Source organism: Poecilia reticulata, linkage group LG22, assembly GCF_000633615.1.
Source record: "Poecilia reticulata strain Guanapo linkage group LG22, Guppy_female_1.0+MT, whole genome shotgun sequence".
Classification (NCBI taxonomy): Eukaryota; Metazoa; Chordata; class Actinopteri; order Cyprinodontiformes; family Poeciliidae; genus Poecilia; species Poecilia reticulata.
The window spans coordinates 9,575,994-9,630,191 of record NC_024352.1 but is presented as its reverse complement, the minus strand read 5'-3'; the positions used below and the strand labels follow the sequence as shown (position 1 = coordinate 9,630,191).

The following is a 54,198-nucleotide window of genomic DNA, read 5'->3' as shown; positions in this document are numbered from 1 at the left end:
TCCTCAGAGATTAAAGATGAGAAACGCATTAAGCGTCTCGGTGCTATTCTCTCCCTTCCTGTTGCTAAAACGTTTCCAGGAGTTTGGATTCTCCTCCGTGTTTAACAAGATCCCACGTGAGACAAGTCTTTCCCACGAGCAGAGCCTTAAAGCGGCTGGTGCATAATTCATCAATGAAATCTGCCGTCATCAATAATGCACAAAGGAGRTTTAACAATCCACACAGAAGTAACAATGACACTGTGGCAAGCATTAAGATGATGAAGGTTTTTAAAAAAAAAATTTTTTTATGTTTCTTTGTGTTTTGAATGGGCTCACAGCGTCAGCGCGTCCAGGGCGGGGGGAGGTTTGTTCCTGCAAGCTTCTCATTAGCGCTCATTTAAAAATGTCACAACTGACAGCCGACAAAGCTTAAAAAGAGTTAGCCTAAATGAAAATAGACCGGGAGCAGACGTCTAACTCATGTTTTATTTTGGGCCATATCAAAAATGTGAATTTCCTTAAAGAACACCGGTTGTGCCAGAATGTGTTGGTAAAACCAATTGAACTGTTCAAAAAATATCAATAGATAGCCGTTTCAGTATTCAATTAGCTGTTCTTAAATGAATGTTTTTGTGGCGCCAATTCAGAAATATTTCTAAGACATTTTTATGATATTTGCGCTAATGTATGATACTAAATGTGACTTTTTATTACTCGCCATATGAAGTCACCGACGTCAAGTCAAGCTATAGAGGCAGCAGTTATTTAAATCCCATGTTTTTGGCCAATTTTAAGAAGAAATTGCAGTAAAAATCTGAAAAAAAAATTTGTGGTGCTCTCTTGATTTTGTGTGGATTTAAAAATTTTTTTTTTTTGCAGATTTCTGAAAAACTGAAGTAAAGTAGGCCTACACAAGTAAAAGCCTGATTTTGTACTCAACTAAGAGTAGCAATATGATAAAATAAGTCAAGTAAAAGTAAAAATACATTGTTGTTTATTTTAGTTTTTATTCACCGTTTTAGTCTAGTTTCCTTAAATCTGGTTTCATTTTAACCCAGTGGTTCTCTTAAGAACCAACATCAACAACACCCAGGCACCCATGGCTTTGTCCACACAGGACTCAGTGTCACATATCCTCTTCTGAGGGAGGACTGTGCTGTCTGTGAGTGTTTTGGGAGAGGATATGAATCTGTGGTAGCATCTACTCACTGAAAARWGAAAGAGTCAAATGTGCTTTCTAATAAATGTCCCAAAAAATTCAGCAGTAACACCAGAAAAAGAAGCTAGATTTGTTGCTAGCGTTAGCTAGCTTCCAGTTGCTGCTAGCATTCGACTTTGTGAGCTCAGGATATGAAGGAGTGGACTTTAGGTTGTTATTTTTCAGACTCTTATTATGAAGCAACAAAAAGGAAAGTTCTTGAGTTTCCCTATTGTGTTGCCAAAGTTGTCTAGGAGAGGGACAAATTGATAAAATATCTGGTCAAATTTGGGCTGCCATACTCTACTACGCTAATCACAGATTCTTTAACACTTTGTGATCTGCAAACAAATAATTAATGGAAAAATTTGGGACTTTTCCCAAATGTATCAACCTTGTCTCATCCGGTTTGTGAGTAAGATGTATAATCTTCATACTGTGGGCTGGATGTATTATTTCACCCCTATAATTCACCAATACGTCAACATGAAAACACCTTCTGTCTGGGAGCCAGTGTTTCCTGYGTGAACTGAAGTTGGAGGCTCATTACACTGATAATGACTAATCCTTCATCTTCTTCCTCAGTCAATGTTTCACTTCCTCTCTTCGGGCATTTGGGGGTCACTCCCTTGCTCTCATTTTCCCGCTCTTTATCTCCGTCTTTCATTAACATTTGCACAGCTAATCTCCTTACACGCAGCTCGAGGGGTGAACGCTGCTGCCAGTAATGGAGCGTCATCCGGCTAAACGCCCACTGTGAAAATTCATTCTCTCCAAGACGCCGCCCCATCCTCCGCGTTCCCAAGCAGCGGAGCGACCGTGTCCTGTCGGCTCAGAATCACTGATAGCAGAAATGACATGCTCTGGGATCTGCACCACGTAGCTGTTAAAGGCTTCTGGGCTTCTATTAATTTGTCATTAAGGAAGAAAAATAGAGATGAGAGCTAGCTGAGGAATGCAGAAAAGAAAAGTCCCAAGTTGTTAMGTGTCRGAGTCTAATAATAATATTGGGGTTAAAGTTAATTTAAGTTTAGGAACTTTTCTTTTGATTATTAATATATTTGGATGCTTCACACACACATAGCTACAGTTTGATTAGATTCTGGATTAGATTTACATTGTGGAACCTTTATTAGCAAATAAAATAAGCCAATTCTTAATCTGTTTAACTTTAAAGTGATCTCTTAGATTTTTCTGAAGTGGGGTTTATTAGCGAATAAAATAAGCCAATTTTTAATCTGTTTAACTTTAAAGTGATCTCTTAGATTTTTCTGAAGTGGGGTTATGTGGTGAGGTTATCAGCAGTCAGTGTTTTTGGGTAAAAATAAATAAATCAATTTATAAATAAATTTATTTATTAAATTTATAAATTAATAAATAAATAAATAGTCCTGTGCTAGGACTTATTTTGAACCAAGCAGAAATGCGCTTCAAAATGGCAGAAATGTTTATTTGTCTCCAGGCTGTGCTCGGTTCACAAATTTCTCATGACTTTATCACAGGTAACACAAAAACCAATAACTAAATAAAAAGAAACAGGCAGGTCTGCAAGCTCCTGCATTTCATCACTACACTAACACATTTTTCTGGACAATAAATAGTCCCAGAAATGATTCCGATAAATGATCAAATTGTTGTTTTGAGGCCATTTTCAAGTCTTATTTTGACAATCTAATAATACAGGTTCGCCCTCTCAAAGACCTATAAACTTTAACTTTGTACAAAACACTCCTGATTGAAAATTTAAGAAATTTTAAGAGTCAAAAATAAAACACACACAAAAAACAATAAATAAAACAGAAATTAACACACACACACACAACTGAAACCATGAATAAAATGGATTGTGAAATCTCTAAAAAAAACATTAATCATCAAAGTGTAAATTATCAAGCTCATTTTAATTCATTGTGTGATTGATTGATTGATTAATTGCTTATTGTGATAAGCTTACTCACTGTAGACATTTTTGCATTGCCTTGGTGTGGAGTTCTTTCGACTTTCACTATCTACGAATTTTCTGTCACGGTACAAAACRTACATTTTATTCCTCCTTACCGATAAAGGGGAAAAAAAAAAAAAAAAGGACGAACATGTACCCAGACCACAGAACACAAACTGTTCCAGGCACAGAAAGGCCAAACGCCATTTCTCCCGTCTCCTGACTCACAGTTAGCACTCTGCCCACAGCAACCCCATCATTTTAAGCATCACTTTGAATGGATGTCCTGTGAGTCAGAAGAATCCTGTGAACACAACAGATGTGACGGACAGCGAGGCTCGTTACGACAAGCAGGCCGAGGTCCGAACACTAGAGGAGGAGGAAAGGTATTGCGACTTTTTAGGTTTTCCTCCTAGCTCGCGCTGAGATTTTAAGAGACTGCAGGCACCCAGAAGCAGCTGACAACATCAGCGCCGAGACTGTAATGAGATTTTTAATAGTCGTCCCAGCACCTGCGCCGTCTGTCCTCATTAGCTTACTTTGTGGGGCATGGTGGATGAGAACTGCCTTCATGTCTGCTTTAGTTAGGCCTGCTTCACTTGTTGCACAGCTGAGGCTCAAACACATGCTGACGTTAAAAGCACCAAACATTAACGCTTTGAAATGTCTTAAACTCTACACCAAACAGGAAGCCTGCKGCAATAATTAATCAGTTAATTAATCACGTTACAAATTGAAATGAGTTGGGTCACCTATGAAGGGCGTTTTTGTTTAGARACTTCATAATACATMTTATCTATGGTTTCTGTTGTGTGTTGCTTTTATTTCCATTTCATTTTACTCTTTGTGTGTGTTTGGTTGTGTTTTATTTTGGATATCTTCAATGTCTTCCAGTTCCAGTGTGGAGTGTTTTTTTTWWATTTTTTTATTTTTTACAAAATTCAAGTTTATAAGTCTTTGACAGGGTGAACTTTCATTATCAATATGTTACTTAAAAATCGTCTCAAAACAACAGTATTATTGCTTATTGCAATCATTTCTAGGACAATTTATTATCCAGTAACATTTGGCCTAAGTAGCGTGGAAAAATTTTGAATTTGTTCATGCATCATGTCTAGAAATACCCTGCTGACAGTTCTGCATTAAAAAATGGTCAGACTTTGTATTTAAACTTCCCAAATTGGCCAAAACTGTCTAACAGTCAGGAAAGGTGTGTCATTTTAACATGAGAACCACGTAGAAAGCCTGAATTTGTGTTTTGGTGAAGCTGTCGACTTCACAGATCTTCTGGTGATCRAACCTCCACCCGACTGTTTGTTTTTGATCGGCTCTGAGGCGACATAGCCTGACCCAGACGTCACTCAACGACCTGCACGGCCTCTAACAGCATCAGCAAAGAGCCGCAAACAGTGATGTGGCAACAAAGCGGACATCTTGTCAACACATCACCGATCGTCTAATCACAAAAGGCAGACAGGAGCTGGATGAGTCACACTGTAAAACTCTTCTTTTTCAATCACTGCTCTGCTACTAAGGTTGACTTAGGGTACATTGAATTGCGCGACGTTTTAGACACGCTGCCATCAATCTAGTGTAAGGAGATAAATGCCCGAGGTTTTATCGTCTTTGAGACCAGACACACCGTAAAGCGTCTGGGATGAACCCCTCGCGGCTCCCGGTATCTTGGAGACCTCCGTTGCTCTGTACAGCATCAAGAAGGACTCRGTTGCCATGGCGGCAGGTTGTTCAACTCTTACCCAATAAAGGTAAAAGAGAGGACAGTGAAGGATGCRGACTGAAAAAAACTCGATGAAAATGTTCAGGAAGAAAGCAAAAAAGATGGGATACTAGAAATGTGTGAGTGTGGATTCATTAAGCTTCTTTGTGTAGACAACACGCTACAAACATTAGCCAGTGATGATGATGATGATGATGATGATGATGATGATGATGATGATGATGATGATGATGATGATGATGATGACGATGACGATGATGATGAAAAATGCAGAAGCCCGGTAAGAAAAGCTCAGAGATCAAACACAAGTAGCTTTGATCTGATGAAGCATGAAGGAGAAAAATAGAGGTGTCTATGTGATGGTTTTCTTGATGTGATAAAGCCTGGAGGTGAATGCAGAGCGGGACGGTACACAGCAGTAATTAGAGGACGACACATGACAGAAACCTTGTCAGGGCACTTTGATGAACTTTACTTTCTTTCACCTCCTTCTCTCTGGTTTTACTGTCAATATTGCCCCTGAGTGTCAATTAATAAAGTTTTTTTTAGATACACAGACAGGTTAATAAACATACTGGGCTCCTAAACTTTTAAGATAAAATAATATCCATAATTATCCAGACTGTTAAAGACTTAAAAGTTGTCAATTCACTTACTGCATTCTTTTAAAGTCTAAATAACTTTTAGAAAATCAGTAGTTTGAGCTCAAACGGTCGATTGGTTGATTGGTCGGTTACTTGGTTAGTCGATCTGTCAGTCAATTGATTGGTTAGTCGGTCAGTTGATTTCATTGGTTGGTCAATCGATTGGTTGATTAGTCGGTCGGTCCATTGATTGGTCGGTCCATTGATTGGTCGGTCCATTGATCGATTGGTTGGTTGATGGATATCAAACTTATATCATATGGCTGCGAATAAAGTCTGGAAATAAAATTACTTCCTGTAATTTATTTTTCCAATATTTATCCAAACCTAGAACGCTTATTTCAAACAGACCACATTTACTATAGATATACATAATATTCAACAGATTAACACAATCTACATGATAGAATGAGATATAGTTGATCTTTTGTGAGATTCAGGTGGTGAACTGAATAGCATCAGTTTATATCAAAGAACAATACAAAAGAACTTGGAAAAACTGTGGCAGCATYGAAGCAGCTGATTTAACCCTGATTTATGACCCAGTGTTTTAAAACTACAACGTCTGTATTTCAAACCAAACAACTGTACAAATGTGGGTAGAAAATTTGCATGAAAGTTCCTCACACAGCATCACAAAATATCACAACTTGAAAAAACGTTGGCTGAGTAAAATCTATGTCAATATAACTCCCTGTTTCAGATTAATCCAACAGAAACCACGTAAAAAGTTTTTTTTTTTCTTTCATATTTTTCYTCCTCAGTTCATTAAACATGTTTTCTAAGTCTGCAGTGGATGTTAATGTTCAAATAAATGTCWCCCTAAAGCTGAATTATAGAAGTATAACACAGTTATTTCTTTTGAACGCCGTGCTAATCGAAAGCATCATGAATTGTTTATTTCAGCGACGTTTTCCTTCTGTTTTCCCTCATGTCATTCTGTTATTTTAATGTTGTTACAATTCACTATCTGCTAAATAACATATTACGACTCATCTGCGCCCCCAAGCGGTCAAAAATATACATATTTTAACATGATGCTTCAAGGAGAAACAGGCTGTGGTATAAAACAAAATGCAAATTCTGATACAAATCAGGATTGTGAGGAAAAACTTAAAGCYACAATGAAATTATTTGGTAAACTGTCTCCATGTCAGACTCTGTCCCATCAGAAATAACAAGACGCTGCTGATGGAGGCCAAAATCAGGGTTGCATATTGGCCCCAATAGCCCTGCCGCCATTGATTAGTTTCTTAAAATACTCTGCTCCTGTTTCAGACCCGTGAAACCACGAGAGCACACGAGGTCAACAGACGCTCAGCCTCCTCTGACTTTTCCATCAGTTTTAAAATTGAACTCTCACGTCTGAAATGATGGACTCATCTCAGCTCCGTCTAGAACAGATGATAAAAATGGAGGCTGGTTAAGCGTTCCCATTTTTTTTCTCTCTTTTTTTKKGGGGGGGGGAGAAATACAGGACTCCGTTTCAAGTGTAAACAACAAGGACAGCGTTCCTGAAAGCACAGGCGATGATTTGTGTCAAGTTTTTGTGTGAGCGGTTGCTCACGTTTTTCTGGGTTTGTCTGCATCGCTACGTGTGTGTGTGTGTGTGTGTGTGTGTGTGTGTGTGTGTGTGTGTGTGTGTGTGTGTGTGTGTGTGTGTGTGTGTGTGGGAGTCTGCAGTGTTTGTGGAGCGTTGTAGGGACTAAATCTGGCTCTCCGATGTTTTTTCCTTCACTGGAAAGAGGACGGCGGAGGTGAAGGGTCAACGGTGCAGAGGCGTAGATAAACGTGGCGGCCAAAACGCGGTGCCCACGACGACTCGAGGGTTCCAAAATAACCTCCGTTATCTACGCCAGAGGGCTGCATCTGCGCTTCACTTACAAAAGCAAGATAAGGGTGATGGCAAGGAGGCCTGCCAACTTTGAAACCATACTTTGTGATCTTGAAAATATACATATATTTTTCAATTTATGTCACAGAGAGGTTAGAATTTTCTGTTCTCAAAGAATTCATTCTTGATTTTTTTTTTCTCCGCCGATGCACTCCTTGGGTTTCCCTAGTTCGGAGTGATGTCAGCACGCTCGGGGCCGCCATCTTGTTTGTTTATTTCAACTTTGAATTTAGGTCAATTCGCAGAAGGGATAATTGAAATAACCTCAGTTTTTAAACATATTTTTTGTCCATTTGTAATTTTTTTCTATAAGGAAAAAAGGCGAGGGCAAAACTTGATTAGTCGAAATCTGATTTGATATTAAAAAAAAAAAAAACATTGAAGATTTTATATTTATGCCATATCGTCCGGCCCCAATAGAGGCTGCGGCTGAATAGACAAGGGTTTTGAAAACATCTCTCTTTTTCCACACTATCACAGCTACATGTTACAATTCTCGTAGTTCTGTAATTCTGGAAAATGTTTTGATTTTCTCATTTCAGGGTCCATCTTCAAAAAAAAGAAGAAAAAGAAAAAACAAAGTTTATGCTGGAGATTTTAAAACTTAATCTAAAGGGTTAATGTTTTTTGAAATGTTGAAGCAAGTTCTAAGCTATTTAGCACAGCTGCGTCCATGTAGCCTTGATGATCATATTTAAACTCTTTCATAAACAACAGAGCTTGTTCTTTTTATTATTATTATTCAAAGACAGTGGAAGATTGTACACGGCCGCCACACGTAGCATTCAAACCCACTTCCAGGTCGGAGTATCACACACGTCTCCAAAGCAACACTCACTTTCACTATCCATGTTCAATAGCTTTCACTTTTTTTGCATTACAGCTCATCGCTTCACATAATAAAACCTATATAACTGCATGACAGAATATGTTTTGTGTGTTGCTTTAAATTATTTGCATGTTACTCAGCAGCTTAGCTAATATTGGAAACAACTTTTCCTGTGCCGCCCCCTAGATCTTGCCACCCAAAGCAAAGAGCCACATCATCCAAACCATCCTTAGATCGTATTTTGTACATTCACAGCTGCCGATTTGTCCCCCTTTCATATAAGACTCCACATAAGCAATTATTCCCTTCTTTTCCTCAAGATAAACCTTAAACACCGCACCAGTAACAGAGAAACACAGAAACTTATTTAAAAATCACATATCAAAATCTGTTTCCTCCATTTTGTTTTTAAAGACAGACCTGTTGCTCCGCCTAAAGCTGAAGAAAACCTGTTCGCTTCAGAGAAAGCTTTCGTGTTTTTACGCACGTACCTTGTGCAGTTTCCACATCGCGCCCAGAGCTTTGACTTCGTGCGTGCCGTGCTTCCCCTCTTCCAAACACTGGTAACACACGGGCATCTTGCACTGCACGCAGTACATGCTCAGGTTCTCCAGCTCGTGCTCCGTGCAGGTGGAGATCTTGCGCGGGCTCGCGCGGCGACTGATCCGGCCCTGCGCGGGGGGAACCAGGCGATGTTTGGCAAGGGGACCGCGGGGCGGGTGGCAGCGCAGGCGGCACGGGTCGCAATAGAACACGTCGCACTGCTCGCACATCACCGTGGCCTCCTTCGGACTCTTCTCGCACAGCTGGCACTTGAGGGCGGCCGCCTTGCTCTGCTGGTACCGGTCCACCACTCCTTCCAGCACCCGGTTTTTGGGGAATCCCCGGAGCCCCCGGTCGTCCAGGATCAGGCTGCGGTGACACTGCGGACAGGTGATGCAGGAGTTGCGGGGGATCGGGGGCAAGGAGGCCGGATGCGGCAGGAGGTGCTGCTGCGGACCGGGCTGGGGGACGGCCGGGGGGAAAACCCGGACTCCGTTCGGTGATTTCTGACAGGGGGTGGTCGGAGCGCTGACAAACCCCCCGTAGGACCCGTATCCGCTGTCCGCCTCGCTATACAAACTCATTTTATCCAAATCCAAGTAATCATAATCTGAGACGCCGGATCCGGAGGCTCGGCTGCTCTGCGGGGACTCGGCTTCGGGGGTTTGCACAAGAATATTCCGCGCACACGCCAGGCAAATATTGTGGGAGCAAGGCAGTATGATGGGCTCCCGGTAAAAGGAGCCGCAAACGGGGCATTTTAACTCTTCCTCCATCTCGTCCATGGCGGACATACCGTGAGGATGGAGATCCTAGAATGACCCTTCGGTATGAAAACGAGAGCAGAGCTGCTGCTGCTGCTGCTGATGATGATGATAATCGGTGCTGCTCTCCGTGAGTAAGCGGCGCTCCGTTCGCGTCCTGCTGCAGCTGCCAAGTGCAACCTTGACCAAAGGAGAAGCGTCTGTACTCGGGAGGCAGAAGCTCCTTCCGCCAATCACCAAGCAGCAGCTGCTCGGAGCCGAAGGCTATTGGTTGCCCGGAAGATTCCATGGAAGCATTGGACAGCTCGTCTGTCAACGTGAAGGTCTATTAATGAGCTTCACAAGGCGGGTAGTTAGCACACACCCCAACTAACTTCAAACTAATAGTTTCATAGAATTGACGAAATAGAATTAAAGTAATTATTTAAAGCTAAGACAAATTAAAACACCAATAATAACCAATAATGGCCGAGGTTTGCATCCACTGTTCTTTTCTTCATACTTAAAAAAGACAGTCATGAATGTAAGCCTCCAGCTGTTTTATTATGTGCTATGAATTATTATTATTTTGTCAACATATCAAATAACGATGCAGTCTTTACATGGTACATGATAGAAACCCTAACATATCTATAATACAGTATAAGATACTCTCAGCTACAGGTGGCTCTCAATAATACAATTCAAAAAGTTAATTTTTCAATTTATTACAGGGTTTTCCGTGTTTTATAAGCCTGGTGGGCCACCAGGCTTTACTTGTGCCACCACCAGGCTAAGCATTGCTTATTTTTTGTAAGTTCCTTTAAAATGTTAGCATTTTTTAAGATGCTATAGTTGTTGTTCGGGTATTCATCTTCTAATGGTTTAATAACACATAATTATTAAGTAATATTTTCAAATTTACTGTCAACTTTAAACATTTTTAACTCAAAAACACGACAGGCTGCTGGATGAATGGCTGCCCTGACTTAGCAAGTTTTCTGAGGGAAATTAGTTTTATTTCACTAATTTTGATAATTGGGACTTTCAGCCAATGAAAACACACCATTCAGTTTTACATTATATTAGAATATTACTTCCAGTCAATAAAAACAGATTTTTTTCAATAGAGAATGTGGGTCCAGTCTGAAGTACTTGGCTGGAGCTCCTTTTGCATGACTTACTTAAATTACTATTATCTCAAAAGACAATCATTTTTTTCTTCTTTGTCCAGGTAAGGTGTCGTCTTTGATTTTGGGGTTTAACATGCTAAATGCCTTAGTTGCAGCCCATGATGTCCTGACTACGTCTTTGTGTGGAGGCTGCAGTTCATTCTTTGTAAATTTATGCTACAGTTGTACAGTTTGAATTGTCCATAATCAATTCTGCATTTTCATTGTTTCTGCCAAACCTTCTCGTTACACTCAACTTTCCATTTGTACACCAGGATACAGAAACCATCAGAAACCCTGTGAAAGACAGGTTACTTTAGTTGTGGTATTATTTTCTGATTTTAGTCTGTTGATTATCTGCCAAGAGGGAAATGGTGGGGGTTGGAATCAGTCAGACAGTTTGTCAGTGGGTTGGGAAACACCTTTGTTTTTGCTGAGCTCAGCGTTTATCACAATCTTCTATTTCATACCGACACAGTAAGTCGCCGTAATTTGAACCCACTCAGGTTCTCAAGCATTCCTGACTCCAGTTTCATCATCCTCAAAGTATTTGTCATCCTTGGCTTCACCGGTACTTTTTCTGTTTTTGTGGTTCTGGATACAGCAAACATTTGCATCTTCTTTGCCTCCTGCTTGCAGCCAAACTAAACTGTGTTTGTGCTGGGGAACACAAATGCAGCAGAGAAATTGAACACACTGAATGTGCATGCTACTTGCACCTTCAATGAAAAAAAAAATGCCAACAGGTTTATGTAGCTAAAAACAATTGTTCGTGTATTCACAGGGATTTTGCTGCCAGTTTTCTGTCCGACAGGCTCAGATGACTCTGGGAGGATCTGCAAGTGTGTCAGGCAAAAGCGAGGGATAGCCGACACGATAGGTCTCATCTGACTGGGTCTGCACGTGTGAACCAAGACCTAGATTAATCTGGAACAAAAAAAAAAAAACTGGTTCGCTTACAATAGAAATGAGATTTTGTTTTGACTCTATCTAAAGTATGCTGAAGCCAATGGATCTAAGAAGGAATAGATAGGTAATGTGATTAAAATGTCAATTTGAGGTGTATTTATTTTACAAATTTAGGATGTTTTATGGCATTTTACTAACTCTCTGAGGACTGATCAAACTTATGTGAACCAAACTCCAGGCCCAATGTGGCATGCCCCAAAAACCATATGAGGAGTTTGGTTTAGAGGTTTGGTGTGAATTAAGTAATGGTTTGGCTTTGGAGTATACATTTGCATTCAATAAATTAGAATACGCACTCCGATGAGTCTCACTTGTCAGATTATAAGTACCTTTTGAAAATTAACAACCTTTAAGCAGGTTTTAAATATACTTTTCATTAAGACCACATTTTTGTATAAAAAATATAATTTTATAGTTCTTAATATTTTGATTTAAATATGTTTTCATTCCTGTCACAATTAACAGAAACAAATATCTCTGATAATGTGTTTCACTTTGTGATAAAGTTCCTCAAATAAATTGACTTTTCAATAACAGTCTAATTTATTGAATGGGAAGAATCAGAATGAGGGTGAATGCAGTTCAAATGAATAGAAGTCAATGCAAAGTCATAATATGGGTGAAAATACAAACGCGTGCGTGTGTGTGTGTGTGGGGGAACCAGGTTTTTATGTCCTTGTGGGGACCTAGTTAACGTTGGGAGGTTGTGGGGACCACTGCGTCTTGTGGGGACAAATCTTGGTCCCCATGAAGGGAATTGCTGTTTTTGGGTTAGGATAGGACTAAGGTGTTAATTGAGTTTTGGTTAGGTATATATGATGGTTAGGGTTAGGCTGTAAAAAACGAATAGAAGTCAATGTATAGTCCCCACAAAATATGAAAACATGACTGTGTGTGTATATGTGTGTGTGTACTTGTTAGCTATTCTTCATAGGACCATTTATTGCATATTTACTAACCTTCTAAAATCCAAATGCGCTTATGGGGACCAAAGTTGGGTCTCAATGCAATGAATCCCCTTGTTTAAGGTCAGGGGTCAGGTTTAGAGGTAAGTTGTGAGTTAAGTTTTAGTTTAGGTTAGGGTAAGGAATATACTAGTAATGGTTAGGGTCAGGGAAAATGTCTGGCTTAGGCATAAATACAGTTACTAAAATTAATGGAAGTCAATGCAAATTTCTAATATGGGTAGAAATGCAAACTTGCATGTTTTCACACAAATGTCAGCTTCAAATAAGAATTTTGTTAAATTTAATTTCAAAATGTTAACTTCTACTTTCAACTGTTTTCCTTTAAAGTGTGTTAAAACAACAACTAACAGAAAATGTTATATTAGTCAGTAAGATGCTGCATGTCTCTATTTTTAACCTATTACTTTCCTCCACTTCATGTTTGAATGTATTTACTGCCACGTTTTTCTGCTTCTGTTCACTGTTGGCAAGATCAGGGTTGTGTTTTATACATGGATGTTAGGCAGTTTCTCGAGGAGACAGGAAAGGAAACAACCCTTGTTTTTTTCTTTTGTTTTGTTTTTTTGCTCCCAGCGTACCCAACCATCACTGCGTCTATTTTACTGCAGGACCAGCGACTGTAGAGGCATCTCTCTTAACCGGTGATTCAATGCAGTTGACTCATCCCCCCCACTCCTTTCAAGCGGCAAAAAATAAAGCCTCCTGCCTTCAGCCAAGCAATCACTGAAATGCATTAACACTTGGAGCTCCGAGGAGGTCATTAACAGTCTCACATTATCAAATTAATGAGACTCTGAATGCAAAAGGCAGGAGGTGTTGAACGCGCGTGTGGAGTCAGACACTCGCTCGTTTTTCTGCAAAACACCAGACAACCACACTGCAGCAAAGCCTCCAGTATATAAAACATGAAATATATAACATACTGCATTAATTAAAGTTTATGAAGATGTTGCATAGCATTGCTCCTTTCTGTCTAGCTGTGTCTTCTTTCAGTGAGTTCTTGGAATATTGTTCGCTTTGTGAATCTGCTGGATCGCACGATGACACATGCTTTTGCTTCTAATTCTATTTATTATTGGAAAATAATAGAACAGCTGAACTGTTAATTTCCTACAAATATTTTTCTGCAAGATGATTACCAAGAAGCAAATAGGTATCTTTGCTCAGACATTCTTTTAGAAGTCACACTTAAAGGAAATTTACTGTAAGTTTGTCTCCATTCAATTTCAGAAAATCAACATATATCCACACTTCCTACCAACTTAGTTGACTTCTTCAGGGAAGTGTTTGGTTAAATATATCAACAAAAAAAAGAAAAAAAAATATATATATATATACATACATATATATATCTGTGCAGCAGACAAAATAAACATATGTAAATAAACAACTTCCTCAGGTGCATTATGAGAGAGTTTTGTATCTTTGAAGACCTGAGATGTTAAATGGATTATGGCAGAGCAACACAAAAAAGTGGATAAATATGAAGTGGTGTGAAAATTATGCCTTGTTTCAAAAACCTTTTACACATTTTAGTCTGAATAGTACGGAGTGGATTTGTTTTTAACACCTGCTGACTCTATACTTTGTAGAACAACCTTTGGTTGAAGGTAAGCTCTAAATCTTTTCTGAATCTCATCTGTAAACTAAAACATTTGCCTCAACAACTCAGCCAGACTGGATGATAAGCAAGGTCTCAAGGTCTCCAGTCTGCAACCTCTAATAAAGTTCCTCAAGTATTGTATTTCCTGCTGCTTCCATTCACTCCATAGCATTATGCTGCCACTGAGTTTTACCAAGTGAGGAGTTGGTTTTATGCCCCACACAGCATCTCACACATAGGCCCAAGTCATCACTTTCGCTCTGAACAGAGTGCATTTCTCCACATGTTTTCCACAAAGTTTTGCACATACTTGTAATGGAAACGCAGCCAGTGTGGTGGATTTCTGCAGCTCCTTTCAGTTTAGGATGTTTTCCAGTTGCAACCTAACACTGCGCTAACTAACATTTTCCACAACTGTCTCACTGACACGTCTGTTGTATTTCCTGGCTGTAATAATGTTTTTTTTGTTTGTTTTTTTTCACTCACTAATGTTCTCTAACAAACCTCTGAGGCTTCCATAAGCCCAGCTGGATTCCTGCTGAGATTACTAAAATAAATCAAGGAATTCGAATATATTTTGCAAGGTGTTGGGTTTGAAATGATGCTAATTGTTTTGAATTAAACATTAGAGCGCATTTTAAATACCCAAATGACGATGAGAAGGCTCACCTGCATTCAGCACCACTATGTTTCTTCTGTCAGATGTTGATGTTTTAAATGATTTATAAATATCTGCTGCTTTAATTTAGCTTTCATCAATTCCCAAATCTGTTCAAATCAAGACTGAACGTCTACACGAGAAGAAAAAAAACAAACAAACACAAAAACAATCTGGATATATTTTTATTCTGCTGCGAGGGCCAAAACAGACCCAATTTATTTTTACCGCTCCCACTAACACATCATTCCGGCTCGGTTTAGTTCACAAACAGGATCATTCTCTTACATAAGGTGGATTTCCTTGTTTCCGAGGATGCCCATATAAGAACAACATTTCTAAAAAACTCCGCGATGGATGATGCTCTTCACTCTGCAGGCTGGCGCAGAGAGGAAGGACGGTCGGAAGCCGTGGGAGGACAGCACCGGGTCGGTAGCGAGGCCCGGATCTCAAATAGCAAAATGTGGGAAGCACACAGTGGCACATCATTCACAGACAGACACCCACGGAGACACGGCCTCGGTGGAGCTCTTTTCAAATATATTTGCGCAACAAGCTTCCCGCCGGGAGCAAAAACTAGATGAGTAAACGCAATTTACAAAAAGAAGAAAAGAAAAAGCAGATGCCCCCTTTGGAAATGGACGTGACGCAAAGCGTCTGCCGTCATCTGTGTCAGGATGCTGAGCGTCAGGTTAGCGTGGACCAGAGCTGGCATTTGGGGGGTAAAGAAATGATTTTAGTGACGCACACAGATGCCTCTCTTCTCTTTACCCATGTGACGTTGTGGAAGGAAGCTGTTCATTTGTTCTCAAACGGATTCTGACAAAATGCCTAAAAGAAAACTTCAATCGTGGGCGGCCAACTTTTAAAAACAGGAGTACGTTTTGAAACGGGCGTTTGAAAGTTTCACTGTCATCTCCCTACATACCTAAGTCTGTTCATGGAGGCAAGAGGCCAGAAGGCGTCGAGTGGGTCAAGGTTGAAACTTTGACTCATTTTGTCTGAATTGAGAAACTGGGAGTGTTTACAATTTTTGTGAGAAATCTGGATTTCACCATTGTTTACATTTTCAGAACAAACAAGCAGAAAGAGAGTGCATTTAGTCTGACAGCCTAAAGGTTGTAGCTAGTAACGTATCAATTATGAGTCATTTCAAGGAATATTGAGTTAGAAACTAGCATATAAAAACATAAAACCTCTCAGTCTGAATGTCCCACATGCGTCTAAACAACCAGACAAATTAACAAGTTCATAAAATCCTAATCTTGCAGGTCTATGGAAAAACATCTGCAGCATAACAGAATGTTTCAGCTTAATCCAACAGATGTGCTACGATATGAAGACAGGACTGTTCTTTTTCTGCGTAAGCACATGTTTTTTTAAACTAGATTCAGGCTTGGACTCGTGTGGCCGAACGGATTCACAGTCAAGAAAGAGAAATATCTCAAAGAGTAAGTTAACATTTTCTTCTAGAGCGTTCACTCTGGCAACAAGACGAGATTGTTGCCAGAAGCAGAAGCTAAAGCCAGTGAGAAGACAAAGGCCTTTTGTAGAGGGAGCTCCTGAAGATACAGAGGGCTGTGAACCTTGAACTCAGTCCAAGCAGCAACAGTGAAGCCAGGGGAATTTCAAATTAAATACATAAGGTTAAATTATCTCTCTAAGATGTTTTTTTTTTTTTTACTAAACTTTACATAAACTATTTCAAGTGGGAAACATGCATCTTGTTTTAGGGATGCTTGGTCAAAATTCACACAAGGTAATTAGAGGCTGCAAAATAATTGAGACCAGGCCAGAAGTTCAGCAGGACGACAACACCAGACATAGAGCCATTATTTATGATGGGTGTCTGTAAAAATGTGTTTATGTAATGGACAATAACTGAGACACGTAGTGACATTTTACAGCACAATCAAGTAACTATGTTAGCTTCAGATGTCCTAAAAAATGCCGTATATATCAAATATGATTTAAAAGAAATGTAACTTTGTAATGTAGCGCCCTTAAATTGGGTCTCTGTCCCATTAAGAAACTCCTGCTCTTCAGGAAGTCATCACAACACGGCTCCTCTATTAGTCTATTAACAACGTCTTTACCAGTGTTTCACTGAGAAGCGGCTCGCATAATGACCTCAACAGAAATGCAGGTCCACCAGGTGTTTGCTAATTGCTGCTGGCTAGTCTGAAGGAGTGGATTGGTCACTGAGGAGGGATGCTCTGTGAGGCAGAAGCTTGAAAGCTGAAGCCTGGAAGGGGGCGCTAGATTCACACCAGGCGATTTGCACAGCTGAACGGTTGCCATGGAGATTAGTGGATTTCAAGGCAACACTCCAGGTGTGTTTTTGATGAGGGAATAACTATATAACATTATGTAAAGCTCAAAAAAGTTGATTTTACATGATGCTGCCACTTTAAGCAGAAGAAAAGCTTTTGGTTTGATGCTAAACAAGAACTGCTTTGTTTGTTTTTATGCAAGTCAGGGAGGAGGCCAAAAAGTTCCTTTATTTCAAACAGAAATGTCTGAAACATTTATTTTCCTCTTTAGTCAGAGAGAAACTTCCATTTACTGTTGAAATTTATGTGGCTTATTTTCTGTTCTGGTGCCATGTTGCAGAACCCACCCCTTTATCTCAGACGAATTTCTCCAGTGGGAAACTCATAAAGTCACTTTGGCAGTAAATTGCAGCAAACAGCATTGGTCCATCTAAAGCCTTTTCCTTTCTTGTTGTTTTTATTTTCAAAAGGAAACAAACATTTTATCTCCCTTTTGTTACTTTACAATTATGCAGTAATGCGTTTTAATTTGTCACAAAAAAATAATCCTAATGAAGAACAATAAAGTGTTACAAAACATAAACGATGGAGGGTGTGAATACTTTTGGAAGACGTGGTAAATCTAAACTTTATGTTCAGCCTTTTTCATCACGTTGACGTTTCAAATTACGTTATTTTACGAGTTCCATTATCTGAAATTGGGAAATTTCACAGTGCAGAGGCGAGGAGGTAGTCGTACTTCATCCAGAGCTGGGGGAACGAAGGAGGGGTTGACCTCTGGGCTGACCGCTGCAGCAGGCTGACCCCTCTGACCTTTTCCTAAAGACCCTCAGTTCCCATGCTGGATCTCACCATTACTAAACTTTCAGTAGGTCAGATTATTATTATTATTTTTTTTTCTTTTCTTTTGTTAAACACAAGACAACAGCACCTCCACCTGAAGCATGTCTCACACCGCAGCTGCTCCTCCAATTTGTTTGCTCCATTTTTGCTGCACCTGCTCCATTTTCTCTGAAGTAAACAAAGGAGTCCTCAGGCCTGCTCAAACAAGCCCAGGGTGGGGGAAGTACGCTGAGAGGAGGTTAAAGGGGGGGAGGGAGACTGAATAATTTGACTGAGACATGTGAGCCAGAGTGCAACAATGCTGTTAAAGGGCAAAATAAGAGAAAGGTGGGGTGGGGAACACCACGCTATCCATCCAGGAATCCGTTTCTCCACCAGACGGCAACGCGTTCATCTTCATTTTCTTGATGCCTGCTGGTTATTAGGGGTATTTAGTCAGTAGTGGCTCATGGAAAAAAGAGGAGGGAGAGAAAAAAGGTGCAGCGGGTCAATAAAATGGCATTGTTAGCTCGGAGCTACACCAGTGACGTATTTTAATGAAGACGTATTGATCTCCTCGTGACTCATTTGGACCCACATGTCACCTAATTTGTAAACAAGAAGTTCACGGTTTTAGACTGTAGTTTTAAAGGGGGCGGTATTATGTGTTTTCCCGCGTTTTTAGCAAAATCGAGTAATTATGTCACCTTAATAACAGCCCTTGTTATTAGGGCTGATGTAAGAGAATATTGTAGTAAACGAATACTCTATCGATTATTCTGACGATTAATCGGAAACTCGGATAAAAAAATGAGAGAGAGAGAGAGAGAGAGAGAGAGAGAGAGAGAGAGAGARAGAGAGTGTGTGTGTGACACAGAGAGAGAGATACAGAGAGAGAGAGAGAGAGAGAGAGAGGTTTCCCGGCCAAAACGGGAGACTTGACAAGTATGCGTCCACAGTATTCAGTTTATCTGCTCACCTGTTAAATACACCTGCGGCCACCAGACACCTGCGGTACCTGTCGTACTCTAAGCATCCTGCGAGTCCATTTAAGAATGCTTATTGGTCCCCCTGAAAAAGATAAAAACCCTGAAAATGGGACGGTGTGCTGCTAGCACTTAGCAACAACTCATAGACGGAAGTGAGAGCGCTGCCCAACCTGTTGGTAACAAGGTGCGGTAAATAATAATACATCGATTAATGAAGCTTCGAGGCAGATAAATTTCCCTTGAGAAATTTTAATAATCGCCGTACTCGAATCATACAGAAAATGCTGTCCATATCAAACATGACGTAGGAGAAATTTGACTTCGCCTTGAAAAAGGGTCTTGAAATTCGGTCTTTCCGAAACGACGTCACATCAACATTAACGACATTAAAGAACAATGACGAGGCAAAACAAAATTAGAGATATCTCAAATTGTAATTTTGACCAGTCAAAATTCCTTTTCAGATATCTCCAAGTGAATTAGAGATATCTTGAATTACACAGCTTTTCTAATTTAAGACATTTTAAATTAACATTCTGACTAGTAATGGCATTACTGACAAAAGCGAATTTATGTTAAAACGGCCTGCCATACCTGTGGAGCCTTTCCCCCGTCCGCAGGTCGGTTCAGGCTGCTCACGTCACGTGAGGCGTCCAGCGCGGCTCTTCGTGGACATTGTGTTGCTAATTATGGCAACTGCGCTACGGAAGGCCTGTGAGCACGAAGACGCTTGGAAATAAGCATCTCGCATTCCAGCTGGAGTTTGAGATGCTTTATTGCGCTGACAACATGGCACCGAGGCAGAGAGCCAAGCCAAATCAGCAGCAAAGCAACGTATTATTATAGCATTCTTTTCTCTTTTTGAGCGTTACGGGTTTGGGAGATGGAAATCTGTAACCCTGGGTTTTATTCCACTTTTATCAAAACAGCACAATCAGAGTGTTGGCTCTCAGAGGAGGAAAACGTGACATTTTCAGGATCTTTTCCCGTTTTAATTGTGTTCCCGCTCATAGCTCATGGTGGATGTATTACTTTCCATCCATACATCTATGTATTGATTGCTTTTATCCAGTTTTCCTTGCAGCGTTGCAGGAGAGTTGCTGCCTATCTTTAGTGGTACTTGGCCAAGAGTTGCAGGCCCAGACATAAAGCAAAAAGGAGAAGCACAAAGCAAACAAAAGTTGCCATGAGCGACATATTTAGAGAGTGTGCTGAACAGCAGCCATCACAGACAGCAGTGACAGCAAAGTCTACAGCTTAAAACTGTGGAGATTTACATGGGGATCAATCCAGCAAGGATGAGGAAGGAAAATTCAATGTTCTTTTGTAGCTTGGAGACTTAGCAAACCGGGACCCTACTCGTGTATTTAAAAGCCCTCTATGGCTCTTTCAGTTATGTAAGATCACTTGAAATTGACTCTCTTCTGACCTTCAAAGCACAACTCAAAACTCATCTGTTCAAGTTAGTCTTCTCACTTTAATTGTGCAGTTATTTTGTGGTTTTGTGTCTTGTAGCCATTTCTTTACTGTTTAATTTGTAATTTTAATGTTGTAAAGTGTCCTCGGATGTTTTGAAAGGCGCTGTCAAATAAAATGCATTATTATTATTATTATTATTATTAGTTGTGACAAAGAAAAATGCTTCTTCGGATCTGAACAACAATAAAACCTGGACCTACAAGCGCTCTCATTTCCCCCAATGAGCCATCAAAGTAGCTTTACATTAGTAAGCAATTAAATGAATTTTGCAACTCTCACTCTTCTTTACATAATCAGTCCATGTTTGACTATACTGTAAAAGTAAGAAAAAAAAGTCTCTAATTTATGATAAAATAGCAGTAAATACGATAAATTAGAGACTTTTCCTAACACGTTGACTTTTAAATTGTATTCAACCTCCACACCTAAACCAAAGGTCAGATAAGCAGATACTTTCAGTTTAATGTAAAAAGTCAAAAATATAAAAATGTTAAAAATCCCAAATTTTACAAGATAATGCTGAATTTCGCCCCAATAAACTCACACCCGTTCTGAATTGTTCGTGCTCTTCAGATCCGTCCTCCGAGCCTAATTTACAAACGTTTCATGAAGATATTATTTTTCCATGAGTCACTTTTACGAAGGGCGCAGATGGTTCTGAATCCATAAGCGTGAAGCATTTGGACGGCGCTGCATTGCGCTGAGATGTCAGAAAGTCAGCAGAGTTTCAGAGGACTTTCGCCATCTATCGAGGCCTTTCTGCTGCAGAGAACAGCAGATGGTGGTAGCTTGTTTTTTTTTAAAGCAAGTGTCGCATAAGAAAAGGTCACAGGAGACAAGTGGAAGTCAGTTGTAGGCATTACCGTCCATTACTTTTCTACATCCTTTATAAAGTTATAAAAACAGGAACACAGTTAAGCATCTTATCGTCCCGAAAATACATTTCTGTTTGACTTGAGCTTTGCGCTGTAAAGCCCCGGCAGTCTGTGCTCTTCTTTACCCAGATGTCTGTGGAGCTGTGCTGGGATTCTGGAGCTCAGCACTGAGCTGCAGGATTCACTAACACCTGTACAGAAGATTTTTTATTTTTTTTTTCAGATTTGAGAACAGGCCTCCAGGTGAAGCACTGAGCAGTGAACGTCAAGCTTTGACAAATTGTTTCCGTCCCCAGAAGTGAGGGAACGAAGGATGAACTGTTGCAGCGGGAACCTTTGTTTTTTTTGTGAAGTAAATCTCCAGGAACCCAACTTTGTACTCTGACAAATTTTCTCTCTTTTCTCTATGAAGAAATATACGGTTATTTACTATTTCTCTGTTGCTTTGACAGGGAAATGCAGCTCCTTCAACTTTCTTTTTTATTATTATTTAACTCTTTCCATTCTCATCTCGCTTCGTCGCTCCGTCTGGGCTTTCTCCCATTGACTTGGATTTGTTTCCGGTAGACTTTCCAATCGGCCAACAGAAGGAGAAGTTGTGAACAATGACGCTGATTTTCTGCGCCGCTTTTAGCGATGGCACGCGACGAACGAAGCATGGCGCACGCAGTTCTCGGTGAGCTTCTTGGCGTCGTACTAGCACATTATCACAGCTAAATGTTAGCAAAATTTAAAACCTCGACAGAGTCCGCGCCTCTAACTAAGACCCTCTGTGCGAAACGAAACGTAGAACGAGGGGCTGCTTTTTAATTTATTTAACAGGCAAAAAAGAAGTGCTGAAAAAGTGGTAGAAGTGGGGAAAAAAATATTCTCAGCAATAATTTGTTTACCAGTTTACTGACAGAAAATGTGACGATTTCAATCTATTTGTTGTCTATTTTTGATTGTCTCGCTTCTGCAAATTGTTAAATTGACACACACGCCACATAATTAACATAAAGTCAGCAATCCTTGACAGTAAAGTATTTTATGCTATTTGAAAATTTAGAAAAGAGTTTCTGATTTTTTTTGTTGTTGTTGTTGTTTCTTGGACCTTATAAAATGGATAAATGGGAGCCAGATTGGCCAGACACTGAGCGCTGCTTTGTTAGCCGTAGAGGCATCCAGTTAGAATCACCGGTCTTGTGTGAGCTAATCCATCTAGAGGTTTGATTTATGGGGTCTGCACCACAGAGGTCGGCCTCATCAACGGGGAGTGGATGCTGGGAAGCAGGGAGAGAGTTACTGGACTGGGATGCTTTTAAGATCTGCAACTCCTTTGTAATTTATTCACAAACTGGATCGCTTTCTGGAATTTCCAAGGCAGTTTTTAACATGTCCAGCTACAAAAAATTGATTACAGGATATACTATATTAATAGGGTTCTTTTTAAATGTTTCTTACAAGCTGTCAAAACACAAGACAGCAGATATGTCAGATTTCATAAAAACATCAGGAGTTTATCTTTTCCTCCTTTAACTTTTATTTGTTCTCACTTTCTTACCTGCTGTATTTTTGTGTTCTTGAGGCAATGTTGCGTAAACTTTTTATCACAAGTGCTGTCAGACATTTTAAAACAGTATCACTAAACTGAACTTGGACTGATTTTGTGGTGTCATAAAAAAAACAAAAAAAAAATTAAAACTTTTGTTTTTATTGGTGCTGCTTGATTGGTCGAATGAAGGATGAAACTTAAATTTGTGCTCAATTTCAATCAAAACTTTAAATTTCCTATTTCCTGGTCGGAAACACTTACTGACAAAAAATGGCAGAAAGATCCCCTGAAGTTCCTATTTTAAACGTTTTCACCGACGAAAATGTGAAAATTCAATAGTTTGTTTCAAGGTCTGATGATTTGCATCTCATCAAATTGCTCACACACCAAACGATTTCCTTCTGTGAGCATATTGGTACATCGTTTGAAAGTGCAAAATACAGAAAAATACATTGTTACCAACATTTGTTCAAGGTTAAACTCATCCATGGACGTTCATACTGGAAAATCTTCAAATCTTCTTCTTCGAGCAACCGTTTCTTTACTGTACTTGAGTTCACAGAGAGAAGCTGCTTCTTTACGGAAAACAGAGGCATTGTGGGATGGGATCACAATGATATGGAAAGAAATCAAAATATTTCAGTTCAGTGAACGTGTGTGCGAGTTCTCACAGCGTGGGAGCATTGGCATCGAATAAACAAAAAAATAAAAATAAATAAAAAAATTGATGAAATAAAGACTTAGCCAGCTGGGCCTGAACTGTGGACATTACAAAGAAAACAGTGTCGTCTTGCAGGAGGCGGCGTCTAAAAATAGTTGGTAGCAAACATTTGGTGTGAACCAACATCGTTGTTTACTTTCATCCAAACATGTACTTACTGGTTGTGTGTTACTGGTTGTGTGTTAGAGGATAATGGGAGAAACACAACCAGGAAGTAAAGAAAGCTGTTTTAGAAAAAAATTCAGTTTAAAATAAAACATGTTAGTGCTCGTCCTGTTCCGATGAGATGTGACGATGATTCCAACGAACAGCCAGATCCTGTTCCAAAAAGTGGCTTTCTTTCTTTAAGTTTGATTATTTTATGAAAGAAGAAAAAAAAAAAAAAGCAGAGGTTTATGTTTTCAAAATGGCTGCGAGGAACTCGGCCATAGAAATGAGAAGGTTCTTGATACTCAAGAGAAACCTGAGAGAGACGTCTTCATCTTATCTTACCAGGTGTCAGTTTCCATGCTTTCAGCCCGCATGTGGAGAAATCTTTGCTCCCTCTGTGGCTATAAGGAGAAGCTTTTAAAGAAACACATAGCAAATCATGAATAGCAGCTCAGACGAAATTATGTGTCCATAGTATAACATTAGTTCAATAAAAATACCTCTTTCTTGGTCCTTTCTCCTATTTTTCCAAGAGGCTGAATTCTGGGATTCTATTGGCTCAGAAATAAACACGATATGTTTTATAATACATACCGTGAAACTAGACTGTTTTGTTAACTCACCTGCTCAGGGACTACAGATGGAAACTAGCTTAAGCTAAATCTGGTGCAAAGCCTCTTTTTGCGCTTCACTACGGCGCCCCCTACAGGACGTGGAGGATTTTTTTTTTCTTTTGCGTTACCTCGCAATAGGCTTTGCGTTCATGAGTCAGTTCATGCGGCAAAATTGGACACTGAAAGTCTTTATTTTGTCCCCTAGGGGGCTCCGTAGCAAATAAACAGACATAAACATGCAGTGAATAAATCGATTTTCAAACAGTTTTTTTGCGCCGAAGAGTTAAGACTTTATTATATATGCTCCACACATTTATAAATGAATAAAACAAAAAAACAACAACACTAAACTAACTGATCTAAACTAAAACACTTAAATTGTGCATATTTATGTGTAATGGCTCTTTAGAATATAAATATTTTTATTTTCCCAGAATTTTCACATTTACTGAGACGCACCTGCATATTAAACCAAGATTTGGGCCTAATCTTACTCAACCAATTGCACGCCAGAAAGGAGAGCGAGAGGGGAAGAGGAGTTTTGAAAGCACTTTGGAAAACCTCATCAATTATCAAGCATTCTGGCGCATGCTGATTGACTGCTGCACCGCCTGGGGTAGAAATTTAGCTTTCCAGAGCAAGGATTACCGTGTTGACACAAACGGTTTGATATTTCTCTCCACGTGGGCTGAAAATGATTTGGGAATGCTGATCTTTCAAGTTTCAAAATTAGGATTCCTTATCTAGGCCCTGGCGGCTCATGCATACCGTCACCATTTATCATCCAGAGGTAAAAAGATCTTAAACGTGGCAAATGGGCTGAATTTTAATAGCGTCCCTCGGGCGACGGCAAAATAAATAACAGGCAAATCTCAACGACAGAGGTTTGCTGGAGAGCTAATCACAAGAAAGCAATTCACTAGTTTGACGAGCTAGTTCATCTAAAGCCTAATGAGCTTAAATCTGCTGATGCTGTTTAGCGGTTTGAAGGTTGTGTAATTTCAACCTTTGGGTATAAAATATTATTTAAACTTTTTCAAGTCAAAGTCTGAACCCCGCTTGACCCAGATTCCACTTTAATCCAAAAATGAGTAGCAGTGATTGCGCGAGAGGCGACTGAACACCCTGACCTGTTCGCTGTGACATGCTTACTATCGTATTTCATTACCCACAACAAATTGTTGTCATAATGTTTCCTGAAGCCTGCGACGTGTTCAGTCGGCGGTGAATTGGTCGCATTGTTAAAATGAATAAGACATACAAAACAACATGGAGCCAACGACGAATCCTCACAGGTAATTAGGAAAGCTCCAGTGGCTCCAGATGTTGATTAGGACGTCAGAACAGATGCTATTAAGTTGTAATTTGCAGGTTGGGCTCGTCTCCTCCGAGGCATGTTTGGCATTCTTTATGCGTCTTTCTAAGTACCTAATGTGTGCGGAGCTCTTGTTCTGCTGACAAGACACTTCTTTTCAAGAACACAACCAAAAAACAAAACGGACAAAAAACCTTCAATTGGAGGACAGGATGTGGTAGAAGTTAATTCGTAAACAGAACAAACATGTCTCTACAAATGCTTGCTGACTTCAGCTAAAAACAAAAACATAGTTCGACAGATTAAGGTGAGAAAACTGAACAAAAAGCTGCTTTCGTTGCGTTTTTATCCGCTATGCAATAAACACTAAGCTCTGAGAACACAGTCTGAGTCAATGCCTCTCAATAAAAACACAGCAGATTCTGAAACTAATAAAACACAGAGGGGAAATTTTTAAACTGACCAGAAGAGAAATTTTTTTGCGATGACGGTTTTGTTGCTATGGCAAAAATGCAGCGGTGTATTGGTATCTGCTATGTAGCTAAAGAGGCAGCATTACATAAAATGTGACTTTTTCGAGCTTTTACGTCATGTTATAATGTTTTTCCCTCATCTAAAACATACCTGCAGTGTTACTTTGATTCTTTCATGCATGTTTGATGACATCCTTTTATCTCCCATGGCAACCACTCAGCTGTGCAAAACGCCTGGGTGGATCTAGCTCCGCCTTCAAGGAGATAGCTCCACCCAGGACCTTTCAGGGTATCAAATTACCAAGTCAAACTTCACATACAGATGTTAAAAGAAAGGGAAGATTTAATGTTAAAAGGTTAGATTTCTTTTGCTTTTCTTGGGATCTTTTTTTGTCCCTCCTATTTTAACACTGTTAAATAAATGTTAATATCAGACAAAGATGCTCCGAATTAGCAAGAAATTCAGTTTTTAACCAATGTTTTGAATTATTAAGAGAATTCAACAAAATTAGTAGCTAATTTCGCTAAATCAAATATTTTTAAGAGAAACACCATACATTTAAATGTTTGTCTTGTACCACCTTAAACCATGTGCCCCTGTCTAAAACCATTTCAGATTTTAGGCTGAGGCTTTTACTGTGCATTGGACAAACGGACATAACTGTGGTGGTTTCATTGCTAATACGGTGTTTGCTCCACATTACAGCTGGATTTTTAGTCAGAATACTAAGAGTGAATATGAGTTCTGGAGGCGCCGAGCGGTGAAACACCCAGAGAGATTAGTTGTAGAATATTATGTGGTGCACTCTCCGATTGAAAGGCTCCACTGTGCTGCCTCACACCCACACACTGCCACTTCTCACTCATCATACTTGAAACCTTGAAATTACTGAATACCATCAGCTTTCACATGAGAGCTGAGTAACTGCGCAGCTCCGCACAAAATGGACACACAGTTCACACGGACACGTCTTATGTAACACTGTTTATACATCAAACGTTATTGAAATGATTAAAATATAGGTTGAATATTGAAACGAGAGCCTGGTGGCTGAATGTATGCAGCAGGTAATTGTCCTTCTGCGTGTTTAAAACGCTAAAACATACATGACTCATAATTAGAGTCATGAATATATAATCTATTTTAAACAAAACTATTCCATCAGCTGCCCGGGAGTACACTTAACCCAGAAGTAAAAGAGATTAGCCCATTTTTTCAACAAATAATGTCGCTCCCTGCTGGCCATTAAATAGAATGCAGCTTCAAAAAGGTGGCGTTTACTTCACATATCGGTGGAATACATACATCCATGCTCTGTGGTCAGCAGCATGTAAACTGTCAGGTATACTACAGAATAAATCGTAGATACCATCCATTAATCAGATAATTATTGATACAAATCGAGAGTCTGTTGTCTGAATGCAGAAGCTCTGTCTTACTGTCGCCTACATTCAAGAAAAAAGTCAACAAAATCCAAAGATTTACTCCATATGAAACAGAATGTGGTAGACCTTAGTGAAAACTTTCAGCTTCAGTGGTGTATGTTACCTTCTTGTTGTTCTGTTGCTATAGAAATAATCAACCCAATAGGCTGAAACATCACCAGCTGAGACTGGAAATTTTTATCAAGATCAATTTCTTAATTTATGGAACAACTTCTGCTGGATTGATGTTCTCCTGTCAAGCAACCTAAAGGTGATTGGTATCAGAGTCACTGACTAATATAACGTCCTGTTTACATGTAGGGTTCCCAAAACTGTCTTATAGCCCATGTGCATTACTTTGTCGAGCTAATGAGTCTTTTTGTTGTTGTTGTTGTTGTTGTTTTCAAAAACAGCCTGAAGACTGTGTCAGCTCCCTGTTTATCTGTCATGTAACCTACTGTCCTCTAATATGCCAAGACATAATCAACTGCAATCATACTTAATTATAACACAAGCTGATGTGTTGACAACTCGTATCAAAACAGACAAGAAACATGCTAGTGGTAGCCATTCACCAACGGAGACAGACACTAGCCTATCTCCGTCAGTGGAGATAGGCTAGTGTCTGTCTCCGTTGACGGTAGGCTAGTGCCACCAACGGTCTCCATTGGTGATAGTGTCCATCCATCCATTAATAGATGGATGGATGGATGGATGGAGTGTGTGTTGATGGCCCAAAGATGCCTATAGAGCTACAAAATTAGCAAAAAGTGAGGCTGAGCCCCTCTGAAGAAAATATGAAGTCAAGAGGAATTAGAACTTCTTTGGTGAGCTATTATTGATGTTAGTGTCATTTACTGCTCTGTTAGCTAGCCTTAGAGTGCATGCGCTAACGTGTACGCAGCCTGTTGCAAACACTCCTCTCGTCTTTTTACTTTTTACATTTTTGTCGATTGATTTTTTTACAACATTAATTTTTTTTCCCCACTTTTTTAGGAGCTAAGATCTTATCTTCAACAATGTTGACTAAGCAAGCAATTTCCCCTGGGGGATTGATTAAGTATATTCTATTCTACTCTATTAAGGTTGTTAGTTTTTAATATATATCACATTCTTTCAGTAAAATACTACACCTTGTACCTGCAAATGCCTATATTTAAAGACTTGGAATGACACTATCAAAAGTACATGCATTTTTCTGAATTTTCAGAATTGTGACCTACAAGCTTTCAAAGTCTAGCAATGAAAAAAATTGTCAAAAAGGAACATTTGAAAAGTCCATAGTGCATTGCAATCCTGAAACTGTGTGGCTGTCATTTGATTTAATCAGAAAGGAAATAAGGATAATGTGTGAAAAAAGTATAGCTAAAATGTGCTTTTCATGTATAAACTTGTGGTCACAACAGCAAGATAACAAAAAAACAAGAAGGGTTTTTATACCACAGGGAGAAATATCCATGATCTTCCCTCTGAGCCGCACTCGAGAAATCACCATGGAAACAATCAGTCTCTGATAAGGAGTTTAATCAATAGCAAATTAAATGTAAAATTAGAAGAATCTGGCAGATCTAAGTGAGTGTTTCCAATTACATGAGCAAATCTAACATGAAAAAAAAATACTATTAGTGTAAGAGGCACAACAGAACAATCGGAAGCATATTTAGTTCACAGTAAACAGCAGGAAACCAAACGGAGCAGAAGAGTTTGATGGAACAACACCAAACGAGATCACCCCTCGGTGGTCTGCTTCCTATTTTTCCCTCATTGGTCCATTACGTTAAAGCAGAGACGTCAATGAGTGTTGGACAGGAAGATCCTTTTTTTTTTTTTTTTGCTGTAAGTGGAGCAGAGCTGATGGTTGGAGAACGGGGGCCGTAGGTAGGTTCACAAAAGGATGTCATCTGGGAGGTATTTTTAGAGCGTGAGACGCACTGATAGTCCGCTGGTGCAATCTGCCTGCAGGTTCCCAGCGATAATAACTGCTCTCATTCAGCACATTCACTCAGATTTCTGCACAGCATGTGCAGAGGAGCAGGACTCACAGAAAAGAGAGATGAATATCTGTATATGATGAGAACATGTCTGTGTAATGTGATACTCAGTATTATCTCATAGGCTGGCAAAATTGGATAAGATTTAAAAGGGTGGCACTATTTAGCAAAAGTATCAATCAACAATAACTTTTTCATACATTTACTGTATGAAACAGCACTTACCTTTTTGAAGAGGAATTTCTTAAGAGAGGATAAAAATCAAACAAAAACCAAGTATTGAGTAGGCTACACAAAATTTTGATTACTGTTTAGAAGCTTGACATTTCTGTTTAAAATATATTTTCTATTATTTATTTTCTGTAATATTCTACCTTTTTGAGACACTGAATTTTGGGTTTTTATTATATGTAGACCATGATCATTTAAATTAAAAGAATTAAAGTTTTGAAATGTTTTACTATATGTGTGGTGACTGTGGTAATTTGTTAGCTGGCACATAGCTACTACAATGATGTACTCATAAAGCACTATTAATTTTGATTTTTAGAATTGCTCCTTCATTTATTGGTATTCATTGATGGATTTATGTTTGTTTTTTTTCTCCACATTTTGAATAATATTGGCAGGCAAATATCTTTTGTTATCAGCTGACTATGACGTCACTGCCGCTACAGCGAAGGCGCACACCGGAAGTGACTTGTGGAATGGACACGGCTCGTCGGCTAGCTAGCAGCATGAGTGGAATCATGTTGTTTTTATCGGGGGCAGCGGGTCTCCGCTCCTGGACATGTCCTTTTCTCCTTCTGCTGACATTTTGGTCGTCGCTGCCAGCCTCGGCCAAGCCCGACAGCCTCAAGGAAGTGACGGACGGGGACTGGGAGAAGATAATGACCGGAGAGTGGATGATTGAGTTGTCAGTGTCCCGCTAACAGGCTAACCCGCTAATTTTGCCGTTTCTGTTTTGAACTAAAACCCGAGTTCTCGCGTCAGCTAAACCAGCTCAAAATAAGTTATGTCTTTCTTAATTTAGTCACACAACGCTACGAAAAAGTCAAGCTTTCTAAGCAAATATACTCTGCTAACCAGCTTTTTTTTTGGAGGGGGGGGGGGACGCTAACTTGGGGGGCTAATGATGTCGAGCAGCAAGACGTGCACGAGAAATTGAAAGCCTCTTAAACCTTTTCTCCCGCAGCTACGCACCCTGGTGTCCTGCATGCCAGCAGCTGCAGTCGGTGTGGAAAGAGTTCGCGGACTGGGGGGATGACATGGGCATCAACGTCGCCAAGGTGGATGTGACAGAGCAGCCTGGTAAGCAACCCCAAGCTGGGCAACACTATTTAGTTCACGCATCCGGCGACTATCTGAAGTACTCAAACCTGTTGATTTAATCTATAATCTGTAAAGTGTTTTACTGGGATAGATCTAACACAAGCTAATGCATTAATGTGAGGTTGCAAAAAAATAAAGGTCTTCCTGCTGACTGTCGTCTCTTTCCTCTGTAAGGTCTGAGTGGGCGATTCATCATAACTTCACTTCCTACAATATACCAGTACGTATCTGCATGGTTTGTGGTTTCCATTGCTTCCGCTTTTGTGTGTTTGTTGTTTTTTTTTTTCTTCTTCAGCAGTACCTAAAGATAAATACTGCAAACATAGTTTCAATGTTGCATATACTCTGAGGTATATGTTAGAATCTATAATTATTATTACAAAAGAAAGAAACAATCTGTTATGAGTTATTTTTAACAAGTGATCTTTCTGTTTATTTGTGGTCTCCATTTGGTGAAGTTTAGAAGTTAAATATAAGAGAATTTTTAGAACATCCTGCTGTTGCAGAAACAGCTTTAAAGTGTAAAAATGTGTCACAGAAACTGCTACTATAAACATTAGAAATGACACTAGTAAAATAAATAGGAATCAAAATGTTTGTTTTTTTTTATCAGGAGTTTGAGGAAAAACCTGTTAATTTTGTCACTGATTGAGATTTTTTAATTTTTTTCAGCTGCAAGGACGGCGTTTTCCGCAAGTACCACGGCGCTCGTACCAAAGAAGACTTCCTCAGCTTTGTCGACGAACAGAAATGGAAAAACACGGAGCCCGTTTCTTCGTGGTTCGGGCCGTCCTCGTTCTTGTAAGTGGCTACAAAAAAAAAAAAAAAAATCTCCCGTGAAAAACACGTTTGCGTCCTTTTGTGTTTTTGAAATCTCAGAAAACGTCGGTTGACGTTAACTCTATTCTTGGTGTCTTGTGGGCTTGAAAAAGCGACACACAAGCATGCAGATATTTTTGTGACTGACTGACAGATCTGTATCGAGTTACATGCTGCGTTCGCCTCCTCTTTTGACAGGATGAACTCGATGTCGGCTTTGTTCAAGCTCTCCATGTTCATCCGAGTAAGTAAATGGCACATTCGTTGATTTTTGCAGACTGTATTTTGAGAGGATTGTGGCTCCTTGTGATTGGTGTTTAATAAATAGTGTTTAATAAATAGCGAATATGACAGCTGAAGATGGAATTATTTCCACCTTTTGAACTTAAAATAGTGTTTTCTTGTTCTAGGTGGGGCTCATTCCCCTTGATTGCATATTGTTCAGTTTGTAAACCAGACAGAGTTAAAAGCCCATACTAAATATTTTTAGTGTTAGGCGCCCACTGATATGAAATCAAACTTCCTGTTCAGTGTTGATAAAAATTCAAATTACAACATCCACAGTTTAAAAATGGCATTGCTTTTCAAGCAAAATGTCTGCTGCTGAATACTAAAAATGAATGTGCTGCTCACATACTTTGTGTATCTTGAATATTCAGATCATTTCAAGGCCAAAAATAGGTGAGAACCGTGTTTTTTGTTTCCCAGCGTTGCCATAACTACATGACGGAGCAGCTGGGGATTCCTGTTTGGGGTTCATATGTCATCTTTGGCCTGGTCACCTTGTTTGCTGGCCTGACGTTGGGTCTGGTGAGTACTGCTGTGTCACTCCATGAGAAAGTTACGGATCAAACGTGCTGTGAATAATTTACGTAATCTTAATACTTTTGTCATTTCAGTTGCTAGTGTTTATCGCAGATTACGTCTTTCCTTCGCGACGATTTTCCTCACCCGATTACTACCAGAGTGAGTTTTGCATTAATATTTATATCAATGCTGTGACTTGGGGAGTATTAATACTTCCTGAACAGCTTCAGATTTTGGTTTCAACCACAAACTTGAATGTATTTTCTTTAAGGATTTCAAGTGATAAATGATCAAATAATGCGTAATTATGAAGAAGAACCTGCTGAGTTTGGCGCTAGTGCAGTCCACCAGCAGCCAACTGTGTTTTTCAATCAAGTTTATTGATTTATAGCACATTTCAGCAACAAGGGAGTTCAATGTATTTGACATCATAAAAACACAGACCTAAAAACCACATACAGTCAACAATTGAGAAATCAGTCACAGACATTACATTTTGCCCAGTACCATCCATCATCAATACACATCATATATGTCGGTCAGTGTTCCACTTATTATGGTTCAAAAGCAAATCTAAACAGGTTGGGTTTTAGCCCTGATTTAAAGGAACTCTGTGTTTCAGCTGTTTTGCAGTTTTCTGGAAGTTTCTTCCAGATTTGTGGCGCATAGAAGCTGAAGTTTTTGTGTTAAAAAAAGTTAAAAGTTACAGAGATGCAGAGTTGTACAAATAGGCGTCATAATTTTGAAATAATAGCAAGTGGGGCCAACGGGATTGGACAGCACAACAGGTGCGCATCCTGTTAATGCTTTGACTATAAACCCAGCTTAGTCTGTCTTAACAGTAGCTGTTACTGGTGTGTAAAAACCCTTATGTAAAATAAACAAAACAACGCTTAGTCTGGCAGGTGGACAAGTTATGCCTGGTGGCCCGCCAGGCTTATAATACACTGGAGGAAACCCTGCATAATTTTCAGGTGCTCTCCTCATTTTCAAATTGTTTACTTTTTTTGTACATTGAAGTTTGTGATTGTAAGGTTACAAAATTTGAAGAGGTTCAAGGGGTTTGGATACTTTTCAATCTCTCATGTGAGAAAAGGTTTCAGTGCAGCGTTGGCTTGTAGCTAGCTCTGAGCCTCCCTGACGTTGCGTGTGCGTTTCTGCAGAGAAACAGTCAACGGAGCAGTCCCGACTGATCCAGAATCGGGACGAGGACCAGGAGGCTGACGGTGAGGAGGACGACGAGGAGGAGGAGGAAGAAGACCAGGACGGGGCCTGGAGTAGGCAAAGGGAGTCTCCCGAGGGTCAGGGCTACCCCGACGAAGCCCTGAGGAAGAGAGCGGTGGCCAGCCGTGAGGAAGACGAGGAGGAAAGCTAGAGAGCCGGCGCCGGGATTCCCTTTCTTCGTTCGATAAGAGCACAGTGGAGTCAGCCGGAGATGTAGTAGCTGTGGTCCTGAGCGGCAGTATTAAGAAGAAGGGGTCCAAAATCTTCCCACCCCTAACCCAAGAAGCACCCCACTGTACTCCCCTCCCTCCTCTGTTAAAAGCAGGAGACTTCTACCTCGGCTCTCTCCACCTGAGCAGCGGCTCCAACTGGAACAACAAAAACTTTCCTCACACGTGTTTTTACGTGCGGCGTAGGTATGGAGTGCAGTACAGACGAATTTTGATTCGCTGTTTATGCTATGCATTGTTTTTCAAAAATAGTTTGTTTTTTCTTCTTCTTTGAATTCTAACAAGCTTTGGTCTGTAAATTTTACTCCACAAATGGGTTGTTTTTTTCTGCACACACACCATTCGGCATTCTCCTCGTAGGCTAGTTTTAATCCTTAAAACGTCGAATCTATTTAGCTTCATCATATTGACATAAAAATGCTGATGTTTAAAATGGGAACAGCTTCACAGTTCAGTTCAAATTAAACCTCTGGATGATTAATGTGGATCTGAACTTTGGTGTGTGGCGAACTTCTTAAAGTAAACTAGATTTGACTTGATATGAATGCAGCAACGACCAAAGACGTTCAAATCTACAGTTTGAAGTCTGAGCAACTCTGAACATCTGTGGCTGCAACTTCCTTCCCAGTTTACGAYGTAATGCTTTACTGATTAAAGTTTCGCTTACCATGTTCCGGTAAAGACAGAATCGAGTAAAATAAAAAAGAAAATAAAAAAACCATGAAAGCAGCACTTGTACAACTTAAAATGAACCACGTGCAATAAAATGAATTAAGCCATGGGTTTAAAAAAAAAAAAAAACACACAGGAAGTTATGAGGCAGGAACTCCTTTAATGTACGATGCTCGGTTGTGACGCAAGTTTGAGCTGCAATGTATATATTTTACTGAAATCTTCACCATAAGCACATTCAGACTTTATTTGAGGGGAGGCGGGGGAGGCTGGGAGAAAAAAAAAATTTATTCACTCCAAACGTAGTGCATGGTGTGTGTTCGCACTGCTTGAACATGGATTATGTTGCGGTCATTTTCTGTTCAAATGTATTCTGTTTTTTTGTTGTTGTTTTTTTTGCTGTTGTTATGAATGTTTACCTTTAGGAACCTCCTAAATGTGCTGCTGACCTGCAGCTGAGGCAGCAGCAGACTGTATGCATGCTGACAGGCAATAAAAAGGACAAAGTGAGCGGGATGCCACGGGGGTTAGGTTAGGTTTGGTTTGGTTTGGTTTGCAGTGCTGTACACAGCGGAGAGACTTTGTCTACTTTAGTTGTTTTTTTTTAAACCTTTTTCCAAAATTTCAAGCATCTGATTCAAAGCTACAAAAATCACTCGTTGCTAGAAAAAGTTGTGTCCCTCGTTTCACCTGCATTTTCACACACTTCTCATTGTTTTTCTAGGGCTTGTGATGAACTTCACGGACTATTGACACACTTAAATATTTTTTATAATCTCCTTAAAAACGGATGCGTTCATTTAGAAATCCCTCAATTTGTTTTTTGTTTGTTTCCTGATCGCTATTTATGGCTTGTAGCATTTTCACTCTACTCCGGGCAGCTTCTGCTCTTCATTTCTTTGAATAAAAGTTTAACAATAATAACTTTTTATTTTGTTTTTTTCGTTTCTGTAAGCGGTTGATGTAGCTTATGCGTTTCTTTGATTGGATTAATTATGAAAAACAGTTCATTACACAGAGACGTCCTTAGCTCCAGTTTGAATTGACATGTTGAAAAATAATTCGGTAATATGTAGGATAAAGTCATAAGAAGTGTACAATTATCAAGTTTGGAGACTTAGCAAACTGACACACTGTGGATACATTTAAAAGCTTTTTGCTGACTTCAGTCCGTCTTGAATGACGCTTCAGACAAAACTATAGTCTGAAATACAAAAAATCTGCCAACATCGAGAAATATGTAATTTCTGCTCCAGTTCTGACCAGCATTTTTGCACCTCTTGTTTCTTTCTACATCTGTGTGAAAGATCCTCTGTTTTTCCACACAATCACAAAGAAATATGCTATTATTGCCCCAACTTTTTCATCATAATTTAAATTTTCCTGCACGGATACCATGATAAGCTTCAGTCCTCACTTCATATAGCAAATACTCACATTTCTGAAATTTAAACCACAAGAAAAGCCCACTTTTTCTAATTTGAACTTTATTTTTGCTATTTCATATTCTTCAGAGTAATATTTGGGTTTTAAGTTAGGCTCTAAAACTAACTGATGTAAAAATGTTAAAACACTAGATTGCAGTCATGCATTAAAAAAACATTTTTTTAAATGATTAAAAATGGACCCTATATTTCAGGTCGGAAAGCAAAAAACAATGTTTACAAAACACTGTAGGGTAAATCGTCGCCAGCAGATGTCACTCTTGCACTGCTTTTGAGCAGTGGAAAGCCACACGTAGGTTTTACCAGTAAATGCAAATAAATTGACATGAGAAATTTGCATCGGTATGTGCGGTCATTGTGAAACTACGGTTCATATTTCCTCTTTCTTGATCTCTCGCTGGGGCTTCCCAATTTCTCTGCAGAACCTCCTCCGCCCTCTTGTGCAAAGTTATTCCCTCTGGAATAGAAAAAGAAAATCCTGAGGATGGAGCTGGTCTGTAATCAGCGCTGTAATTGCAGCTTGCGCTGCCTTCTGCACACGCTCCGTTTAGCGCGGGTTAAACTGTTACAGGAAGGGAAAGCGGGCGAAGGTGTTTGATGGGATTCCCCCGCTGCACTCTGCCAGCCTTTCTGCAGTTCCTGAGTGTTACACAAAACAGCTAGGTCTGGCCTGCACATGAAAAAAAAAACAGGACGGGGCCATGCATTGGCAATGCCATCCACACGTGTTCTGTCGTGTGATGGTAACTGAAGGCAGATGGTGTTGCTGTTTGCTGGGTTGCTTTCTTTTTCTGTTCTTGTTCATTTAGCTCGCTTCAGTCCATTTAGTTTTCTCTCATCCTTGCTGTCATTTCCTCCAGATCTTTGCGTAAAGCGCCAGCTTGGCAGTAGTGGGAGAGAAAAGCATGCTGGGTACAATGGCGCAACTAAGCTGTGAGGTGACATGCAAGGAGAGGAATGTCACGAAGTTTATTGCCCGTGAAGTCTTAGCTGCAGAGAACGGCATTGCGTGAGTCTTTTAAACTCTTAATTTAGTGCAAATGAAGACAGAAGAGAAAATGAACAGTGACATGAATAGTTTTGTGGCTTCCATGTCATGAGATCCTACAGATCCTTTCATGATTTATTCTCAGAAAACGCCCAGAAGGAAAGGTTTTTTGACCCTTTGTTTCGGTAATCTGCTCGGAGAGGTTTTGGGGTTGGTTTGAGTCTTCTGAAAGAGTTGACCTGGATTTAGATCCAGTGCTCATCTCCTCCAGTTGCCGGATTGTTAAATATGGTTGCATGGATCCTGGGAATCGTCTTCATCGACCTCCAGTTCAATCTTTGCATTTGAAAATCACCAATGCAAGTACGCCAATCTAGAAAATAGTTGTTCTTAAGGGGAAATACTGGACCTTGTTGGTTGGTTTACTAGCTTGTGTCAGTGGTCCTGTTCCCCAATCTATCTGGAGAGGCCGTTATCCAACAAGTGAGAGAGATTTCACACATTTACTTACCTAGAGTACTTGCCTGTCTGCCCACAACCTGCAAGATACTTATCAAATACTCTGTACCTCCACCTGTGATGCCACTCCAGGGTCATCGTCCAACCTGAAAAGTCTTGACTCTAAAACAAGCAAAATCTCTGTAGATGGTCTCAAATAGGCATCGCTAATGCCAGCATTTCTTTTTCACATTGGAACTTGAGGCCTGTAACAATATGTTTGGTACTTTACCTTGGTTTCTTCGTTTTTTTTTGCATTTGAGATACCACCGTCACAAAAACTTACCTGCCATTTCACTGGATGAGGTGGTTCAGGCCATCTTCAGACAGCTAGAAGTTACAGGAGCGTAACCATTTATGATGCTGTGATACAAACGACACTCTGACGCTGAACCGTAAAGGCTTACTCCACTCTTGGTGGAATGGCACCTGGTTGTACCTGCAGTGTCTGACATCATGATAGAAAATCTGGCTTTCTCTCCATCTGGAGAGGAGTGTTCTTCTGTAGCAGCATTCACAATTTAAAAACAGGACTGCAGGGAATGCAGTGAGGCTTGAGCAAAGGCAGTGGGGGGAGTTATTGGCGTATAAATTCTCTCAGACATCTGGTGCAGTAAGGTAGACCCGGGCCTTTAGGGCGGAGTAGCTACTCTCCTGCTGATCGGACAGACTGATGCTATTGCCGAACTCAACCATCGTAACTTTGAGTGGTAGTTCAGGGAGGGCAATACAGCAGAATACCAGAGAACAACAGTCTTGTGTGAATGTGCGGCTGTGTAAAATCCATTGATATCTTACGCATGGAAACATTTTCAGGTTTTGACCCCAACTGGGTCAACTTGTCCAGCTGTTTGCCTTCCACCAACCAGCTTTTCTTGACATCCGTCACCAACAGGTACTGTACTACCTTCAAAGATTGGATGTGAATTGGCTCAACTCATTTTTATAGAAGTCTGTTTTTCTAACAATGTGGAAGCTACTAACTAAAGTTGTTCCGTGAAAACGTTATTGATAACTCGCCACATTGTTTGGGTGAAGACTCAACAACAGTTGTTCAGCTTGGAATTTTCTTTGTGCATCGTCAGCGACGGTGACCTTGTTCGAACCCGAGTTTCCCCATTCAGCTGTTTCACTGTGCGAATTGTATTAGCAGACGCATTTTGTGTCCAATCTTTTATTGATAATGGGATTCCAATTACGCAAGTGAGTTAAAGCTGAGTTAAAGTTGGCAGCCAACCTCTGGAGTTTTATGTGGTGAGAGGGTGAAGCTTTTCTCCAGCATGCAGCACGAGGAGGAAGCATTTGAGGATCCAGCTTTATTTATGAATTGAAATACACGGGCCTGCTGCCAGACGAGACTTTTTGCTTGACCACAAAAGTCCATGAGAAAAATTCAGAGTTATATGATCCAGCTTTTCTCTCTCTCTCTTTCTGGAAGACTGGACGCCAGCGAGGTGGGAGTGCGAACGTTCAACAAGGCCGCGCTTGTTCTCCGAGCTGCCGTGTCCCCTGCGTGTCCTCTGTATGGTTAGTACATTGAGAACCAGAAGGAAGGTGCAGAGACAGATTCCTCTGTTTGGGCGATGATTTAATGGTCAGACTGAAATTTTGGTGTTTTGTGTTTTTTTTCTCTCCTAGAAACAAAAACAAAGACACAAGCTGAAGAATCTGGGCCAATAGAGCTAGCGGTGATTGTTTGTTTTCTCTCAGCTTTCCTATTGTAAAATGTGTTCAGCTCATCGCTATGACCAGCTAAGAAGGGAAACAAAAAGTCACATCCCACTGACTGCTGCTGAAATTTATTAGTCATAAATCAGAAGATATACACCTAGAAATATAGACTTTGGGTGTAAACAAACTAGAGATGCAACAATCAGAATTTTGCGACAGATTCCTGAGCTGTGGTTTCTGTAAAGACTGGTTGCTCTACGAACTGTTTACGAATTTGAGTTTCCCACCGGCAGGGCCGATGCAGAACAAGCTGGAAAGAGTACGGTTACTGGGCAACTTCTCAGTTTATCGCTGAAACGGAAATGATGAAAAAGGGTCATCATGAATCTCTTCGACCCAAAGAGAATGTAAAACTGTGACACGCATCTAAACTCAAATAGTCCACTGTAAGCCTCGCTGCCCAACCAAACTAATAAAAGCAAGGCTCATTTTGCATTATGGCTACATTCATAAAGTTAAACACTCAGGTTGTGTCACCTATCATTATTGTGGCTCTGACAACACAGGCAGACCCCACACTGCAGCTGTACATTTATTACTGCTCACATTCTCCTGAGCATTAGCAGTACGCATACAACCAGCCATTTTGAACAGGTAATAAATCCTCACAAACAACCATCAGATGCAGCGGCGAGCGGCTCCGGCTGAATGGCAGCAGGACCTGATTCGCAGCCTTGGTGGTTTTGTGTGAGCTGGGCAGACTTCAGCCCGATGACGACTGTGGTGCAGCCGGAAAAACTCAGAAAGACTCCATCCAGCTGCCAGTCGTCTTAAGGAAACCTGACGAAACGGCAACCAAAATATTTTCTAGAAGGCAGTGAAATAATCATAGCCACACGTCATGTAAAAACAGGAAACGAGTTCCTTAAATGGATGATTCGCTACGTCTGTCCAAAGCATATGATCTTTATATATATATTTTTCTTTTAAATCAACAGGAATTTGTTGATTAGATGTAGCAACTTATTAGCAACAACAACAAAAAATTTGGATTGAGCACTTTCCCTAACCCTAACCCTAAAGGAAACGCAGGAAACGAGAGCAACAAATTCACCAAAATTTGGTTGCTCCAAATAGTATGATTATTCCTTAAAGAGACTTTTAAGGGCTAAACTACTTGTAAGAAATGTAATCGCAACTCAGGATTGTACAGTGTTTTTTTTTATTTAGTGTAACATTTTTGAAAGCTACATTAGCACCATGAAGTTAAACCCTCACAAGTAAAACATGAACTGAATACATGGGGGACAAAAACAAGACAAACGATTACAGCAATGCTTGATCATTTAAGATTGGCTACTTTGGTGATGTAGCTGTTGGAAGGGACTTGCTAATGAGAACCAGAGTGGCATCACCGGTCAGAATCAGAACAGAAGTGGTGTTTATCTGGCTATTGTGACCATTGTTGTGTGTCATTTGCTGATGCTGCGTGGTTAATTACAAACGTAGTGTTTAAATCTCTGGGCATGGTACCGGTTTATTAGGTATCCAGGTTAGGACTCTCAGACATTTCTCCTGACTTCCTCCTCCTCCATGAATAAACAGACACACAAATAATCAGTTCATGAAGTAAAATCCAACCATGGAGGCTTTCCTGTCATTATTTTAATTTTGAGTGGATATTATGTTGTGTATGGACACCTTGCGTTTGGTGTTTTGAATCTAACCTCATTTATCTTTTCTTTTTTTTTTTAAACAAAACTTTTATAGCAGTTTTTCTTGTATGTTTTTTTTTATATGTTCCTCAATATCCTACATCTAATATGCTAAATATCTGCAGTATAAGGTGGAAATGCTTATTTTTGATAAGCATATTCAAGTAAATATGATTTTTATGAACCGCGTTCAGCTACATCTCAGGTCATCTACGATGCGTTCGTTTCAGACGTAGAACATAAAATCTGATTACTTAGTGACTAAATGTTTTTCCCCCCTCAGCCCACCCATGTTCACATCTATGAGCCGGAGCGTGTCACTTCTCTCCAGGCCAGAAAATTACACGGTGGCTTGAGTAAAAATAAAGCGACACAAAGCCAAGTTGTTTCGTCTCTGTTTTCAGGAAAATGTGGTAAAAGCGGGAGGTGGAAAAAACAAACAAAAAAAACCCTGCCCCTTGTCTTTGTCTGTTTGCAAGGATCATTGTTTCACGGCAGGATACTGAAATAGCAGCAGAGCCTCTCTGCAGCGTAAACACAGGAAACATTCAGACTGGGTTTTCAGTGTGTCGGTACGTCCACACCGCAGCAGGAGGAAGACGCGGTGAGGTGCATTTGAATTAAACATGTCGTAGAAAACGGTCCGAGTGGAAAACGTTTTCGCTCCGTCTTATTGTCTGGACAGAAAACGTCTTTCGTCTGGTGGTTTGAGTTGGTGTTAGTCTTTGTGTTAGCCGAGAAGTTTAAAGCAAACTCGCGGAGCGGCGCAGCTGTTCCCATGGACATCAGGGTTTGTTGTTGTGTCATCTGACGCGAAGCTCACATCTGGTCCTGCTGGAACTGTTGAAAAACTGCCTAAACCAACACAGAAACCACTCCCAGGCCTGTTCAAATATCATCACAAGTCAGGAGAATTGGTGAAATGCGACTGAGTCAGGAAGTGTGTGTGTGTGTGTCTTTAGACATCTGCATTCCTTTTTTTCTCTCTCTCTCTAAATCTCTAAAACAGCCTCGGGACAAAAGGACGGCAAGAGGGCTGGGCTGCTTCTTACGTCTGTGACCGACCGACTGGTAGATCAGTTTGGAGCTTTATGCTACACAAAGGCCTCAGATGTTGGTGAGCAAACAGCATCGTGAGGACAAAGAAACACGGCAGGCGGGTCAGGGAGAGAGCTATAGGGAGAAGTTTACAGAAGGTTTAGTTTATAAAGCGATGTCCTAATGTTTACCACCACCTAGCAAAACACAGTTCAGAAATGAAAACGCCGAGAAGGAGACGACTGCAGAACCAGCAAAACGCGACAGCAGCAGCTAAGAGATCCCTTGTGTCTTTTGAGGAGCTGCAGAGAGCCACGTCTCAGGTGCAACAATCTGTTGACATAACGAAGCAAATGAAGATTGAAATTTGGAAAATGTAATGGGAAAATACTTGTGAATACACATTTCCCCCAGAAAGAAACATGGTGGTGGCAGTGTCATGCTGTAGGGATGCTTTTCTTAAGAGAGAAGGTCGTGAAACCCGATAAGAGTTGACGGGAACAGAGGGCAAATCCCAGGAGATGTCGAAGGCTGCGACAGTTGTTTGTTTTAGATTAAATTCTATTCGCATGTAAAAACGGCCCAGTCAAAGCCCAGACCTGAAATCCATTTGAGAATCTGTGGAAAGTTTGGTAAGATGTTGTTTCAAATTACAACGGGCAATCGCTTCACAATCACTATCACAAGGCTGGTTAGCATAGCCAATGATGACGGGAGATGAACGGTTTTCCTGGAGCGGTGAGTTGTTCCCACCATTAGCACATTCAGCAACACGTACATGAGTTTGATTGACAGCACTAAGTCCCTCTCACGTGGCTCTGATTGGTTGTTTTCAGTCAGGAGCGGTGCATTTCTTCAGACGGTAATAGTAACTCAAGGAGGAGATCGCTCATTTCTTAACAGATTATCTGTCTCGCATTACACTGTCAAGAAATGGGGACAGTTTGAATAAATATGGAGAAAAAAAACCATATTTTTGTAAAGGTTACACAATGAAGCTTTAAGACATGAATTCGTTAAAGCAGAAATAATTTTTTAGCAAATCCAACTTTGTGGAGCCGCGACACATTTCAACAAGAATCTATTGCGTCATTCCTGCAGACACCTGAAACTTGGTATGGAGCTACTTTAAGCACAAAAATGTGTTACCATGCCGATCAATGTCATAGAGTCGATGAATTTTTGATGCGACTCAAGCAAAACCCAAATCGGTTCCTCCTGGTCTCCATCTAGCTACTGATGTTCAAGACCAGAAGAGTGTAAACACAACAAGGCCGCCATTAAGAGGATTTAACACACATTCTTCCCTTCAGCCTCAACTTCCTGTTTATATTCCAAATAAAGTGACAGGGGAAAAAAAAATAAAAAAGTTTCACCCCTGCGCCTTCGTGGGGATATGCAGCTTTTCTGGAGGAGAGAAAAGCTATTTCCGGCTCCCTCGCAGGCGAGAGATGCTTCTATCACCGCGAGGTAATTATGGGTTCAATGCTGCAAGGACAAAAACAAAATCCCCGACCTCCGTCAGCAGCCGTCGCTGAGTCTTGGAGTCTGAGGCCTTTTAATTGCAGGGCTCCCGTGTTTGTCAACATGTATTTTAAGCGGGAGGCTCAGGAATAATGCAGGGGTTTACGGGAGCCAGAGCAACGCAGAGGTCATTGACCTCCTCCTCGGCCGCTCGGGTCTTTGACGCAGCGATGCGGCAGAATCAGAACGTCTGAGGTTTGATGAGAGAATTGATCGGCTTCACGCAGATTTCAATACGGACTATGTGGCATTCGAGGTCGGGTCATCGAACGTGGGTCGCAAATTGCCGTTGCTTGACTTACCGCCGCTGTCTGAACTGGTTGGAAATGTCAACTCTTTCCACAAACACGCCAGTCTCCAGCGCCAGGGAAACTACGGGACGAATAAGTAATGAATAAATTACGGAAAGAGAACCGAGTGCAAGTGAAAAACTCGGTTTGGGCGTCTTTCTCTCTCTCTGACTCCAGCCTTTTTCTACATAAACTTAGCACAAAAAACTGACTGAGGAGGCTTGCGGTCACCTGCTTGGTCACACACCGATGTTGGACAGCAACCAGCATTTGTCTTCAGTCAGTGAAGTCAAGTAGTTTCGTTCCTCTTTATGGCACTAACAGTTCTCCTAAACTCAACCCACATGTGTTCAGTAGGTTTGAGGTCAGAAGTGTGTTGCTAGCACCACATCAGGCTACCTGACTGCTAGCATTCAGTGTACCAGAAGCTCTTGGGCTAATTACTATCACCCAACACACGTAACCCAAAGCTGCATTTTTCTTACAAATGTTTACCACCATTTAAAGTACATGTATCACACTCACGGCCTGCTAAAGCCTTTTATCAATCAATCAGTCAATCAAATTTTATTTGTATAGCACATTTCAGCAGCAAGGCATTTCAAAGTGCTTTACATAATTAAAATAAAAACAGCATGTGACATTAAATAAACAGTGAGAAAGAGAAAGAGATTTAAAAAAAAACAAAGATAAAAACATTAAACCCGCACCCCTTTAGGACTTCAGTTAAACGTTGTTTACTGGGACTCCAACCCTCAGGGACTTTAGTCAAAAACACCGTTTGACAAGGACTCCAACCTCTAGGTTTTTAGTTGAACGCCGTCAACTGGGACTCTAAACCCTGTAGAACTTTAGTTAAACGCCGTTTAACTGGGATTCTAACCTTCAGGGACTTTAGTCAAAAACGCCGTTTGACAAGGACTCCAACCTCTAGGTTTTTAGTTGAACGCCGTCAACTGGGACTCTAAACCCCGCAGAACTTTAGTTAAACGTCGTTTAACTGGGTCGTTTTCCGGGGGGCTTTACATCATTAAAATGTAGAAAAGGAATAAAAAGAAATTAAAAACATTAAAGACATAAAAACATGGAAGACATCAAAACCCGCACTTTAACCCTAATTTAGCCATAAGCAACTCTAAACAGGTGGGTTTTAATTTGAGTGATTTATGTGGCCGTCTAGATTCTAGATGAAACACTAAGTGTGCTTAAATATTATGTTATCAATAAAATCAGTGCAGTTTTTATCTGCTTACTGCCAAATTGTATTAACCAATCCCTCCAGTTTCTTGAGAATTATCGTGCAAATTCACACAAAATCACCCCAAACTTTTTTGTACTGATACATAATTGGGAGTTTATTGCAGATTCTTCTCAAAAATTGTCAAAAGTCTTCTTACTTGTACTAAACAGCTGCCTCGGCCTTTATTAATGTCAGATTATAGTCCATGATCTACACAGAGAGTAATAAAAAGTCACATTTACCGTCATAAATAAGCGCAAATATTGCAAATATAACCAAATCCCCCATCGTTCTGTCCAGTAAACACGCTGAAGCGTCTTGCTGTTGTGTGGACAGACTGAGGAAAAAGGAGGTAAAAGGCCAGAGCCACAAGAAATCTGAAGAGAGGAGAAGCTACATTCCCATGCAAATGGAGTTACATAGTATGATAATATCATTTTCAAATAGTAAGTTTTGTGCATTTTTGAGTGGGAAACTTCAGCGTTGGACGAGCGCGACGCAGTCAGATCGAACGCTGACCTTCAGAGCAGACGATTCTGGACGCAGCTTAAGTTTAGTTGATCTAGAGGGGATTCTGGCGTCTCAAAGTTAGTCCTCGTAGACCTGACTCCGCCACGTTTTAGACGTTTCCCCGGTTCAACGCACATAAATCTAATAACAGCCTCTGCAAACAGTTGAATCAGCATGTTTTGGGGGGTAAGGGGGTTTGGTGCAGGAACTCATCTAAGGCGTTCAGAATATACCRGACCGAAGTGGAGAATCCCTCTGTGTTGACGATCACAGCCGTCCCCGCTTCAAAGCTTTTTTGCCCACAGAGGTTATGAAACATGACACCGGGACTCGGGTCGTCGCTAAAAGGCGCCGATGACAGGGATTTGACTGTGCAAGCAGATCAGACGGGTCCAGCTTGATCAGCTTGTGAAGTCCAAACTCTCTGGTTTAAACGGTTCTTAAGAAAGAAAGGCCGGCCGCAGCGGGGCAGGGTGGGCCTAATGCTTCCTTTTGTCTTTAAAGGTTTTGTGAAAACACAGCAAAGCCGGAGAATTTCTCTGCTTTTTACCGTTTACCGCAGGGGGTGTCCAAAGTGCGGCGCGAGGGCCATTTGCCACCCCTTTGCTGTTTCCGTGTGGCCCACCAGGACAGGTGTTTGATGCAGATGGAGGCTTTGCTTTTTTCTTTCATTAGAACAGAAGTTTTCCCAACAGATTAAAATGTTGTACAGTGGAAAATATCATTTAATTTATTAACTGCCTTGTCTGAGAACCCAAATCTGCTCTCATTTAATTTATTCAGCCTCGCTTCATAGAACTAGAGTTTTTTCCTTTAAACAAAGAGTGACGCAAATCTAGTTCTTACTGCTGAGAAAACGCTGGATTGTTATCTTCATGTTTTTTTCTGTCCGAACCCAGAAGAATTTGCAAACCGTACATGTTTCTCTTAAAAACATGGTAAAACAATCTACAATCTACTCAGTATTAAGACCACAATAATAAAAAATAAATATCTAAAAGTAAAATAACCAGAATAAAGTCAAAAATGACGAGAGTCACAATATGACGACAATGAAATCGTAAGACAAACGTTGTTTTATTATGACAACAAAGTCTTAATAATATGACAATAAAGTCGTAAGATGACTTTACTCTTGCATTATTTTGTCTTTATTATCCTAATATTCTCTTAATTTTATAACTTTATTCTCATTTTTTGTTTTTGTTAGCGTGGCTCTAATACTCTATCATAAGCTTCCCTTTTCTACACAAAATCATTAAAAGATCTGACCTCCTCCCTTGATTAATCAGTTATTGTATGCTTAGCTTATTGTTAAGCAATAGAAAAAAAAATTTGTGGTGTTAGAAATATTTCTGGCCCGCGTGACAAAAAGTTTGAACGCCGCTGGTTTACCGATTTGGTTTGAAAACCAACTTGTAATAAATTTTGAGGGATCTTTTGAACGCCTGCAGACATAGGCGGCAGGCCTGATGCCTGACCTAAAAAGAGAGATTTTCACAGGTGCCAGAATTCCTGAACTCCCACTGGGGGGAAACTCCAGGCCGTCTGGACTACGGCATTCCTCCTGCCGCATGTGGATGATTCATTTCTCCGACCCATTGGGTCCCGGCTTCAGCTCTTAAATCCCAGCACTGACTCCACGCCAGCAGCCCAGGTCACCCTGCGGGGTGAGAGGTCAACTCTGAAGCAGCTGAGGTCGAGGAAGTTTGCACCTCCACAACAAAAGACCGTCTCCTTGAAGGATTTCCCCCCCGTCTGACTGAAAGATCTGCTGAAAGACTTACACACTCACAGCATGTCGACGACAGTTGGCGGTCATTTTGTTGTTCAGGCTGGTCTGAATGAAAGGAAGGAAAGGTTAGTGGATCTGAAGGCTGTTTAGTTAATCGTCAAAAGCTGGAATTTGGTTTTAAAAAATGCAAAAATCAATACGAATGGATCTAAAAACTCATTTATCAATTAATTTTAAACAGACAGATTTTGAGCTCTCTGACTTTTAGCAGAGAGCTCAAAATCAACTTAAATACAATTATTTTATTGTTTATTTTGTCTTCCATGTTTCTGATAAAATCGTATGGAGCGAACAAGACTCAAGTCTATTGTTGGAAGGCAGGTCTGTTAAAGGTAGAAAGTTGAGCTGCTGATGTAAACGCGTTAACAAATATGATTCATCCAACGTGTTAATATTAGATAATGTAGATTAATTGCATTGTGACCAAACAACCTCTCTCTTGTTCAGTGTTGCCACGTGTACTATAATTATCATATTTGTACGATAATGTTGCCCTCCGTACGATACACGATCAACGATCCCAAAAAAGCGCAAATATGCAATAATTTAAACATAGACAACATCAGTAGCCTACAGGCTACTTGTTAAGTTTAAGGTGATGTATTGATATTAGCTAGTCATCTTTTAGCTAACATTACCTGCATCCAACAGCTTTACTCAAAAGTCTGTTAGTTTGGGGGAAAAACTATGAAAAGTTATTTGCGTTTTGCTGTTTTGCTGACATGATTCTAACACACCTGCGTAGATCTGCACAGCAGCAGCAGCAGGTCTCCTTCACTGCCAAACAGGTGTAAACCCAGCCTGAGCTTTCATAGCGCTCATGTTGCGTTTAAAGGCGGCTCGGAAAAACAGGTTACCACATGTTAACAACGAATTAAACAGTTTTAACTGCTGATAAAAGTGACAGAGGAGACAGATATGGAAAGTGTGGAAGCCCCTGCTGTATCAAATTGACATAGGAATAACAGAGTTGGCCATTCTAAGGTAAAAACCCAGCGCATACAGCGTTCATGTTTTTTATTTTTTGTTTTTTTAATCCAGACAGCTTCCCGCGCCCTCCCTGCATTGGCACGGCGCCTCCCCTACGGGGGCTCGCCCCACAGTTTGGGAACCTCTGCTTTAGCCTAACGCAACTGTGGGGCTGATGACGAATCCATTTCGTACTGACGCCACAAAGCTGCGAGTTCCTGTTAGATGCTATTCAACACTAGAGTGACTATAGCGCATCAATAGACTTGTTAGTTTAGTCATGTCGGGTGTACGACAATTTCCCTCTAATTACGATAATTTTATGTCTCTGCTCTGGTACCCTATCCTACATTTTTCACCTGGCAACACTGCTCCCATTGAGGGCTACTTAGCTCGAAGTTACCCGCTCTTGTACTGCGTGCAATAATGCAGAAACAAATGCGAGTAAAAATGTCGACGTTTCTTCTGTTTTTTACATTTTTAACCCAAACTTTGAACTTTTTTTTCCAGTATTTTAAAGTTATCAATTAAGAAATTTGCGACTTAATAATACGATTCAATGTACCAGATTATATATGTGTGTGTGTGTGTGTGTGTGTGTGTGTGTGTGTGTGTGTGTGTGTGTGTGTGTGTGTGTGTGTGTGTGTGTGTGAAGATAAATTTATTTACACACTTAAATTTATATTTAAATATAAAATTAATTTATATTTAATTTTTTTAAAACTTTCAGAAAAACAAAACAAAAAAATAAAAAGATCAGAAAATATATTTTCATCTCCAAAGTACCCCAACAAAACCATCTACAAGGTTGAACTTTTTTTTTTCTTCATATTTTTCTATGTCCAGGTCTAACAGGAATAAGCATCTTCACTTTGGAACTATAAACACTGGGAAACAGCCAACCTAAATGTTTACAGTGATAATTTAGCATAAAATATTGAAACTTGCATGAAAAAAAAAAAAACTACATATTTTAAATGCCTTGCGCCCTTTAACCTGCATGCATAAAGACAGTCTGTCTGCACCAGCTCCCATCAGAGTTCCTCACCACACAAGGACAGAAGCTTTTCGCCCTCGCCGGGTCAATGTTTGGGGGCCGCCGCGGCAGGATTTCACGCTCCACATGGAGACGCATTCCTACAGCTTAGACTCAGCCCTTAAAATGCAGGACAGGCCGTAACCTGTTCGCATCCCCGGCCCCCGCTCCCTGCACAGTCACACTCACCTGCATGTTTTCCTCCAAAATAGGTCACACCGAAGTGGCTTTTGTTCACACAGAAACGAAATTGCTCGTAAATCCTTTTCACTTGCATGGAGATTACTGTGGACACAGAAGTCCTTTTACAGGAATTTCTTCTATTGAGCTAAAAGCCGGTAACCACCAAATAAACCATATCTCAAACTCTGCTGAGTCAGGTTATTGAAGGGGGTCGCATTTCAATTTTTGTGTGGACGTCTGGTCTCTTAAAGGTGCAGGCGCGCAGAACCCACGTTCAGGTTAAGCCGCTAAAAAGATGCAGCGGTCCATGTTGCAGCACTTGGATGACAAGACAACTGGTTGCTCTATTACGCTAAAATTCATGGTTTACGTGCTCGTGCAGCAAAAACAGAAAACGTAACCAAGTGTTTTTTTGTCCACGGTCTAGTGCAAACATCTACAGCTAAAGTAAGACGAAACAAACTTACAAGCAGATTTTCAGCGACGTAGAATATTTGCTTCAAGTCGGTAATTCCTTAATATTTTACACATATAAACAGGATTGTTTCATTGGTGGATTATTTCACTTATGTTCCTCATGTGTCATTTTCCCCAAGATACTGTTGCAGGAGCCAGTGTGAATAAAGATGAGCATATAGGTGAGTTTTTCTAGATCTCACTGGAACATTAGTCATTTAATTCTAGACATGTTCTCCAGGCTTTAGAAGGCTGACATTGTAGCCGTCTTTATGTGACTCTGAAGGTTCAGGTCAGAGTCTATCACACACATTTCAGGGCCGATCGCTGATTTCTAGTTGTAATATCCGAAGAAATGTGCCGATTCTGGATCGTTCCTCGTGGGACCTTTTCCATGCGTTGGAGTGGCCCAGTCAAAGCTCAGATTTTAATCCATTTCACAATGTGTGGTAAAATGTTCTTTGCTCAATCTGACTGATGTCCAGCCGTTTTATAAAGAAGAAAGGGGGCAACGACTTCAGTCTCCAAACGTGCAAAGCCGGGAGAGGCGTGGCCAAAAAATGTGGAGTGAAAGTAGTTCCGTCGAGTGCAAATGCCTGCCGCACTTTTCTGATTTTTATTTGGTTAAAAAAAAAAGAAGAAGAAGAAGAAATCTTTAAAACAACCCACTGCATTACATTTGTGGATCAAATGTGACGAAACCCGAAAATACTTTGGTTCGATGGACACACTCTCTATACGTACTAGAAACAACCTGAAAGTTTCCCCTCATCATCTGAAGCATATTTGTGATATAGATCGAATTCCTAATTATAGATCGTGCCACACAATGGCGCCTTGTTGGGATGCAAGGCAGAGTTGGGATGTTTCAGCCGGAGCCGTTGCTTCTCGCGTCGTAACTCAAACCCTTCTCGGGACGAAGGCGCTTGCTGGCTCCTTCCACGTGTTTACAGCAGCTTCCCTGCATTTCCACATGAAACGACGAGCGGAGGGAATTCCATCTGCTGATTGAAACGCATCGTCTAACTTTAGCAGTCGGTTATTTGGGGTGGGGGGCAGGAGAAGGAATCTGGTTCTCAGCGGGCGATCCAGAACCTATTAAAGCCACAGCGTGCACATGAGACATGCGTGAGATGTTTGGAAGCCAAATGACTTTTTTTGTTATTTTTGTTGTTCCGCGGTTCGAGCCAGCGCCCTGGAATGATAATAGAGGGTGCCTTTGAAGAACCCAGACAGTTTGGGTTTTGAATTGGGGGGGCTGTAGGGGTTGAGGGGGCTTTATTGCAGCGCAGTGGGATTTGTTCACAGCTAATTATTTTGAATCAAAATTGCCTTTGGGCGCATTAGCTCCAAGACGTCGACAGAGCAAATGGCTCTGTGGTGTAGCAGACAAATCGGTCCATCTTGATGTGGGTTGGTGTTCTGATTCAGTCCCAGCCCAACTCCTGACGCCGCGGTATGAACTGTGGAGTTTTCTGACTTTACTGTAGAACAGGGAACTCGTACCGGGACAAGAAAGGGACATTAGCTTTACTGTAGAACGGGGAACTCGTACCGGGATAAGAAAGGGACATTAGCTTCTCTTTGTCTTGCCTATAAGTGTACTTTCCCCAACTGACTATAAAAACGAAACCTGTTTCCCACCCGCTTTTGTTTTTTTTGTTTGAAACTCCAAAGACTTTCTGTGCCCATCAAAACTTTTTCCTCCCCCCCAAAAAAAACAATCCAAACAAAAATGTAAACATGCTCACATTTTGACCGCAACAATCACAGACTTTGATCTGCTTTCTTGGGATTTTATGTGATAGACCAACACAAAGTTTTGCTTTTTTTTCTTTTCTTTGAAGTAGAATGGATAAGATACACTATTTATTTATTTTCTTCACACAATTAAAATCTAAACAGTGTGGCGTCCATTTTTGCAAACATTTTGCAGAGTCTCTCCACGTATCTTGCTGCATATTTCCATTATGTTTAGGTATGAACTTTCTAACACATGCCTTAATCTAATTCTTTTATGGATTTAAAATTTTTACTTGTTATACATAAAAATAAAATAAAAAAGCAAATGTACAACTTTGTCGGTCTATCAAAAACCTTTTGTTTTTCTTCTGTTAAGGGGTATTGTATTGAAAGCAGTTCTTATGTGAACCGTCAAGTTTTGGAGAGCTAATTCTTAAAGGGGCAGTATCGTAAAATTTACTTTTCTTTCTGAATGGTCCTTTAATCTCCATGGCAACCATTCAGCTGTGCAAAACGCCAGGGTGGACCTAGCCCCGCCTTCGAGACGTAGCTCCTCTTCAGAGCTGCAGCTCCCAGGCTTCCGGCACACAGAGCAGCCCTCCCACTCAGCTCCTTCAGACTAGCCAGCAACAATTTAGCAAACACCTGGTTCAACTGCACAACTCCTGAGCTCATTATAGGTGCTACCTCTCCATGAAATGTGGGTTAAAAACTTTGTTATAGGGTTGGTAGAGGAGCCATGTTGTGATGACTTCCTGGAGGCGGCGTTTCAGAAACAGCAGGAGCTTCTTAAAGAGACAGAGGCCCAATTTCAAGGCGCTAAATTACAAAGCGAAATTTCTTTTAAGTCATATTTGGTATGTATGGCGTTTTTATAAAAAACTGAAGTTACTCGATTGTGTTATTAAATAGCACTATGTGCCTGGAAAACACATAACACTGCCCCTTTAATCTTTTCTGTGTGATGACAGAGCACAAGTGTCTTCAGCGCTACACAGTGTGGAAGCTGCACCTCAAACACTAATAATTACCTTCACTTTAAGGCTTTAGAGATCGTCTGTGGGTTTGGAGGATGGGATCTGACCCGCGGAGAGAGCTGCACATGCACTCGACATCAGCATGTGAGCAGGCCGAACTCCAGCCCTCCGGTTGTGTAACATCAGGCTGTGGCTATAGCCTCCGTTTAGATGGAATGGACGCGGCTACCTTCCAAAAGAAAAGGGGTGGATCTGGCCAAGCCCTCTGAACCAATGGATGCTCGCTTTAGTTCCAAACTTTGATAAAACAAGCCAGATCCCACCGACCCAGGAGGGAAAATTTATTATTATTATTATTCTTTTTTTGCATCATCGAATAATGCGAGCCCTGAACCCATGATGCCTGTCAGATGAATAAATGATGTAGTGGAATGTGAAAATCTGTTGTTTTCAGTGAAAATAGACACAGGCCACGGAGACTAATCTCACTAAGTTGTTGGCTCTGTAAACTTTCCTTTGTCCAAGTTTTGAATTACAACAAAAGCACATTTCTTTTGCCAAGACAGCCATCAAGGTTTTCAGTTTAGGATTTATGGACTACCATTAATGCCCAGACTCACGGTCGTAAGAAATAGCGAGGGCCTTGTTGTCTATGTACTAATACCGTTATGTAAGATGAAATGAATTACCCCTCCAAAGAGAATTTGTCTTGCCTTCCGAAAATGATGGTTTGTGGCTCCGCAGCTCCGTTTTGGAGCACAACTAATTCAATCACATTTAGTGGAACATTTAGAAACCGAGGAACACCAGAAAGGTGAAAACTCATTTTTCTGAGGTTACCTTTCACCTTAAGGACAAGATATGAGTCACTTATGTTGCTTTGAAGGAATTTTGATCCACTCTTGTTTCTGTAAGTGTTTTAATTCAACTACTCCGGATGGTTTTCGGTTGTTGAGTCTTTCAGAACAAATGAAATAACCCAAGTGAACGTCGTCTAATTTAATGAAACCCACAGCTTTCTTATTGCAAGACTGCTACTCTTCTCAATGAGCCGCAGTTGTACAAATTATTTACAAAGAACTCAGGCATCCCCAATAAATGGTTCCACCTGAAAACTGATGGCGAATCCATAATGGGGTTCCACAAGGCTCAGTTCTTGGCTCACTAATACTTATAGATATCCTGAGACAGAACCTTCTAAATTCAGTTTATGTGGGCGACTATGCAATTTAACCCCTGCAACCGTTTTTAAATGTCTCCAACAAACCTTCCCACGTTGGGTGGTGTATATGAATAGGTCCAGAGATTCATTACTATTTGTGTATTTCTCATTACTTCATCATTATCTGCTCTTTCGTAATGTGAACTGGTCACCCAATATGTATGTCATAAAGCCATTCAAGGTAAAATTAACCCTGAACTCTTACCAGGCATTCCTTTAGACAAGGAAATAATCTAATTTAAGTCTTTGTAAAAAAAAAAAAACTATATA

General features: G+C 40.4%; 2 protein-coding genes and 1 long non-coding RNA gene across 3 annotated transcripts in view; 2 read left to right on the top strand and 1 right to left on the bottom strand.

Annotated features, from left to right (window-relative positions):
- Positions 1-10,209, bottom strand: part of trim9 (tripartite motif containing 9) — a 37,718-nt gene extending 27,509 nt beyond the window's left edge. Inside the window, exon 1 of the mRNA XM_017302407.1 lies at positions 8,719-10,209. Within this exon, the coding sequence (XP_017157896.1) occupies positions 8,719-9,564 (846 nt within the window). The 5' untranslated portion in view covers positions 9,565-10,209. The remainder of the gene's footprint in view (positions 1-8,718) is intronic.
- Positions 10,210-30,222: 20,013 nt separating this feature from the next.
- Positions 30,223-35,557, top strand: tmx1 (thioredoxin-related transmembrane protein 1). Its single transcript, XM_008399010.2, has 8 exons — positions 30,223-30,460; positions 30,740-30,855; positions 31,051-31,096; positions 31,549-31,677; positions 31,894-31,939; positions 32,404-32,505; positions 32,595-32,661; positions 33,666-35,557. The coding sequence occupies exons 1-8, from the start codon at positions 30,252-30,254 to the stop codon at positions 33,875-33,877; spliced, it is 927 nt and encodes a 308-aa protein (XP_008397232.1). The 5' UTR covers positions 30,223-30,251; the 3' UTR covers positions 33,878-35,557.
- Positions 35,558-37,834: 2,277 nt separating this feature from the next.
- Positions 37,835-39,723, top strand: LOC103458324 (uncharacterized). The gene is made up of 2 exons (XR_532565.2): positions 37,835-39,086; positions 39,198-39,723. It is a non-coding gene; the product is annotated as an uncharacterized LOC103458324 (long non-coding RNA).
- Positions 39,724-54,198: the final 14,475 nt, after the last annotated feature.

Coding starts and splice junctions, on each gene's coding strand:
- tmx1 (XM_008399010.2), top strand. CDS start 30,252: ATGGACACGGCTCGTCGGCTAGCTAGCAGCATGAGTGGAATCATGTTG. Junction 30,461..30,739: donor GGAGAGTGGATGATTGAGTT/GTCAGTGTCCCG, acceptor TTTCTCCCGCAG/CTACGCACCCTGGTGTCCTG. Junction 30,856..31,050: donor GGATGTGACAGAGCAGCCTG/GTAAGCAACCCC, acceptor TTCCTCTGTAAG/GTCTGAGTGGGCGATTCATC.